This window comes from Solea senegalensis, linkage group LG5 (genome assembly GCF_019176455.1).
Source record: "Solea senegalensis isolate Sse05_10M linkage group LG5, IFAPA_SoseM_1, whole genome shotgun sequence".
NCBI lineage: Eukaryota > Metazoa > Chordata > Actinopteri > Pleuronectiformes > Soleidae > Solea > Solea senegalensis.
In genome coordinates this window covers 975,067-1,044,291 of record NC_058025.1, presented here as the reverse complement: position 1 = coordinate 1,044,291, position 69,225 = coordinate 975,067, and the positions used below count along the sequence as shown (strand labels likewise).

At 39.7% G+C, this 69,225-nt stretch overlaps 6 protein-coding genes and 1 long non-coding RNA gene across 13 annotated transcripts in view; 4 read left to right on the top strand and 3 right to left on the bottom strand.

Annotated features, from left to right (window-relative positions):
* igsf9b (immunoglobulin superfamily, member 9b) overlaps positions 1–11,141 on the top strand; it is a 33,532-nt gene extending 22,391 nt beyond the window's left edge. For 2 of the 4 annotated variants that reach the window (XM_044026420.1, XM_044026422.1), the window contains exons 7-21: positions 239–380; positions 572–717; positions 790–932; positions 1,740–1,880; positions 1,959–2,075; positions 2,949–3,099; positions 3,704–3,815; positions 3,903–4,078; positions 4,830–5,068; positions 5,147–5,231; positions 5,321–5,488; positions 5,572–5,608; positions 5,755–8,982; positions 9,400–9,569; positions 9,767–10,327. In XM_044026420.1, coding sequence (XP_043882355.1) covers positions 239–380; positions 572–717; positions 790–932; positions 1,740–1,880; positions 1,959–2,075; positions 2,949–3,099; positions 3,704–3,815; positions 3,903–4,078; positions 4,830–5,068; positions 5,147–5,231; positions 5,321–5,488; positions 5,572–5,608; positions 5,755–8,982; positions 9,400–9,569; positions 9,767–9,921 — 5,210 coding nt within the window. In that variant the 3' untranslated portion in view covers positions 9,922–10,327. Of the gene's footprint in view, positions 1–238; positions 381–571; positions 718–789; positions 933–1,739; positions 1,881–1,958; positions 2,076–2,948; positions 3,100–3,703; positions 3,816–3,902; positions 4,079–4,829; positions 5,069–5,146; positions 5,232–5,320; positions 5,489–5,571; positions 5,609–5,754; positions 8,983–9,399; positions 9,570–9,766; positions 10,328–10,775 lie in introns of those variants that run through there. The other 2 variants (XM_044026421.1, XM_044026423.1) reach the window with 2 other exon arrangements.
* A 2,377-nt stretch (positions 11,142–13,518) lies between these two features.
* gatd3l (glutamine amidotransferase class 1 domain containing 3, like) lies at positions 13,519–16,066 on the bottom strand. Its single transcript, XM_044025508.1, has 7 exons — positions 15,895–16,066; positions 15,173–15,225; positions 14,928–15,041; positions 14,572–14,703; positions 14,395–14,487; positions 13,889–14,054; positions 13,519–13,773 (listed from the first exon to the last, which is right to left on the bottom strand). The coding sequence occupies exons 1-7, from the start codon at positions 16,000–16,002 to the stop codon at positions 13,639–13,641; spliced, it is 801 nt and encodes a 266-aa protein (XP_043881443.1). The 5' UTR covers positions 16,003–16,066; the 3' UTR covers positions 13,519–13,638.
* Positions 16,067–17,487: 1,421 nt separating this feature from the next.
* Positions 17,488–21,536, bottom strand: tmem127 (transmembrane protein 127). Its single transcript, XM_044025213.1, has 4 exons — positions 21,473–21,536; positions 19,973–20,281; positions 19,715–19,879; positions 17,488–19,398 (listed from the first exon to the last, which is right to left on the bottom strand). Exons 2-4 carry the CDS (start codon positions 20,208–20,210, stop codon positions 19,088–19,090), a joined length of 714 nt encoding a protein of 237 aa, XP_043881148.1. The 5' UTR covers positions 20,211–20,281; positions 21,473–21,536; the 3' UTR covers positions 17,488–19,087.
* Positions 21,537–21,802: 266 nt separating this feature from the next.
* On the top strand, positions 21,803–28,923 carry gle1 (GLE1 RNA export mediator). 2 transcript variants are annotated; one of them, XM_044026185.1, is made up of 15 exons: positions 21,803–21,981; positions 22,906–23,148; positions 23,309–23,467; positions 23,555–23,703; positions 23,914–23,974; positions 24,160–24,417; positions 24,745–24,970; positions 25,357–25,469; positions 25,557–25,769; positions 25,853–26,043; positions 26,149–26,278; positions 26,564–26,668; positions 27,334–27,416; positions 27,510–27,573; positions 28,437–28,923. In XM_044026185.1, exons 1-15 carry the CDS (start codon positions 21,883–21,885, stop codon positions 28,503–28,505), a joined length of 2,163 nt encoding a protein of 720 aa, XP_043882120.1. In that variant the 5' UTR covers positions 21,803–21,882; the 3' UTR covers positions 28,506–28,923. The 2 variants fall into 2 exon arrangements, with proteins under 2 accessions (XP_043882120.1, XP_043882121.1); XM_044026186.1 differs by lacking the exon at positions 28,437–28,923 and having other exon boundaries at positions 27,334–27,568.
* A 2,398-nt stretch (positions 28,924–31,321) lies between these two features.
* Positions 31,322–34,144, bottom strand: LOC122769567. Its single transcript, XR_006360447.1, has 3 exons — positions 33,965–34,144; positions 33,634–33,742; positions 31,322–31,669 (listed from the first exon to the last, which is right to left on the bottom strand). It is a non-coding gene; the product is annotated as an uncharacterized LOC122769567 (long non-coding RNA).
* A 969-nt stretch (positions 34,145–35,113) lies between these two features.
* anxa1a (annexin A1a) lies at positions 35,114–42,458 on the top strand. Of its 2 annotated transcripts, XM_044026189.1 has the most exons (12): positions 35,135–35,166; positions 36,792–36,862; positions 38,425–38,515; positions 38,594–38,688; positions 38,773–38,886; positions 39,033–39,123; positions 39,385–39,464; positions 40,173–40,317; positions 40,691–40,786; positions 40,865–40,923; positions 41,006–41,122; positions 41,917–42,458. In XM_044026189.1, exons 2-12 carry the CDS (start codon positions 36,803–36,805, stop codon positions 41,974–41,976), a joined length of 1,008 nt encoding a protein of 335 aa, XP_043882124.1. In that variant the 5' UTR covers positions 35,135–35,166; positions 36,792–36,802; the 3' UTR covers positions 41,977–42,458. The 2 variants fall into 2 exon arrangements, with proteins under 2 accessions (XP_043882122.1, XP_043882124.1); XM_044026187.1 differs by having other exon boundaries at positions 35,114–35,166; positions 40,691–40,923.
* Positions 42,459–43,420: 962 nt separating this feature from the next.
* mfsd3 (major facilitator superfamily domain containing 3) lies at positions 43,421–67,714 on the top strand. 2 transcript variants are annotated; one of them, XM_044026976.1, is made up of 6 exons: positions 43,421–43,481; positions 45,578–46,368; positions 54,660–54,807; positions 59,170–59,270; positions 60,763–60,872; positions 63,713–67,714. In XM_044026976.1, exons 2-6 carry the CDS (start codon positions 45,669–45,671, stop codon positions 63,917–63,919), a joined length of 1,266 nt encoding a protein of 421 aa, XP_043882911.1. In that variant the 5' UTR covers positions 43,421–43,481; positions 45,578–45,668; the 3' UTR covers positions 63,920–67,714. The 2 variants fall into 2 exon arrangements, with proteins under 2 accessions (XP_043882911.1, XP_043882912.1); XM_044026977.1 differs by lacking the exon at positions 43,421–43,481 and adding an exon at positions 43,495–43,623.
* The last annotated feature ends 1,511 nt before the right edge of the window (positions 67,715–69,225 follow it).

Here is a 69,225-nt window from a genome sequence, read left to right as displayed (position 1 = left end):
TAAAGCTGAATAAAATGTTCTAAATCCTGAGGGTTCGGTCAATTTTCAAAACATGTAGAATCAAAATGAAAACTCCCTGTTTTAGTCGTTATTGAGTTTGTTTGTTTTTTTAATTTGTTGATTGGCTACGTCTTATTTTTAGTTAAAAATGTGTTAGAAAAATATATTTGTGTCCTTTGTAATGTTAATAATCACAATAACGTAGAAGAAAACTGACTGAAATCTTTTTGTTTTTCAGGTCCTCCGCTCATCATCATCTCTCCGGAGGACACCACGCTGAACATTTCCCAGGATGCAGTTCTGCAGTGTCAGGCCGACGCCTACCCTTCTAATCTGACGTACGAGTGGCTGAAACAAGGACGCAACGTCTACCACATCGAGTGAGTCGTCGTGTTTATCACACCTCACATGTTTATAGCTTCTGTTTTTTATGATATAATCCACACCATTTTATGATATAATCCACACGATTAATTTCAGGCACAGTTTGTTTTTAAATAGAAGAATTTTAGGGATTAAAGGAAAACTAAAAACCAACAGACGTTAAAAAGACATTGTTTTGTTTTGTTAGGTCTCTAAAGTCCAGAGTGAAGATCTTAGTGGACGGAACTCTTCTCATCCCTAATCTAATCCCAGAAGACGCTGGAAACTACACGTGCGTCCCCACCAACGGGATCCTGACTCCGCCCTCTGCCTCGGCTCATCTCAAAGTGAAACGTGAGCTTTTACTTTGTGTTTGAAATCTAAATGAACGGCAGCTCTGAGAGCACGTTTGTTCTTGGCTCTCAGATCCCGCTCGCGTCGGTCGGATGCCTCGGGAAACGTATTTACCCGCGGGGATGGAGGGCGTCATCGTGTGTCCGGTTCAGGCCGATCCACCCGTGCTGTTCGTGAACTGGACCAAAGACGGCAGCCACTTAAATCCTGACAACGTGAGTTTGTTCTCCATCTTTTCACGTCTGTGAATAAATGCAGGGAACGTCTGCGTCATAATCCCGTGACTGTCCAACAGTTTGTTTAGAAGACACTTTGATGGTGTTTGGATGGAAAATGCTGAAGTTATTGGTCGAACTGTGACAAATATTCGGATTAAATTCTACGGTTTTTACCTGTGGCTGTGTTTTTCTGAAATTATGACGTCATATTTGATGAATTTATCAGTTTTTTGTGAAATGAAATTGTGTTTTTATAAATCAATGACGTAAATTGTCCTGGATAATAATTTGCAGCTTTGTTATGAGATCATTTTTAACTTTTTTTACAGGTTTGTTTTCATAAATACATGAGGAAAAAGTTCCAGTTTAATCCAGTTTAACTTTGCTTTGGGTTTAAGACGTTGCGAGATTATGGATTTTACCTCAGACCTCAGCTTTTATTCAGACAGAACGTTCAGAATCTAAAATGTTTCTCTAAAAGATGATAAAACTGGGATGATGTTTCCTTCAAATCGAGCTCTTGACAAGAAAACAGACGCTTCTCAATGACCTTATTATTTTATTATTGTAGAAAAAACCATTAAATGCAATATTCTCCTGTAGAGCAGCACCGATGCATGTCCTGTCCATCCATTACCGTCCAACAGATCACATGACAGGCTTCAAACGTGTCAGGTGATTTCATCAGGACTTTGACGTTGTTGTGGATAAGAAATGAAAGTGATATCAGTAGAAATGTGACAGAGATGTGAATAAAAACAGTCTCATAGTAAAGAGTCACTGTGGGTTTGTCTCGTTCTTCAGTTCCCAGGTTGGATGGTGAACTCTGAAGGCTCCGTTTTCATCGCTACGGCCAATGACAACGCGGTGGGCGTGTACACCTGCACCGCCTACAACAGCTACGGCACCATGGGTCAGTCTGAACCCACACAGGTCATTCTGAAGGTCAGGCTGCACTTCTGCTTCTAAAGAGAAAACGTTTAAAAAAATGCCTTCATGTAACAAGGCTCCTCCTTCTTTCAGGACCCTCCCTCTTTCAGAGCGACGCCTCGGCCCGAGTATTTCCAGGAGGTCGGACGAGAGTTGATGATTCCGTGTGAGGTCGGAGGAGAGCCGACGCCCAACGTGACCTGGAGCAAAGTACGGAATCATTCTACTAGACTCCCTCACACATACAGCATGTATATATATATATATATATATATATATGTATATATACTTATATACTGTATACTATATTTATAACCTGACGTTGATCATTTATTTTATGTATATATGACATTTTTTAACCATTAAAACTTGCTCTCTCTCTCAAATTATATCAGTATCAGTATTAGCTGTCGGCTAAAAAACATAGAATATATTGATGTATCAGGTATTAGCAAAAAGTCCAATATTGTGCGTCATTAATATACAGAATTTTCCATTTAAATAAGGTGTAAATTAATTAAATAAGGCAGTTTTACTGTTTTTTTAATGGTTAAAACAAGTTTCTGTGATTTTTCAGCTTCTTAAATGTGATTATTTTCTACTTTCTGTCATTTTTCAGCTTCTTAAATGTGAATATTTTCTACTTTCTGTCATTTTTCAGCTTCTTAAATGTGAATATTTTCTACTTTCTGTCATTTTTCAGCTTCTTAAATGTGAATATTTTCTGTCTTTCAGCTTAAATGTGAATATTTTCTACTTTCTGTCATTTTTCAGCTTCTTAAATGTGAATATTTTCTACTTTCTGACATTTTTAAGCTTCTTAAATGTGAATATTTTCTACTTTCTGTCATTTTTCAGCTTCTTAAATGTGAATATTTTCAGGTTTCTTTGCTCCATAAAAACAAAGAAATCATTTAAACTGAATCATTTTCTGTTTGTGAACAAAAACAAGACATTTGAGAACAAATGAAAGTAATTGTACCTCTGCATTAATGTAGATGTTTGTTTTGAGGAGTTGAGGATGTAGATGTATCTTCAGTGATTCCATATTAATTATTATGATTTTGTGTGTTTTCCTGACAGATTGGCTCCTCCCCGCGCTCGCCGTACTCTGTGTTGTCTAACGGTTCCCTGCTGCTGCAGCCGCTCAGTAAAGATCATCATGGTGGTTGGGAGTGTTTGGCTTCCAACCCTGTGGCGACTGTCGGTGCAGGGACTGTGGTCCTGGTGCTGGGTGAGTGGCTTTCACCTTTATGGTTCTGTTTCATTTAAGATCAGATAACGTCGTCCTACAGTGTCACAGCAGCAAAGACAGTAAAGATAAAGGCTAATAAATAATAAACGTGCATTTTTCACATCTGTAAATGTACAATAATACAATAATGTTGACATTTACATCACAGAAGTGGGAGTGTCTTCACCTCCAAGTTCACCGCGTTCCATTTAAGAAGTCGGGGGCAAAATGGATGCTAATCTTGGGCTAGCTAGTGCTAGCCATATTAACATTACCATTCAGTAATGTTGTAGCAACATGTCCACGGATAAAGATAAAACATTACTATTTGTACGACTGATTTACTGTGAAAAATTTACGACAAAAGTCATATTAAGAGTATTCTTACTGCTGATGCTTGGAATGTAATGTTGGGGTTGGCAAGGTTATGGTGCGTTCCAGTTGTGGTCGGAAGTTGGTATTCGGATTTACGACAACTTGGAGTGTTGTTATCAGCTGGTATTGCTAACATTAGCTAGCACAAGATGCGTTTATCCATGTTTTTCCCTGAGTTTGAGACCTCTGCTGTAAACATTAATGTTTATTAACTGTCTCTGCTCCACAGGCACCAGTCCTCACGCTGTGTCCTCTGTGTCTGTCGTCATGGAGATGAATCAGGCTAACGTGTCCTGGGTGCCGGGGTTTGACGGTGGATTCACACAGAGGTTCACAGTGTGGTGAGTAACACGTCACACAGCTCACACAACAACGACAACAACAACAACAACAACAACAGTTTAACTTTGCTCTTGACATGTCTCCAGGTTCAAACAGGCGTCCCGGGGGAAGCATGAGTGGGCGTCTCTGCCTGTCCCCACGTCCAAAAACTACCTGCTGGTGAGCGGACTTCTCGCCGCCACCAGTTACCAGTTCAGTGTTCTACCTCAGAATAAACTTGGCTCAGGACCGTTCAGTGAAATCGTCTCTGTACGAACTAAAGGTTTGTGTCAATACTGATTTGTTTTGTTTGGAAAGTGAGGGCTGCAGCTCCCCCTGGTGGAGACAGAAAAGTTTTTAAATTTCTATTTTTTAGATAAGCTTCAAATATTTAGATGAAATGTGAAAATGTTTGTCATATGTTTATATTCATGTGTAATTTTTTGCACGATTTATGCAGCATTTTGATTTGTATGCTGAATATTTAGATGTGTAAAATATTAATACACTTACAGGCCAAGGCATTAGTTAAATAACAATAAAATAACAATATTCATATAATTTATATTTATATAGCTTATCTAGCTAGCTACAGATTTCATAATCTTGCTAGCTAGCTACCAATTTTATAATCTACCTCGCTAGCTATCTTGCTAACTACCAATTTTATAATCTAGCTAGCTACAATTTTGTAATCTACCTAACTAGCTATCTTGCTAACTACCAATCTTGTAAGATTGGCACCAGTAATCTTGTAATCTATCTATTTTAAAACCACAGTTGACTTTGTCTTTAATTATCTGACATTGATCAGGATAATTGTCAACTAATGCCGAGCCCTGCACTAAAATAAAAAAACATGTAAACATAATAAATAATAAAATATTATGTAGTGTGATAAACTCTGTATCAATGTGGACATTTTGTTAAATCTAATATGTTGTTCAGAGTCGTGATTTAAAAAAAGGACTGTGACATTCTTGTGTTTTGTTGTTTTAACATCAGTGTGGACTAATATCCTGTCTTTCCCTCAGCTGTACCAACAGAAGCACCGACAGCTGTCAACACTCTCCCACTCCTGGATCCTCCGTTTCTCCTCTCAGCCAACCGGACTGAGCGCGGCGTTCTCCTCCTGTGGTCGCCACCAGAGGCGCCGTCCTCTCCTCTGACAGGTTACGTTGTGCAGACTCGCAGGGATCGCGGCCCGTGGGTCGTCCTCAACAGCGACGTCAGCACCAATCAGAGTGAACTTCTTGTTCAAGGACTGCTGAGGGTACGAAAAATTCAGAGAACAAAGAGTTGTTTTGTTTTTTTCTGAGGAACGAACGAATGATTCTTCTTCTCCCCTCAGGACTCCAGTTATGATTTTAGGCTGATGTCACGCAGCGACAAAGTTCTCAGTGAGCCCAGTGACACCGTCAGTGTTTCCACCAAAGGTAAGTGGAGATGTTACGCCATTAAAAAAACCTCATGGCATTGATAGAACTTGAGTTTAAAATCTGTGTTTGGTGTGGTCTGACTGTAGGAATGGCAGTTTATCCTCTGCGCCCCAGTTTCCTGGAGGTCATCCCTGAGCCGCTGTTGGCTGGCGTGATCGCGGGCGTCTGCTTCCTGTTCTTTGCCATCGTCCTCTCGCTGGTGACGGCATGCTACATGAGCCAGAGGCGGCGGCGGCGCAGAAAGAGGCGACGAGGTAAAACACAGTTCACAGAGACAGAGGCAAACTGATTTCTGAATTCCAACTGATGTTTTAATCATTTCTTTATCTGGTGTTAGATCTATCAGCTGTCCTCCAGAAGAATTCCTCTCCACAGTAAGTCAAATAAAAGCCGCATTATTACACATCTGCATTTGTTTATATTTAAATCTGTGGCTTGAATGCTTTTTTGAATTGTAAAATAGTCTTATAATTTGCAATTGACTTTGATCTAAAGCTCTCCTCGTCTACCTCTCTTCCAGATCTCGTTTGCCTCCTCGTAGTCCAGACAGTGTCCTGAAGCTGAAGCTCTGTCCACCACTTCCCTTCTTCCCCATGTCTTCCTCGTCGCAGTCCGATCGTTTCTCCTTTGACAGAGGCAGCCGCGGGGAATACCACGACCAGAGGAAACAACTCTTGTCCAACTCGTCTCCACCACCTCATTACACCCTTTTTGAGAGTCACCTGGGCTCTGAGGCCCAGTCACCATCTGCGCTGGAGTCCATTTCAAGAGGACCTGATGGACGCTTCAGTGTCCAACCACTGCCTGAGGGTTCCAGTCCCTCTAATCATAAAAACTCAAAGACAGAAGTCCTGCAGCTTAACGCTGGTGCAAGTGGCTCGGGGAGCAACCGCACATCTTTAAAGGATTCTCCAAAGTCGAGCATCCTGAGCTCAGAGAAGGATGAGAGGAAAGATTCTCCTCTCACTGTGGACGTCCTCGAGCTCAGCAGACCTCCTTCCTCACCTGGCAGAGTTCGAGCCATGGCCAGAAACTTCTCCCGCCACGGCTGCTTTTACTCTGATGACGAACAAGGTTCCGAGGTTCTGCTGGAACGAGCAAGCTTCTATTCAGACAGCAGCGAGAAAAAACCCAGTGATTCTCTCAGGAGACATCGCGGCCACAGTGAAGACTTCTTCCACAGTTTGGGAAAAAGACCAAGGTTTCTGGACAGAGATGGAGAAAGAGACCAACCTCACCACTCAGGCTACCAGCCTATGGAAAGTCAGCTAACGGATAACAGCACTCTGGTGTCACAACTGCACAGTGGCTTGGAGAGGAACAGCATCAGTAAGTGTGTCCAACTCGCGAAGGAGCGGGAAGAGATGGAGAGGGAGCTAGAGAGCTACACAGCCAATCAGAGAAGTCGCAGAACAGATAATCCTCACACGGATGCATCCAAGTCAGAGGAAGAGCCAATATGGAAGCCACAAGATGTGACCATCAGACAGAAAGACAGGTCCTCAGGTCAGACGAGCCGGGTATCTGACTATCGGAAGGCGTGCTACTTCGGGAATACCAGCAGTCCCATGGACCGACTCCCTACGTCTCGCATACAGTGGGATATCAGTCCGGTCACATCTGTTACAAGCCTCGTTCCTGCTCAGAGCCACCGAGAAAATGGATTCCAAAGTCCTCGCACATGTAGGGAAACCTCGGAGGGCTCGCTTGCATCGTCTTCTCCAGTCACCCAGAACACCATTCTCTCCCCTGACATCACCTCGAGAAGCTCACGTGTGCTGGGTTTAGAAACTCCACTCAGAGCGAGATCGCTGAGTCCACTGTCAGATTCATACAGGAAGTCTTTGACTGAGCAGGACAGAGGTGGTGCTTTAAGGTCCAGGCATTCATATGCTACCACAGGGACTCATTCCTGGGATTCATCTGCCAGAAGTCCCTTAGCCGTTGACAGTGAGAGGCAGCCTGGAAGAAGTGGAGACCATGCAGCAAAAAGGGTCTCCAGTCCTTTGAGTTTTTCTACCTTACCCTATGACATGGGGGCTAAGGCGAAAGACGGAGAGACCCGGGGCCGGGATGACCGCCGTAGTTCAGGATTCTTCTCTGAGTTAGAAAGAGAGGGTGTCCGAACACGTTCCAGACGGAGTGACAAATGTCTTTTCTCCAATAGCCCAAGTCCTGTTTCAACGTTAACCCTTGTAGAGGAAGTAGAGAGTGACCAGTCACAATTTTCTGTGCCCAGAATGTCAGAGTCCTTGAAGGGCAAATCTGAAGCCCCATCTGCCAAAATGTCCCCGTTGCAGACAAGTGCAATTCTTGAGTACCTAAGCCTTCCAGGTTTCATTGAAATGAGTGTTGACGAGCCTGTGGAAGAAGCTGAAAAAACTGATGGACAAAGTTCTGAAATAAAGCCTGAAAAATCCCTGATAGCCAAGCCGGATGTAGTTCCCAAAAACTGGGAGGTTCACGTTCAGGAGATCCAGGACACAAACTCAAACCAAAAAGAGGTTCGCTTTGATCAAACTAGCAAACAAGGCTATAAGCGCTCGCTCCTCCACATGGCACCCAGAGACCCTTCACTCAGAGTAAGATTTCCAGATGAGATGGGATCTTCGTCAAGTGGTCTAGAGAAAACAAGCAAGCAGCTCTACGATGAGAAAACACAACTCAGAGTCAGGAATAAAAGCACAGAATCCAGACTTAGATCCACATCACCTCACAGTTTGCTGAGAACAGCTAAAGGCATGGCAGATTTAGTGTCAAAACATTCCTGGAGTGTTGTAGACAGTAACAAATCTTTATCCGAGCAATCCCAAAGACACGCTTCTCAGGGCAGCAGGACTAATAATATTGCGTCACGGATAAGCCAAGTACCTGTGCCATTTTTAAAGAAATCTTTAAGTATTGGTCCGTGTAGGACGCTGTCAGGCATCGGACCGCCTCGTCCTTTCCTAAAGAAATCCATCAGCTTAGGTTCACAGCGGTGGGAGCACTTTGAGAACCCAAGGACTTATGTTTCTGAGAAGTGTTACTGGGATGAATTCCCAAACCCAGACGTCAGGGTGAAGTCGTACAGTTTGGGCCACAGTCCATCCCCTCAGCCCAGACCAGGTCCTTCATGGAGGGAGTACATCCCGTTCAGGCGACCGAGTCTTGGGAGCTTAGAGAGGCCTCATCACTCTCACAGGGCTTTAGCTAGTCCTACCTACCTCACTCCTGCCATGTACCCACCCAGACAAACCTCAGTTTCCCCTCTGCTCGACCCCTCTGATCCACAACGGCAGGCCACGGTCTTCCCCGAGTCCTCCAGGTGGTCTCCATCTTACCACGAAACTCTGCGGTCTGCACAGCACAAGTATGTCCCCATGCCGTCCTCCATTCCTGTCCCACATTACCAACCGTGGCCAGGTTACAGAGGGGAAAACATGAGACCCGTGGAGCCCAGGAGGGGCCCTCCGCGGTCCTACCTACCCAGAGGCATAAGCTGGCCCTCGCCTTATTATGCCCCATTCCCACCCAGGGAGGGTGAGGGTTATAGACCACCAGAGAGGATGATGGGTAGAGCAGGAGAGACTGAGGTCAGGGAAGGAGGCAGGGCCAGTTATGCCAGTCAGAGCAGCGGTAGAGGAAGCGCCGGTCTCTACCAGCGTTCACTCTCCATCACTCCCACCCTGCTCAGCTCCCCCGAAACCACAGAGGAGAGTGAGCGGCACAGAGCTGAGCTGGAGCCACCACAGAGGAGAGCGAAAAGGTGAAACAGCACCACACCTGGACAAAAGTGACGAACACGGCACGACACCGCGACTACATCGACTAACGGACTAACACAAGACTCAATTTTAGGACCACTGTTTTTCAGCTTCTACATTATTGACCTTCCATAAATGTGTAGTGATGTTGAGGTAATCGTATACGCTGATGACCCTGTGTTATAAACTCCCAGGGGCAAAATTTAACACAGTTGGAAAATAAACATAGGAAATGCATATTAGTATTAGAAGTGCAAATTTTGCTAGAAAGATCTGTCCTTCGATTCGTCACAGGCCCACTACGGTGTCCAGACACAAGACATCGTGAAATGTCGTTACATTTCCATTTAATAACATCAGTTGTGGTGTTTTTGTTTCCTGATTTGTGACAGTTTTTTGTATTTTGTCCGTGTCGTTAGAAGGAACACGTCAGTAGATGAGAGTTATGAGTGGGACGCGGCTGACGTCTGTGTGGACTCCGAGGTCCTGGACGCTGTGAGGTTTGATCAGACACGAGCGAGTTCGCGTGGACGCAGAGGCGAGCTCGGGTTTGGTCGAGCCACCGGCCTCCAGGACCAGCAGCAGGAAGGTAAGCTGCTCTTTTATTCTTATTTTTCTCTTTTTCATTCTCATGCGTGATGTTTTGGACGTTGCATGGCGTCACTGTGAGTGTGAAGCTTGGCGACGTGGTGCTGCATGTGGTCTCCCCTGTGTCCCCCTGTGCCGTGATTGTTCCCATGACGACGTGTCCATCCATGCATTTCCTCTCCGCGCTGCCCTCTCCAGGCCCGCCTCCATCGCTCCGCCCAGCACGCTCCCTCTGCGAGGCGCGCTTCAACGCTCTGCGTCAGGAGTACCACGAGTACAGACGGGCTCAGGAGTCCGTTTGTCTCAGTGCCGGCTACGACTCAGACTCTGACTGCAGCTCTGCTCTGCTGTAGCAGCTCAACTCGGTCCGTTCCTCCGCCCGAACTCACCTCTGACCTCTGACCTCTCTGTTTCCTCCTGTCACTGCTCGCATGTCTGCGTCGTTTCCTTGCTTGCTGCTTCCATCATTATCATCTGTGTGTGTGTGTGTGTGCGTGCGTGCGTGCGTGCGTGTGTGTGTGCGTTTGTGTAGTTCGGTTACATCCACACTGTTCTGTTTTCATTTAAAAACACATCAGTTCTGCTCCAAACACGACGTCCACATTAGTTTATGAGCTCAGAAAATATAGAAATTTGAAAACTGCTGATTATTCTCACGGTCATTACCTGATCTGATACCGGAAACACAATTTATTCTGACTGCTTCCTGTTGCCGACAGTTTTGGGACTAAAATGTGACTCAAAAATTACATCTGAAACAAAATGTATATTTTATTTTGTAAAAAAAATAATCTCAAACAAAATGTGTATTTTATTTTGTAGGAATTACTTCTAAAACAAAACGTATTTTATTTTGTAAGAATTACAACTAAAATTGTAAAATAACATTTTATCCCAAATCCCTGATTTTGTCTTAAATCTTTCCGACAGGAAGTGGTTCCTTTGAGCACATGCACAGAATAAATGTTTCCTGTAAAACTTGGGTAACGACGTTCACAAATCTGACTTTTAATCTGAAGCTTTGATAAAAAAAGCTCTCGTTGGTTGAGTCCATTTCACAATAAAACCGAACCGCAGAGGACGTGGTTGCAGAAGTTTGTCGTTTTTAAATGTAACGCAGTCGTGTGAATGTAAACGCTGAATCACTTCAAGTCTTTCGTTTTAAAGGATTTTTCTCTGAACATTGTCTCTGTGTTTTTTTTTACAGGTTCATCAGACGTCAGCTTTGGTTTTCATCACTGAAGCTTTTGTCTTCTGTGTTTTCTCTAAATTCACTGTTTTACATCAAACTGCAGCTTCTTCTTCACTTTAAACCACACACGCAAAACAGAGCTCAGAAGGAAGAATTGTTATTTATTTTTCAGTAAATATCCGGCGGAAACAAACTTGTATTTGATGAATAAATTTGTTTTAAACCATGACAATCAGACACAAGGATGGAAACACAGGTTTTTCAACTCATGTAACATTTGTATCTGTTTCCTGCCAGAAATACAAGTTTTCTAAAACTCCCACGACACAACAATAATAACCACAAACACACATATAATTTTCAAAAACAATAAAAGTATTACAAAAACACAAAGAAAACAAAATTCAAACAAAGAAAATAAGCAAATTATTTTCCATATTATTCAAGTTGAAAAGTGGAAAATCAGCAAACACTGAAATGATTTCACTGCTTGTTTGTGTTCTTCACGAGTGAACGACGACTTTCTCCACCTGCGTCGTTTTCATCGACGACATAAAACGATCACAGCTGATAAACAAGACAATCATGTGACTTATCTGAAATTACACTCTAAAAAACCTAAAACATGGGAAAAAAAACTAATAAAAGGTTTTGAAAACCTAGAACCAACATTTTAGTTTCATACAATAACATTTTGCGAACAAATTGTGATATTTATACTGTTTCAAAATCTTTATTTTTTAAAGCACAGATTTAGAATTACAAAAATGCTCATTCAAAAATGTAATGTACAATTTTATTGTGAAAAAATTTTACTGTTCAGTTTTTTTCTAAATGACTAAGTTTGTATAAACTGTAAAATCTTACATTTTCTTTATTTTCATCACAATATTAAAAAATGTTAATTTTAATTTTAAAGTTTGATTTAACAAAATTAAACCAAAATTTAAATGTTGCTCATATGTTTTAGAGACATTTTGAGAGAAGATTAAAGTAATTAACAATTTTTACAAAATGAAATTGTACAAAACAATTTTTTTGTCAAACTTTAAAAGCAGTGTTTTTTTATATACTGTGATGACAAAAACTAATATTTAGTAAACAATGTACTTATTGTTATTTTATTTTATTGTGTAAAATTGTACTGTTACATTTGTTTGAATAATGAGAATTGTGTTAATTTATAATTAACACAATTTATAATCTTATAATCTGTGCTGTAAAAAAATATGTAATTTAACAAAATACTGACTGATTGGCAGAATGAAACATTTTTTAATGAAACATTTTCAAAACCTAGAACCAACTTTACGTTGTACATTTTGTTTGTATTTTATAATTTTATTTTATATTTAAACATGTAAAACTGTAGTTGGTTATAGATTTTCAAAAATAATTAAATTTTCATTCACATATTTTCCAAATTCTTTTTATTAAAAGTGTAATTCAACAAAGTTAATTTTATTTGATAAAAAAGTTAAAATAATTGATCTCATGAATGACTGAATCTGAGAAAACCAGCGGTGAAACTCGTCATTCGCTCCTGAATGAAACAGAATATTTCTATTTTATTTTATTCTGATAATAATAATAGTGTTCTGTATTTAAAAAGAAAAGAGTTTATTTTATTGTTTGCAGGGTTTTTTGTCCTCGTTCAGACTCCCTGTGTTTTTGTCGCCTCCTAGTGTTTGTTCAGTGTAAAAATGTTGATATGTTCGTTCATGTGAATGTTGTATGTTGTAAATTCATCCTTTCATCAGATGTTAATTTTCCTCCACCTCTGAAATCGGTTAAACTTTAAAAATCCTCTCCTTAAAAACACCAAATTTTTGCCTTCAATTTTGGCGTTCAGTCAAAAAAGCAAAAAAACACTGATTTGAAACGTCGACTTTATTTTTCTCACATGGTGAATATTCATGTGTTCATATGTGCGGGAGTGAGTTACGATGATATGCAACAATGTTTACATTAAAAGTCACCGATGTGACGACAAAACTGTGAAAAATCTGTTTTTATATAAACTTTGTTTTCCTGTTTTTTTTTTCTTGTTTTTTTACTTCAAAGTGACAAAAAAAGCAGTTTTTGAGCGTACATTTTTAAAATAAACTTTTTGTAAAGATAAAAAGATTTTATGAAATATTCACGTGGAGCGAGATTGAGTTTCTGATGGTTTTTTGTACAAACTGCAGATTTTTATAACTTTGACATCTGTTTGTTATTGTCTTTAAAGTTTTTTACATGTTTGTAATAATTAAATGGTTTTATTATGAAAGAACCACATGTGTTTGGCATGTTTTTAAACACAAATATAAAACGTATAAAAAGTTTTGAACGGCGTTAAAAACATGAAAATATATAATATTTCTCTATAAATTTTAAAACCAATGCTAATGCTTTTTAACCAATGCTAATTAGCAGTGAGCTAATTAACTCTGGTACAATATTACGTTTACTTTTACATTGTCCCTGTAAAAAATAAACAAAAATTTAAATGAAATATTGATATTTAAATCATTGAACCCTTGTACCTCGTCATTGACATGTTTGTCCTCAGGGACTTAAGAGTGTAGTAAATTAAGCTCATGCCTGAGGGTTCAAACATTTATATCATTTCAAACGTGACATTTATTTATTCTATGTCAGACTTTCAGGTTCCTTGGGTTCCTCATCATCTCTTCTCATATGTTCAACAAAACTCAAACGTGTCATGTTTGTCCAGATTTACATTTCCCTCATTTAAAAAACTCACAAGAGGTCATTTTCTGTCTTTAAGGATTTATTTAGTTACTTAGGTCAAACATTGTCACATTACAGACTTATTCTCTTTCTACATCAGACTCCCAGGTTCCTTCGGTTCCTTTTGTGCCTTCGTGTTTTCTTACTTGTTGGCCAGACGCATCACGTGTTTGACCATGTTTCCGATCCCGTCAAAGATGTAGTGATAGTGGAACTCTGTCTCCCACATGAAGGACGGAGTGCTCACCACTTTGTTCTTCTCGTCCACGAAAGCTTCGTAGAAGCCAAACAAGTCAAGGTTGATGTTAGTTTAGAGCAGAACATCTATATCAGTAAATAAGCAAACAGAATCTAGGATTTATAAACGTGCAGAGTTTTGTGTGAAAGGATATAAAAGGTTCGTGGACGTGATGACGAGCTCCCATGTTCTTCACGGCCTGAACCATGTTGGTGTACGGCCAGTTTCCCCAGCGAGAGTTCTCGTCACGCTCATGACCCATGGTGACCTCGATGCTGGGCAGAACGCGACAGGCCAACACTGGAGCCATGCTAGACAGACTGGAGACAAACAGCAGCAGACAGATGGTGAGACAACTTCAAATTTCAAGGTTTTTAAATAAAAACAGCAGAGGTTTAAGTCAAATGTAGACAATAGTTCATTATCTGCCAGTCAGTCTATTGGTGGGTGTATAGACTAGCTCATTATTTGGCAGCTAGTCTGATTGTGAATGTATAGAATGGCTCATTATTTTGCAGTCAGTCTGATAGTGGATGTATAGAATGGCTCATTATTTTGCAGTCAGTCTGATAGTGGATGTATAGAATGACTCATTATTTGGCAGACAGTCCATGTTTTAACTGGTGTTGGTGAGTGATTGATTGGTAATCAGATACGAACCCGATAGGTTTCCGTGATCGGTGGAAGTCTTTGAGAACTCTCTCCACGTCGCCGTGCAGTTTACAGTCTTTACCGTCTTTGACGAACGAGGATCTGGAGGAAGAAGAGAAAAGTTTGACAGTGACTGCTTCATCTTCTTCATCTTCATCACGTGTTCCTGTCTCTTCAGTTCCTCACAGGTTCTTGACGATGCCGTGTCCTCCAGGAAAGATGACGCCGTCAAAGCTGTTGACGTCCAGTTTGTTCAGGTCGTGCATCTGCATTTGTCCCTGACCGTGACTGAACCGAGACGACTCCAGCATCACATTACTGACGGAGACAGAAGACACACAAGGTCTTTAGAAGACACTCTAGAAGATACTTTTTAGAAGATACTTTAGACGATACTTTAGAAGACACTTTAAAACCTCATCAGTTCAGACTGAGGATCAAAAAGGATTTGATATTTGATCTTTGGGTTGATTTGGATTAAGATAATCCTCAGTGACCTCAGTGTGACCTCTGTGTGACCTCTGTGTGACCTCAGCTCTCACCGGTTGTCTCCACTCATCGGTTGCTTCTTCATGTGATCCATGACGTTCATCTGCTGCTGATTTGGAGCAAACATCTGGAAACGAGCGCCGTTTCTGCTCAGGTGATACATGGTGCTGAAGATTTAACATACATATCATCATCACTATTATTATTGTTATTATTATCATTATTATTATTATTGTTATTGTTATTATTATCATCATGACAGCAACACATGATCATAATAATATTAATGTGTACTCACTACACGCCCTCGTGGACGTCAGTTCCGTCCCACCAACCACATCCTGATAAAACCTGAAAAACAATCGTGTTTTTTTTTACAGTGCAACATTAGATCATTTAACAACGACCTAACGACCAGATCTGAATATTTCAGTCTTTTTATTAAAATACAAACAGAACATGTCAGAACTGTAAGAACTAAGACAACACAAAACATTTTCAAAAATCTGTTTCTCACCAAAAATGTATTCAACTAGAATTAATTCAGACCTTTTTTCCTCTGAATTCTGACTTCAATCTTGAAATTTTTAGGGTTATTTTTTTTCAGAATTTCGGATTTTCAACAAGTTTTCTTTGAATTCTGACTTAAATCTTGGCATTTTGTCTTTTAATAAAAGACAAAAAAACCTCAGAATTCTGATTTCAACTTCTTTTTGGTCAGAATTTTAATCTCAGATTTCAGACTTTTTTCCTCTGAATTCTGATCTGATTAATTCTAATTCTTGTAGGTATTTTCTCCAGAATTTAGATTTTTAACCTCAGAATTCTCATTTAAAAAAGATTTCTTTGAATTCCGACTTTCTTAATTCTTAATTTTAGAATTCCTGTAAAGGTTTGTCCTGAAAAAGTTGCAAATGATAATAAATAAATAAGATATATTAAGAAGAAGAATCATTTCCAAACATTAACCAGGAAAGAGAAACAGTTGTTTGCGTCATATTTACACGTAACTTCACTCACCACAGCGATGTTCCCTCCGTTGCCATGGTCACCGTGCACCAAGGCGACGGGCTGACGAGACAGAAGAGTCAGAGTTTGTTTGTTGAGCAGAGTTCTGGACGACAACATGGTTCTGATCTTTGTGAAGAAAAACAGAGAAACACAACCTGAGCAACAACTGTGTGTGTGTGTGTGTGTGGACTCTGAGAGTGTGTCTGTTTATATACACACACACACACACGCGCGCACGCTGTGACGTTGCAGCGTAAGCTGTAATTTGACCTCAGTCTGAACGTAAACACTGTTTAATTCCGTCTTTATTGATCTGATTAACTTAAGTTATTTGGCATCAAAGTCTCATTTCCTCTTCCTGTTTCATCACATGATTAATCTGCTTTATTTCACACTTTCAATGAAAAGAAAATAGTATAATATACATATATATGTATATATATATATACATAATATATAATATATATGTGTGTGTGGTTTATGTTTAAAATCATATTAAATGAAATATACATATCAAATCTGTTTAAAAACACAGAATTATGGACAAAGTTGTTTTTTTAAAGAATATTTTAGTTCAAACAGGATTTTATTTAATTTTACCTCAAATCTGATGATTTACCATCATCTTTATAAATGATTAAAAACATCATATTTTAATCATTTTATCTGCATTAAATGTTTGGATTATTTGTTCATACTATATATAATAATACAATTATGTAAAAATAATATATATATATATATATATAATTTTAATTTAATTCTACATTATAATTTTTTTTTTTTCTTTGGACCTTAAAATTTCTCTTTTAACACAATTATCATATTTTAGGTAAAATAATATATTTGTTTTACTATATATAGATCATGTATAATTTCACCTAATTCTATATTTTATTTTATTTAATTCAACTTAAGAACTTTTTTTAGTTTTAGAAGAATAACTTTGTTCAATTTATGTAAACTGTATTTTATTCAATTTTTTGCCTCATCATCATTTCTGTTGTGAATGAGGTGAAAGACAAAGTGTGTGTGTGTGTGTGTGTGTGTGTGTGTGTGTGTGTGTGTGTGTGTGTGTGTGTGTGTGTGTGATGGAGGAGACACTGTCTCTGTCCTCTCTTAAAGTCTCATTAAGTCTTAAGACTCTTATTCGCTGTAATTCCGTGTCTGGACATTAAAGCCACAAATACCTCAGACTGACTTTGAGACGTCAAACTCAACGTTCACTGAAACTGCACTCGCTTACTGCCCCTTTAATGACATTTAGTGACCTTTCATGACCTCACAGCCAACAAGATAACGACTTCTGTTCTTCTGTGAGAAACTTCCTGTATCCGTCTGAATATTTCTGTGATGTTTATTCGTCATCATCATCATCACATTCTCTCATAATGGACAAAACTGAAAAGAATGTCAGATTATTACAAAATGTCACTTCATGTTGTAATAATCTGACTTTTTTAATTTCATAACCTTCAGTCCGTTGACGTCACATTTTGAACGTCGTCAGAGCAGGAAGTGAAAAAAACAGCAGCTTCTCTCACGGAAACTCGTCGTGATCTCGTTTTAATTCAGTCTGAAATAATCTGCGTGAAATCACAGTTTGAGAGAAGTGAAGCAAAATTTGGCATTTACTTTATTTTTTAGGTATAAACGTTTAATATTTACATTCTGTGATGAAAAGTCGAGTCAGTGACAGTTTAAGAAAAAACAACACAAACAAATTACAACAAGAAGAAGAATCAGCGCGTCTTTTTTATCCTGACAGATTAAACAAAAATGTTATTAAAATCTGCCAGGATTAACACACACATACACACACAGACTAAATTTCACTCTAACTTTTTTATAAAAAACAAAAAAACAAAAATCTGCCACGTCATCATTTTTTTGTTTTTTCAAGTTCACGTGAAACAAAATAAGACTGAAGCGAAGAAAGAAACACGGCACAGAAACGTCAGAACAGAACAGTCAATTTTGATATTTTTATATAAAGAACATTTTCTGGTTTTTTTTTTCAGTTCAACGTCTAAGGAGAAAAACTGGGTTTGTAGTTTTGGCAAAAACGAGCGTCAATATTTCACTTTTTACGTCTTATTATCAGAACACGAGCAGAAAACAGCAAATCTACAGTTAAAAAAATCAGTCATAAAATGTTTTATTTGTCTGGGTTTTCATCAAGATTCAGAGTGAAAACTGTGATTTTACATCTGTTAAGTTCTGGGATCTTTGACATTTTGAACAGAATAATGTGTGATTTAAAGTTGTTTTTTTTTATATATATTAACAATCAGAAAAGTGCAAATTTTCAAATCAAAATGGCTTCTACAGTTAAAAAAATCCGTTTTTTATTTCACTGCGTTAAAAGTTTGTGGTAAAAAAATTCAAATATTCTCAATCAAACAATTTCCCCCAAGAAATGGCAGAAATTTCAGAGTGAAAACTGAAATTCTGTTAATGTCTGTGATCTTTGACATTTTGAACAGAATAATGTGATTTGAAGTAAACTTCCAATCTTAATCGTCAACAAATTGAATGTTTTTTCAATCATTAAAACCAGATGATGTGATTTTTGAATATTTATCCATTCCATTTAGATTTAAAAGTGCAAACATGTTTACTGTGTTTTCTGGTTGTTTCGGATTAAAACAAATACAGAAATAATTATAAATGATCATGAAAACATTGTTAAAACGACACAAATCTGAAGGTGAACTAAAACTTTTTCACTCACACTCACACTCACACACACACACACACACACACACACACACACACACACACACACACACAGGGAAAGAAAACTCCATCCACGTCCAGAGAAGAGCTCGAGTAAACGTCATTGATCGTTGATCGGTGGCCGTGTCATTGATTATCGGTGATGAGTGGAGTCCAGTCAGGTTTACATGTCAGGACTGAGATCCTTAAAAAGCCATTTACACGCAAATTACCAACAAAAACTCAGTGGTTAAAGAACGAAAAGGAGGATTTTTTTTTTTAAATCTGCCGCCGCTAAACAAAAGCTTTCATGCGCCGTCGCTCAGAGACGGTTTCTGCTCACGCCGCCGTCTTCACAGAGAGGATCTTTGAAATGTTCCGTTTGTTTTTGCTCATCAAAGCCAAAAAAGCCGTGCTGAGAGAGAGAGAGGGAGAGAGGGAGGGAGGGAGATAAAAAGGGAGAGAAGCGAGTGCTCGTGGCGTTTTACGGCGTGTACGCGGGCGGCGGCTGGAACTGGTTGGCGACGTCGTAGTCGGCGGGAAAAGTCTCGCTGCTGTCCTCCATCTCCGACAGCAGCTCCAGCGCCTGCTCCTCCTCCTCGGTCGGGTAGTGGCGCAGCAGGTTGGCGGCCGTGGCGAGGATGGAGGCTCCGCCCGCGCCCGCCACCAGGTAGAAGCTGATGGCGAAGGTGACGTATATGAGCGAGCCGTGATACTTTTTGTGCTGCTGCTGCAGAGACAGGATGAGCTCCGACGCCCAGTAGCAGAATCCGATGACGGTGGCGCACTGCAACACTGAGGAGAGACGAGGCGGAGTCAAAACTCCAGCTGCAACTCTGACTGTTATCATAATAGATTCATCTGATGTTCATGTCTTTATCTCACTGTTAGAACAGGACACCACTCACTCTCCCACACCAAACCCCAGAGAGAAAATCAGTGATTTTAACAACACGCACGCACGCACGCACCCCCCCCATGGATATTGTGACATAATAAGTGATGTCTGTGTTTGTATAGTGCCAAAAACTCATATTATTCAATAATATGAAATGTTTACTGATTCTGTCCCTCTCTAACAAACCAATAGATACATCATTTAAAAAAATACCTGTGAGAATATGTGCAAATGCGTATCTGCGTGTTATTTTTAGCGCCGGGTGTTTGGGTCCAAACACGTCCAGGAGGAAGGCGGTCAGGCTGCACAGGATGCCCAGGAAGCAGAAGGCAGCAATGACTCGCAGCAGCAGAACAGTCTGAGGATTCACACAGTAATCTGAGGACAAATCACACACACACACACACACACACACAGAGTTACTGCTGAGCTCCAAAAGGATCATTGTGATCTGCTGCTGCTGCTTCTCACCGTCCAGTAGCTTTGGGTCGATGTAGCCCAGAACGTCAGCCACGCCCAGCTCCTGCCTCGAACAGGTCCCACCGTGCACGCGGAGCCACGCCGGTTCCGCCAGGGCCGTGCACAGCGCCGTGATGGACAGAGCTCCGGGCAGAGCCGACACCAGGCTCCGCTCCGGCTGCTTTGGCAGGGAGGTTCCCGCTCTCCTCCTCCTTCCTCCAGGAGCCGCAGAACCCGGTGGAGCGTACATTCTCGACGACACAGAGATAACCTTTGTTTAACCAAGTGAGAGCAGGGCTCTCTCTCATTCACAACGCTGTCCTGTAAAAAACAGTTTACACAAAATAAGACAAACGAGGGAAAGAGCAATAAGTTACGTTTGTGATTCATTCAATAATCCAGGACGTACAGCATGTTTTTGTTTACTACTAGTAATCAACTCACTGTCTCGGTCTAATTTCCCTACTGTGGAACAATTAAAGGGATTCTCTTATCTTAATTTGGCAGAGAGAGATTAAGGCATATTATTGTCTTGTTTATGCAGTTATTTAATCATTTATTTAACAGATAAAGGTCCTAACTTGGGACTGGAGTTGTAAATATCGGCAGATATTGACTTTAAAAAGTATTATCAGATATTGGCAAACACACTAAGATCTTCCAATACACTAACGCCCACTACAACTATTTATTTAATAATACATTTTGCTCAGTGAAGAAATGTACATCTATATCTGCTGCAACATCAGCATGAACAATATCGTTAACAACAAAAGAGACTAAAAATGACCTCAGTAGTTATCGGCCCATGCATCGATCCCAAAATGTTGGCAAAAGTCCAATAACGTGCATCTCTATTGTAAATTATCAGTTGCTATAAACTATCCCTGCTCTCTCGCTCTGTCTTGGTTTATGTTAAACTGCATTGTCCTTGTTACATAAATGCATAAAAACAAGTATTTCATTATCAAAAGTCATGTCATCACAATATTATTACATGTTTTCATAGTATTGTGTTGTCTGAATATTAATATGACTTTAATGTACTTCCCACACGTGTATATTATTGTTTCTATTCTTATTTTCCTCTGACTTCAAAGATTTGACACTGGTCAACTACAATAGAAGCTGTTAGCCCGCACAGCTAACGATGCTAGCAGCGCTTTGTCCACTTTGAAGTCTACTGTTCTGAACAAAGTGTAACATTACAGCTCCGCGTCACTCATATGAACATGTTTGAGTGCATAAATGTCAGGAACGCGGTTGATATTGTGAGGTTTAATGGTGAATTCAGGCCTTTTCGTTACTGTCTGTTCATCTGTTGTTAGCGTCCGAAGCTAGCTCACGGCTAACGCTGAAATATCACCGGTTACCAAACAAAAATGAACACAACTCAGGCGAATTGAATCACATCGAACACGCCGAATGACCTCGAAGCGTCATGTAGTGAAAACGTAACGATCGGTTTGTTAGAAACACAAAGAAAAGAAGGATAATAAATAAAGAGCTTACGCTGGCTTCCTGTTAAACACCAACTTCCTTGTTCACAACATTCTTCTTCGCGGATTCATTTGGCTGCAGGCTGATCGTGAGTGCTGCCCATCGGTGACACGTCAGAACACAAACAGCGGTCGCTGATCCAGATTATTAAAAGACGGATTGATTTTTTGTCACAGCAATACATTTCATCATCATCATTATTCATTAAATCATTTATAATAATGTACTTTATATTCATTGATACATGTGCTTTGTTTGGATTTTTTTTTTCCTTTGATATTTTTTCCCTGAATTAATGTGTAGCCGGAATTATAGAGCCGCTGCGTTGTTTCCGGTCGGACAGTAGTTTGACGTGACCCCAGAGTGGCGCGTTGAACCTGCGGCGTCGGTCAGTTTATATTAATATTATACATTCTGTCGCGATGCCGAGTGAAAGTTTACGCTGGGAAACTTTGGAGGCATTAAAAAACTCCCCGAAGGGAAAAATTTCCTTTGACCCGCACTGGTCCGAACGAGACGAGGTGAGTTTTAATGGTCCTGGTAACGTTAGCATGTGAGCTAACGTTAGCCACTGTATTCGTTGACGTCCTCTTCGCACAGTTTACTAAAAAACAAGCACGAAAGCAAAAACGGTGATGAAAATGTTATTATTTTATCATGAATATACTGTATAATTTAAAAGCGTATTCACGAATAAACAGCGGTGAGTTCCCAGCGTTATAAATGGACACGGTCATGACTTGAATTACAGCAACAGACCGAGAATAACATTTGAGGACAGATAGAAGAAGTCAAGCACCAACTGAAAATACCTGTGCCTACCTTTTATAACTCGTGCCACAACTATGTACACTATATACATACATTATACATACATTACAGTTATAAGCAGAAATATAAAACAAATCAGCTACCAAAAAGGCTAGGGTTTAAAGAGTTTAAAACGTGAGTGATTTTTGGATTAACAGGGTTTTTTGTGGGGACGAATAAATGATTATAACACAATTATCTTTGGTTCACTCCAACAGTCTTGCTGTTCAGGCTGTTTCTGTATATTCATATTTGTTTGTATTTTGGCTGCAAAGAACGGGTGATTATTCTGTTGATTATGCTCTTGATTCATCGATTCATCTTGTTTTATAGACCAAACGGGTCTATAAAATGTTGATCAGTGTTTTTCAAACCTGGAAATGATGATGTTCTTAAATGTCTTGTCCACAAACTAAAACCGATTTAATGATTTCATTGTTTTATGGAGCAAAGAAACTAAATATTCACATTTAAGAAGCTGAGAAATCAGAGAAACTTTATTGAATTTTTAAAAAAATAAAAACCAAGTTTGTCTGTGTTCATACTGTGTATTTATCTATTTTATATTATTATTCCGTGTTCATACTGTGTATTTATCTATTTTATATTATTATTCCATGTTTTTGCTCTCACAGAACATCATGGTTGGTTGTAAAGAGACCATCTGCTTGTCCTCGCACTCTGGGATCTTACTGGAGCGTCTCAGCTCCTCGACGCTACAGAAGTCCTTTTGTCTGGACTCCATCTCTGGATACTCCAGTCCTGGGCTGAGTGAGGAGATCCCAGCCTCGTTTTCCTCCACGGGTTCAGTTTCTGACACCAACAGGAGGCAAAACACACATTCTAATGGCTTGTCTGGAAAAACAGAGCATGAGCAGGCAAGTTTTACACTGAATATTGCAGTTTGTTCTGTTTTCTGTTTAAATTGCACTTTAAATATGGCAAATTAAGGTATCTGAGATTGTGACACCTCAAATATACATATATGACCAAACCCTAATCGTTTCTTTTTGTTTTCCTCATGTTCACGCACTGCAGGTTGTTAGTGATGAGGTAAAGGATGAAGATCCAGACATGGATGTCGGTGAGGTTTCCAGTCCTGCTTCGTCGTCCGCCATTTCCCTGCTGTCACCTAAAGCCATGGAGGTGGCCGGACGCATCATCAAGTTTGAGGAGGAACATCGAGAGAAGGCCAAGGTCAGACGCAGTGACCTGTCTGTGTGTGCGTGATTTATGAGGTGTAATATAACGCCTAAATCTCTGCTCCCTCACCCGAATGTTCAGATGGCGCTCAGACGGCGGCAGGAGCAGCAGGAGAAGCTGGTGGCGGCGGCGGCGAGCTCAGAGTCAGAGCAGTTGAAGCGCTTTGAGGAGTTCATGGAGCTGAAGCAGCGGCAGGAGTTTCAGAGCATGCGGGACATGATGGAGAGAGAGTAAGAGACAACGTCGGCACTTCATTTATTCATGTCACATGAGATGGACGTCTGTTAGCTTCTTAAAGATGTTCCTCTCGTCCAAAAACGCTTCTTCAGTTGTGATTTTTAAACCCTCGGTGGCATCCTGACGATCATCAACGTAACGATCATGAGATCATGTGGTCATGTGATGTGAACTGGGTGTTGATTTTCTCCCCCGATCTGTAGAACCAAAGAGAGCATCGGGCGCCAAGAGAAGCTGAAGGAAGAGCAGCGATACAGAATGAAGGTACGATCTTCAGATGAATTCCACGATAATGTTATTGCTCTTTTTAAAGGTCTGAAAACTCCACAATGTGGAAAACGTGGATGGAATTGAGTCATTGGTTTAGCTGAGATTAGTTAACGTTAACATAAATGGTTATGAGCAGCCTCACAGGTTCTGTTCAGTCAATTCATTTTCTTCGTTGTCAGATCCTGAACCTGCGGGTGCGGGAGGCGGAGCTACAGCGGCAGCGTGAGGCGGAGCTGGAGCGGCAGCGGCAGACGGAGGGTAAAGAGAGGCTTCGCAACCTCAACACTATCCAGGAGGAGGTTCTGCAGCTCAACCTGCTGCTGGAGCCCACCACGCAGACCAGGAGCGACCTCCCTCCCTCCAGCCTCAGCTCCTACAGCAGCCGAGGGAACCAGCTGTGCTCGCAGGTGTCCGAGGTGGTGAGGAAGACCACTGAGGTCAGTTTGAGTCCAGGATTAAAGGGGACAGAGAGTTTGTCCTCCTTCTTCTTCTTGTTTGTCTCCTTTTGATCTTTTTATTCTTTGCATTCAAACTTTATTTTCTCACCTAAATGTTTATTTGACAAATATTCATATTGTTTCCATTTGATTTTTTTTTTATTTAGTTCTTTGTAAATTATTTTTATTTTCATACATTTTATATTTACTCCACAGTACAAGGACTTGTAGCTTTCATTAGTATTAAACAATTTAATCACAAAACACACATTAAAGATTTATTTGAAATCATTTGTGTTGTGTGTCCGTGTCTGTGTCTGTGTGCAGGGAGCGTTTCCCAGCGTCGAGGACATGACCGTGGCCGAGCGAGCGCTCCACGAGATGCGTGCGCTGATCAGACTCATGCAAGAGGCGGTCGCCAGGGTTCAAGAGGAGAAGAAGAAGAAGGAGGAGGAGGAGGAGGACGCTCGCAGGAAGCAGGCGGAGCTTCAGGTGCAGCAGGAGGAGCAGAAGAAGGCAGCGCAGTCGGCCAAAGAGAAGGCACAGAGGAGAGGTGAGGAAGACATTTTCTTAGTTAAAGCTAAATTAACCGCTCACTCTCCCACACCAAACCCCATAGAGAAAATCAGGAATTTTAACATCACAAACACAGGAGTTGTTGATCCACTGCTGCCTCCGTCACTAAGTTCAAATGTCTTATTTTGTTAATTCGGCATTTGAAATATTTCATTTAAACTTAATTTAGTGACACAAAGTGACCACACGAGGCAGCAGTAAACCAGCAGCTCCTGTGTCCCGCGAGCTAAAATCACTGATTTTCTCTATGGGGTTTGGTGGTTTACAAACGTCAGTGTCCTGTCTGTCTAACGCTGTGATTTCTCCTAATTCTACATTTTCTTCTACCTTCAATAACTCATCACACTGCCTGTTCTCCTGCAGGGCTGCAGAACAGCGCTGAAGACAGCACTCTGAAATGGTACAAGAACCTGCAGGAATCGGCCGCTCGCTGTGCCGAGTCCTTCGAAAACCTGAACACTCCGAAAGACAACGCGGTGCGCTCGCCGTCTCTGCGTCCACTGTCTCTAAAGTCACTTCCCAGCAGCTGATTTTTCACGTTTCGTCTTCTTCTCTCGACGCAGACAAAGAAGCTGAAGCTGGAGCTCCAGAAAGCAGCGACCATCCCCGTCAGTCAGATCGCCAGCGACTCGGGATCACAGCTGAGGGAGATCTTCGATAAGATGGACAAGCTGCTGTCGGGACAGGCGGTGGTGTCCAGTGGCAAGTCTGTGTCCACCTCCCAGCATCCTCAGGGGCTGGAATTCATCAGCTACAAACTGGCTGAGAAGTTTGTTGTAAGTCCCATTTGACGTCGTTATTTGGAGTTGTTCCACCTCTCACGGTGCCGGTGACGTCTGAATCCGTCTTCTCTGCACAGAAACAAGGAGAGGAGGAGGTGGCATCGCATCACGAGGCAGCGTTCCCTATCGCCGTGGTGGCGTCTGGCGTGTGGGAGCGCCACCCTCGGGTGGGAGACCTCATCCTCGCCCACCTGCACAAGAAGTGTCCGTACGCCGTCCCACACTACCCTCCGATGAAGGAGGGCACGTCCGTGGAGGCGTATCAGAGGTGAGCCTCGTACAAACGCGGTGACGCCGCACATGCTCACAGACCGCTCATCCCGCGCTCATCCCGCGTTCATCCCGCGCTCATCTCATGCTCTCTCCTCCTCAGGATTCTCGGTTACCGCGTGGACGACGGCGGGATGGAAGGTCAGGACAGTTTCTTGAAGAGGATGTCCGGGATGATCCGACTTTACGCTGCCATCATCCAGCTACGGTGGCCCTACGGCTCCAAGCAGGCGGTAAGAAAGAGTTGACATGATATAAACACACAGTTCTGGTTTTGTGGAGTGAGGTTGTATGAGGTTCTGACACATGTTTTAATAATTGGAGTTGGATGTGCTGTGAGCGTGCAATGTCACTGATTTTCTCTATGGGGTTTGGTGTGGGAGAGTGAGTGTTTTACAAACTTCACTTTCCTGTTCTAACAGTGAGATCAAGACGTGAGACGCGACGTTCCTCGTGTCTCACGCTCACAAACCCTGACTCTGCCTTGAATCTTCTCTTTGTTCTGTGGGTTTTCTCAGCCTCTTCCTCACGGTCTGAACCACGGCTGGCGTTGGTTGGCTCAGATGTTGAACATGGAGCCTCTGGCCGACATCACGGCGACGCTGCTCTTTGACTTCTTGGAAGTAAGTCCTCGTCTTTCACGTTTAAAACCTCCAGTGTGACACATTGAGCTTTACTAAACATCAGACATGGAAATCTACAGTCGATTGACTGATGATGATCAATCATTTTCAACATTTTATGCACCAAACTAATCGATTAATCAAGAAAATAATGAACAGATGAATCTTTTATGAGAATCATTATTTGCAGCTCGTCTCTGAACACACTGCTGTCAACTGTAATGGTACAGTCCAGAGATTTCTACTTAAAGGTTCAGTTTGTAAAATGTAATCCGTGAAGTTTCTTCTCTTACTGAGGACTTCTGTGTCCAATCCAGTCCAACTTTATTTATAAAGCACCTTAAAAACAACAGCTGCTGTACATCAGAGATAAATCGAATCTAGAATCATGAAAGTCCTTAAAATACGGCTGCTGTGTACAAACACCTGATCGTATGAAGTGTAATTATTTCATCTTCAACACACGACAACTTTAAGTTAAAGAACAGTGAACTTTGACTCCAGTTCATGTAAAATTACTGGTTTAGAAATGACTTATTTACTTTAAACATAGAAAAGGAGTTTGTGAAGTGACAGCAGGTGTCGCTGTGGAGCTGACTCAGCTGTGTGTGTGTTTGTGTGTTTGTGTGTGTCTGTGTGTGTGTGCGCGCGTGCGTGTCCCTCAGGTTTGTGGTCACGCTCTGATGAAACAGTACCAGGCTCAGTTCTGGAAACTCCTGCTGCTCGTCAGAGAAGAATATTTCCCCAGGTAAACACTTTGACTGTGAATATCTCACACACACATCAGTGACACTCACCTGTCTGTCTGTCTGTGTGTCTGTCTGTCTGTGTGTGTGTCCAGGATCGAGGCGGTGACCAGCAGTGGTCAGATGGGCTCCGTCATCAGACTCAAACAGTTTCTCGAGGTTTGAAACTCGTCTCTGCAACATTTCATGATAGTTGAGGGTTTTAGGTTTTTAAGTGGTTCTGACTCAGAGTCGGAGCTGACAGTGCTGTGAGCGCCCCCTGCTGCTCAGAACCAGCCTCTTAAAAAAGACATTTCTGTGATAAAAATCTATTTATTTTGTTTATATATTATTTATATACAAACTAAAACAACGTGTGAAGATGTTATTTGCTTATTTGAGTTAAATGACCTTAATTCCATTTTTTTTGGTAAAGTTTCTAAATATTTTCTTTCATCTGTGCACAAATGAACAATTATTAGAGATGAATGTGTTAAAATGGGTCATTATTGTTCATTTAAAGACTTTTTAACTCTTTAATATTTATTTATTAGCTTTGTCTTCCAGACTTTACCTTAAAGACGTGAGACATGAAGAGAATTTGAAACCAAACCAAAGATAAATAAAAACAAATCATGATGCACTAAAAACACATTTCACTCGATCTGCAACTATTTGTCATTTATTAAATAATTGCAAATTTGAGTGTTTTTATTAATAATAAAAGTAAGAAGTTTGGTTTTTCAGTTTCTTAAATGTGAATTTTTTCCTCCACGTAACAAAGAAATCATTTAAACGGAATCATTTTTTCAGGTTTGTGGACAAAATAAGACGTCTGAGAAGAACATCATTTAAAAAAACAAACAAACCTGAAATAAAGCTTCAAATTACATTCAGTGTTACAGTAAAAATATTAAAATACTGTGACAGAACGATGTATTTTAGTTATTATTCGTTCACTTGTGGCATAATTTACAATAAATCCCCTCTTTTTTTGCACCTTTGCTGATTGTGTGATTACTTTTTTTCTCTTCTTCACACAGACGTCGCTGCACAGTCGTCAGATCCCTCCTCCCAAAGGTCAGCTGACCTCCACCTTCTGGAGGTCATGAGAGAGAGAGAGAGAGAGAGAGAGAGGTTTGGAAGGAGTTTTAGAGAGAAAAACACGAGAGACGTGGAACACGAGGACGCCTCCGTGTCCTCGTCCTTCAGCGAGTTTCTCTTTCACACTCAAACCTTTAGTTTGACAGAAGTCATTATTTGATAAGATGAAGTCACTACAGGACAAATGTCTCTGAAAACACTGGACCTTTTTATTTTTTTAAAGAATCCACCGTGTGGAGCAGCAAGTTTCAGGTTCAGCGAGCGACAGGTGTTTGGTTTACAGGTCGACGTCACTTTACTGCGACAGATGTTACGAACTCTGCTTTTTGTTCCTGTTGTTTATTAATCAGCAGAATTATGCCGTTGATGTTAAAATCGCTAAACCAAATATTCATGAAATTAAAACATTGAGAAGATCTTTTTAAATCACGTCTTGCTTTGTTTTTTGAATTCAAAATATAAAGATCATTTGCATTCATTTCACATACAAAACTATAAGAATGTCAAATATAGAAAAATACAAATGTGTAAAAATGTGAATAAAAAATACAACATTTAAAAAGTAACAAATGAAAGAATACTCCAACAATACTGATATTACAAACACTACTCAAAAAACATACGAAAAGAAATAAAATATTGGATGAAATTATTGATAAATACAGAGAAAACGGTCTAATATTACAATAATTATATATATATATGTATTATACATATTTTTGCTATATGGAGAATGTAGAATGAATTCAAATAAATTGTAAATAAAATATAAGGACGTAAACACGACTGTAGATAGAATTCTTTTTTTAAGAAAGTGATAAACTGATGAATATGATAAGTGTGTGTGTGGTTTATGTGAAGTCATGAGGGATTCAAATGTTCATGTCAAGAGTTTTGTCTTTAAAATACAAATGCACATATTAGTAAGTCATAATTATGAGATAATAAAGATTTATGAATGAAGTGAGAGATTACCGCTGGACTTTTTCCACACCTGCTCACCTGTTATCAGCAGCAGAAAATATCAATGATTATTGAATTTTCCAGTGTGTTCTTCTTCAGCGTGTTCTTCTTCAGTGTGTTCTTCAGTGTGTTCTTCAGTGTGTTCTTCTTCAGCGTGTTCTTCTTCAGCGTGTTTGTCAAACACCATCGTCACGCGTTCGTGAAACAATGAGAAAAATGTTCAAGGATGTTTGTTTTGAACCAGATCAACGAGAAACGGTCTTTCATCACCAGAGTCCGTCTGTCTGTCTGTCACAACATGTCTTTTACACATGTTTTACATGTCTTTTACATGTGTTACATGTCTTTTACATGTTTTACATGTCTTTTACACAGGTTTTACATGTCTTTTACTCTTGTTTACACAGGTAGTTTTAATGAATGTGGGGAAATGAAAGTATCTGTTTTATTTTTCTGAATATTTCCATAACCTTCTGTCCTCTGTCTATGTGTCTTTGTCTCACAGGAATGTGGGCGTGACTTCACGCTCTCTTACTTTCCTCCCAGAAACACCATTCAGTGAAGAAACTGAAATATGTGAGGAATTATACACACACACACACATGCAGGTGACAGGGTTATTTATTGATTATGTACTGTATATGTGTGTGTATGTATGTATATATATATATATATATATATATATATATATATATATATATATATATATATATATATAAAAACAAGAAGATGGATAAAAAAAACTACATATATATATATATATATATATATATATATACATATATATATATAAACTGAGGTTTTATCACACGTCATCGAGGTTTGGTAAACAAATATGAATGAATGATGATGAAAATCACTAAAATCACTATTTAACTGTTGGAAAACTTAAAACCCCTGAATTTAAACATTAATAATGTGTCTTTATCATCAGCTCCTGCAGCAGTTTAGCATCTTGTTGTGTTTCTTGTGTTTGTGTTTTTATCCTGTGATTCTTGAAGTGGAATCACAGTTTTTGACTTTTTCCAAACCAAACCAGAATGAACATCTAAACCCTGCACGTGGAAAAACCTTGAGTGAAGCCAAAGAAGGAAGAATAGTGATAATAATGACATTGATGTGGTCGATCCTTCCAGGCCGACGACTGATGAGATGCTGATCTTCTCAGCTCAGGTGTTTCTAACAAAAGTTTCATTCTTAAAACCTTCAGTTTCCTCTTGACAGCATCTGTCGAGCTGCTGTAGACCATCACCATCTTCTTCTTCTTCTTCTGGAGACCTTCTGAGGCCCAGAAGATGATGAAGGCCAGATCATCCTCCTCCTCCTGTGGAGGAAACATCTTCACCAAGTCCAGGTTAGTTGTTCCCGCACTGCACCTCCTCCTTCCTCTTTTATCTTCTCATCATCATCATCATCATGGTTCAGATCAGTGAGGATTGAACTCAGTCTCATTTTTAATAAACAACATCACGTAGAGAAGGACAGAGAGCAAATGAAAACGATTTATTCACTCGTTATTTGGTTCAGAAAATCGTTTTTGTCCACAAACCAAAAAAGATTCAGGTTTCATGATTTTTCTTTGTTTTTTGGAGCAAAACCAAAGAAACTAACCTGTGATTCATAACTGTTCCAACTTTATTCTATGAATCAAATCAATATAAAACAAAACTCTGATCAATAATTAACAAGTAATAAAGTCAAAATGACCCAAAACTGTCAGTGTTACAAAGTAAAAACAGTACAAATGTAAAAGTACGTAAAGTAAAGGTCAGAATGTCGTTAATAAATGAATCAAATATCAGATACAAATAAAACGATAATAAAGAGTTAAAATAAATCAATAAAAGTCTTAAAGTAAAAGTCTAAAAGTAAGTTTTAAATGAGATTTAAAGACTTTATAATGAGAGGAAACCTCGCCCAACAGCTTTACATCAGAACAATAATAATAATAATAACAATGATAATAAAACAAAGACCTGAGGCTTCTGCAGCAGCTGTAGCCCGTACACGTGAGACAGAGTTCACGACCTCTGACCTGCCGGCTCCTGAGTAATGGCACGCGGCCTCTCGTCCTTCAGGTGTGGAACGCTGCCCGGTAAATCCTCCAGAACCTGAACTGCAGCTGAGACTGAGACCCGTCCAGGTCCAGGTCCAGACGACACCAGAGTCTCATCTCTGACACAAGAAGAGTCTGTGGACTCCCAGGCTCCTGACACACACACACACACACACACACACACACACAGGTCACATGACATCATCATCATCAAGTGTTGACACTTTATTTAAAAGTGTTTTCCTCCTAATCTCAGATTAAATGAGTCAGATGTCTGTGACCACACAAAGTCAACATAAGGGTCTGGGGCCACACACCGGCCCGCAAACCGGTGCCATCTGGCCCCCCCCATGTCCTCACAGGTCAGAGGTCAGAGGTCACCTCCAGTCCAGCTCACGTGATTTTAATCATAAAAATAAACCTACACATTAAAAATCTTTAACTGGGACTTTTATTTTGAAATTTTCACAGGAAATAGGATCATATTTGACTTCTTTATTTCACTCCTATAGTTTACATTTTATAATATTACGACACAAACACTTTTATACAAATAAAAACTCTATAATAATATAATAATAATTTTACATTTATGTCGTTTTGAAGCAGAAAAGAAGAAGTCTTGTATTTTTTTTGTCATTTTAAATAAATAATATATATATTATATTATAATAATAATATTATATAAAAAAATATCATTTATACAAGTGCGTGTTTGAGTGAAGCCGCTGACGTTTGGTTTGATTTATATGCAGAAGACGAAACAGAAGCAGAAGAAGCAGGAAAAGAAAAAATCTGCCGGATTTAAAAAACATCTGGATGGAAGATGGTGGAGATGACGCAGATTATTGCACAGATTACACAGGTATGAGGTCAATTCTTCTTTAATAATGTCCAGATGACGGAGTTTTGCCCTCAGGTTAAATCACATGAAAACAGAACACACACACACACAGCTGGGGTTTAAAGGGAGAGTTCGGGTTTTTTAGGGTGAACTAAAGTGAAAAACTGAAGAAAATAAAGAATAATTCTCTGTATGTTATATTTTACGTTGTTATTCAGGATCTTTGCGCTGAATCAAAATCTTTGTTTTATTAATAATTTATTAAAATAGTGTCAGTTTAATTATCTTTAAATCACATTCACAGAAATAAAGTCAAAATAAATCAGTAAGAATTTAGATTTCAAAAAAGATAAAAGTGTCTGATATTTAAGTTTAAATTTAATTAAATATGACACTCACACATATTAGATTAAGATAAATAAGAAATATAATAAATGATATTTAATAATCACATCTACAGTTTTTTATTTTCACTTCAACATAAAAGAGGTTTCACCAAAACTGTCTTGTTTTATTTCACTTATTTGACGAGTGAGTGAGTGAGTGAATTTACCAGGCTGAAATGAATTGAATGAATGGATGATTTACAGAATAACCTCAGAGCAGTTTATCATTTATAAAAGTTGAATTCACACGAGTTAAAGTCAAACTCAAAAAATGAGTGTTAAATAATTTCTGAATGTTTTTTCCATTAAAATAGTAATAATTCTTTTTTATTATTATTTTATTATCTTTATTATTTTTATTCGAGGTTTAAATCGTTTAAAAGAAGTTCCTCCAATATGGCGCCACGTATGGTTGCCTCGGTGTGTTGGTGCCACTCCTCCTCTGCCTCTACATGTCACATTATCATTACATCCTTTTTATGCGTCACATTAACGTCATTACTGTGAACTTCTGCACATGGTGAATATTTCACTCTTATTTCACTGTTAATCACTTACTGCTCTTCTGTAGTGCTCTTTTTCATCTTTTTTAAAAAAACAAACAAACAAAAAACATTTATATACTGTATATATATATATATACGTATACTGTTTAAATTTTGTATGCTTGTTATGCACCAATGACACCAGAACAAATTCCTTGTATGTGCAAATCATACTTGGCAATAAAGCTCTTCTGATTCTGATTCTGATTCTCTGGCTCCGCCTCTGTGTTTTTAATGTCCATATTTCATGTGTTCATTTCTGTTACAGGTGATGATGGATTAGAACAGATTATCTCAGGGACCAGACGAGGGCCACGAGCCTCGTGTTTGTTTCCCACTCACGTTGTTTTGCTGCAGGAGCCACAGAACGACGTCTGCCCACTTTCTTCCCCAGGAAGGTGAGCGAGTGAGAGCCGCTCTGCGCACATGAATTCACAAACATCACTGTTTCCTGTGGACAACACGCGCACACACACACACACACACACATTTGTTTACAATAAAGAGACAAACGTATTCTCTTTAACCTTTAACCTTTCACATTATTATTATGAACAGAGTAATGTGTAATCTGTCAGATTAAAAAGACGTCACTGTGACTTTAACTGAAGAATAAAGAGATTTTTTACACAGACTTAAACTCTACATATGAACACGACAAACATCAGATTACCTGCAGATTAGATTATTTCAGTCCCACTGATGCTGTGAAGACGACGACGACACTTAGAGCCTAACACTGATCCTGGTCCTGGTCCTGGTCTCTGAGTGGAACCAAACTCTCAACACTCTTTAAATATTTAATCTGCAGAGATGAAGTTTCACCTGATACACACACACACGCTGGTTTTGGTTCCTTTGTGTGGACACTCCGAGACATAAAGTATTCTCTAACCCCTTATCTTAACCTTTAACATCACCCTTATCCTAACTCTAAAACACTTGTGTGTTGACAAAATGTCCTCACAGTGATGTTTGAAAAGACACACACACACACACACACTGGTCGGTTTTCTGTAGTACGTCTTTCTGCCTGCAGGTGGCATCAGGAGAGAGTCACAAAGACAAAGACAGACTGTGTGAAACAATGTTTGCTCATGGATTCCCCTGATGGGAGGAGCTAAATCAACACTCACTGTTGACTCATTGATGTTTATTATCTCTCACTTATCACACGTCTCTGTATTTATTGATCTTATTCATCTGCTCTTAAAACGGCATTAATATTATATTTATACTTTTATTATTTTAATTGAAATATGATGATGATGTGATAATAATAAAGAAAGTCATGTGACTCACCATGTTAATAATTATATAATCCCTGATAATCCACCACTGTGCAGGGCCCCCAATCTGTCTAGGGCCAGAGCTAAGGGTAACTGAGGTCAAAGGTCAGGAAAGAACATACAGGGTTTTTAACAGGGTTAAAGTAAGGCATTTAGTTGCGATGGTTAAGTTAAGGGATAATGTAAATCATTTAGTTGTGCTGGCTAAGTTAAGTTAAGGGTTAAATCATTTAGTTGTGATGGCTAAGTTAAGTTAAGGGTTAAATCATTTAGTTGTGATGGTTTAAGGAATGCATTGTGTGTGTGTGTATGTGTGTGTTTCTCATCGGTAACACTCACTGTTGCCAGTTTGAATCCACTGACAGCGCCCTCTGCTGCTCGTCAGTGCAAATACAGCAGTGGGCGGAGTCAGGCCTGGAGGCTGGAGGCGTGGTGTGTTGTGTGTATAAAGCGGCAGAGTGTGTGTGTGTGTGTGTGCTCCACCACTGCAGCCTCGCTCTCTGTCACTCTCTCACTCACTCACCCTCTCACTCTCTCACTCCTTCCTCCTCTTCCTCTTCTTCTTCTTCTTGGACAGAATCACACGGTGAGTTTTTCTTCTCTGTTGTTTTCACTGAAACTTTGTTTAACTTTTGTGTCCAGGGTTTTTTTCCTGCTCCACATGAGAGTGAAAGAGGGTGTGGTCTGAGGAAACTGCAGCTGTTACATTGTAACGTGATTATGTTCTTATTCTTATTCTTATTGTCATGTGTGAGTGATTTCATGAAGCTGTTCATTCTTATCTTTATTGATCTGAAACGTGGAGTGGATACAATGTGTCATGCAGCTGTGTGTGTGTGTGTGTATGTGTGTGCGCGTGTGCGCGTGTTCATACAGGTTTGTGAGGACTGTAAAAAACTTTAAAAAGAACAGGAAGTGACAACATTGTGTGGAAAATGTTTTTCCCCAAAATGTCTGATTGAAGTTTAAGTTAAGACTTTTTAGGTTTTATGGTTAGATTTAGTATAAGGTTTAAATTAAGGGTAGCTTTAAGGGGTGGGGTCAGACTTTCAGGTGTGATGGTTAAGGTTAGGATAAGGTAAGGGGTTTGGGAATGCATTCTGTCTATGAGTGTCCTTAAGAATGCTGCAGAAGAATGCGTGTGTGAATGTGGGTGTGGTCAGTCTTTAAATGTTGACTGTGAGGTAAAATAGAACCCTACAGTAAATATGAGGATTATTTAAGCTGAAAAACAAACACCGCTCTCTCTCTCTCTGTATATACATGCATATATATGTCTGTTTTCACCTTAACCTTTTCTCTTTTTAACAGGTAAGAAGTTTTTTTTTACTTAAGGTTGAACAAATAACTTAAAAACAAAGTGTTTGTCATGTTTTATCACTTAAAAGTTAATAAGTGTGTAAGAATCAGGCAGAAATGTAATTACATGAATTATACTGATATTTTACACATGTTTTTTTACATACATTTATATTTTGGTCTGTCACACACATGTATTACACAAGTAAAGCATATATAAACTTAGAAAATGACTGTAAGATACTTTTTATTGTCTATTGTTGTACACTAAGGTTTTACACAGGAAGTAGTAAAAAAAAGAAAAGAAAGGTCAGTGCCTCTTATTTTGAAAGCCAGTGGTACTATGTAAGAGTTACTGTTGTGGATGAAGACAACTTAAACTACTAGTAACTAGGGGTTAACTACTGAAACTAAACATATTTTGTAAGAACAACTACTAAAACTAAAGATAACAAAATGTGTATTTTATTTTGAAAGAATAACTACTAAAACTAAAGATAACAAAATGTGTATTTTATTTTGAAAGAATAACTACTAAAACTAAAGATAATAAAATATGTATTTTATTTTGAAAGAATAACTACTAAAATGAAAGATAACATTAAAATGTCTTTTATTTTTTAAGGCTAACCACTTAAACTGTAATATAGCTTATTTTTTTTAACTCCTGAACCTGCCGTAAGCTTTTTTTTCCGACAGGAAGTCGTGTTAGGGTACTGACATTTTTATTGGACAAAATAAACCCATTTTCCAAGTATGTATAGCATGAATGTGCAATATGCAACTTCACCACTAGAGGCAGCTGAATCCCACACACTGTGCCTTTAAAGACTAAAGTCATGACATGATGCTGTTTTTGGATCACATGAGTGCTGACTTTTTCTCTCCTCCTCCTCCTCCTCCTCTCCACAGGCAGCGTCATCATGTCGTTTATCCGCGCTCTCCTGCAGCAGACGGTTTATCTGGGCATGCCCGATGACTCAGTACGTAACTTTGTGCTTGTGTTTTCAGTTGCTAAGAACAACCACAGTCGTTTCCTTTTTTTCCTCCTCCTCCTCCTCCTCCTCCTCCTCCTCCTCTCATCCTGTGGTCTGACTCTGCTCGAGTGGAAAACTTGTATCAGACACAGTCTGGAGCGAGAGAGCGAGGGAAGTGTGGAGGGAGGAGAGTTCATGGGTGTGACGTGAAGAACATGAAGCAAAGAGGGAAGGAAAAGAGGAGTGGAGCAGAGCAGGAAGACAGGACTGGGTCATTAAAGAGAAAGTGTAGTCTGGATTATAAAGATTATAATCTGTGCGAGAGACAGAGAGATGATCACACTTCTGCTCTCAGTGACTCAGTGAAGCAGGAATTTCTCCGCCCCTCCCTTTACAAATAATGTGTTATTTCTGCTTTTTTTCTCTGCGCTCTCTGAAAATGAGCGACAGCACATTTCTGTCTGTGAAGGAAACCTGACGGAGGTTTACGAGCACAAACACTCAAATAATCTGTGCTTTAGTCTTTATTTGTCCTTACATTTGGAGAAAACTTCAAGAAAACTTACAGTTCCTTGAATTTTCCCTTAACTCACAGTTTAAAGTCTAATATGACTGTTGTAACTTAACCATTCATGAGACAGTATAGTGCACCATCTAGTGGTTGATACGTGTAACTGAAACAGACACAGATACTTTTAAAGATTACAGAGTTTGAATCCACTGCTGTAGAGAGAATTGTTTTTGGACTTGGTTCTCAGTAGGTGGCGCTAATACACAGCTGTCATTTCCATTCATGAGATGTTTGGTAAATGACTAAAAATGACACTTCATGCATGTTGTTTAAAAAGTAAACACATCCCACGATCCATCTGTGGGCCCCGACCCCGTGTTTGGGCATCACTGCCCCGGAACGTGTTGGTTCAAGTGGGTGAACCAGAGAGAGAGAGAGAGAGGGACAGAAAGACAGAGAGAGAGACGGACAGAGGGACAGAGAGAATGACGGACAGAGGGACAGAGAGACAGACAGAGGGACAGAAAAGACAGAGAGAGACGGACAGAGGGACAGAGAGAGAGAAGGACAGAGAGAGAGAGGGACAGAGAGAGACGGACAGAGGGACAGAGAGAGAGAAGGACAGGTTCCTGCAAATACCCTGAAATCCTTGGTAAACGTGGGGAAGGATGTGGATTAGTCGAGGGGAGGATGTGTAAGTGTGTGTGTGTTTCTGGTTTTACTCATGCTATGGGGACCTAAAGTTGTAAACCCACTCATGTTTTGGGGACTTGTTCTGCTCATGGGGACATAACTCAAGTCCCTATAATGTCATGTATTTATTAACACTTTTACTTCATCCCTGTTCCACTGTTCACTTATTATTGTACTTTCTTATATATACTGTATATATATTATGTTGTATCATGATGTACGAGTGAAGTGAATTCTCCTCAGTGTGCGACCAATGAAGTCAAATCTAAACTAGTTTGTTTGTGATTGAGTCAAAATAATGTGAAGGCTTTTACTCTGAAGGCAGACACCGTTATGTAATAATATGTGTGTGTGTGTGTGTCAGGTGTTGATGAACGAGGGGACAGTGAGGCCGGCACCAAACTTCAGTCCCAGCGCTGACGTCGCAGCTTTGGAGAAAGCCATCAACGTTAAAGGTGAATTCTGTGAAAAACTCACAGGAAAACTGTGTGTGTGTGTGTGTGTGTGTGTGACGGTTGCTGTTGTTTGTGCAGGTGTGGACGAGAAGACCATCATTGATGTCCTGGTGAAGAGGAGTAACCAGCAGAGACAGCAGATCAAACAGGCTTATCAGCAGACCACCGGGAAGGTAACCACACCGACATACAGACCATAATAATCACACGTTTCTTAAAACGACTGTAACGTTTGTCGTTCTGTCTTTTCCTCGCAGCCTCTGGACTCGGCGCTGAAGAGCGCTCTGAAGGGAGATCTGGAGGACGTGGTTCTGGCTCTGCTCAAAACCCCGGCCCAGTACGACGCTCAGCAGCTCAAACTGGCCATGAAGGTGACACACACACACACACACACACACACACACACACGCAGTCTCAACGTCACATGACCCGCTCAAAAGAAAAGAAAGTGTAACAAAGATTTTGGAAACATTTCCAATAAGAGAGGGAAATATGAACTAATGTGTTGTCCTGTCAGGGTCTGGGCACAGAGGAGGACACGCTCATCGAGGTTTTGGCCTCAAGGACCAACAGAGAGATTGAGGAGATCAAGAAAGTTTATAAAGAGGGTGAGTGTGAACAAGTGAGTCGGAGAAATGAACGTGTTAAAATCCTCTTTGACCGATCGCTGTCTGACGAGCCATGGTTCACACACTCGTATTTCTGCCCCGCCCTGCCTGCCTGTGATTGGCTGACGAGTACTGGCCAATCAGAGACAGGCAGGATGTCCCTGATGAAAACTCAGTGACATGCTGGTTAAGAAGTTCTGGTGCTGTGAAGCGGACGCTTGAAGATCTGCAGAAGATAAATGATGATTGTTTGGTTTTCAGATTACAAGAAGGAGCTGGAGGACGACATCAGGTCTGACACCGGGGGAGACTTCAGAGCTGCTCTGCTCGCTCTCTGCAAGGTGTGTGTCTGTGTGTGTGTCTGTGTGTGTGTGTCTGTGTGTGTGTGTGTGTGTGTGACACCAGGATGTCCTCAGGGCCTGAGACAACACAACACTCGCTCCTGTAGCTGATCATGTGACAGTAAACACACTCACACCCTGAGCACACACACACACACACACACACACACAAACACACTTTGTGGTTATACACACTTCCAAAGTTATAAAAAGGTATTCATTTAATTTATTTTACGCATATCAGGTAGTATTAAAATCTAAAATCTAAAATCTAATCAAAGTTAAATCATTCACAGTCCGTGAATTAAAATTACATTTCCATGACATTTTGTATGTAATTGTGTGATGTACGTTACAAAAGAGCGTAAAACAAATAAATGAATACAAAATTCATCATTTTTACAACATGTTTTTAAATGTCCTGAAATGTTTAAACGCCTGAAGGATTTCATGACACTGGAGACAGTTCAAAGGTCACAGCAGGGTGTGGTTTTGTTTTCCAGCGTTTGAACTAAAACTTCAGGCCACGCCCACACTTTTCTGCACATCTACTCACATACTTACGGTCATTTTTACTGCATTTCTAACCATAAAAAGCAGTACGTGTTTATTATGAAAACTGAACATAGATCTGTTTTTATGTTTAAGTCCACACACGGGAATTCTGTGGGATTGATTCATCGTGTGTGTGTGTGTGTGTGTGTGTAGGCTGTCAGGACTGAGGGCGTGGTCGAGCAGCTGGTCGACAGTGATGCTCGCGCTCTGTACGAGGCTGGAGAGGGAAGGAAGGGCAAGGACTGCTCAGCCTTCATCGAGATCCTCACCACCAGGAGCGCTCCTCACCTCTGCAGAGGTCAGCTGACTCACTCACTCACTCTTTTGTGAAGAAGTTCAGAATGTGAACAGTGGGGGGCAGTGTTGCACCTCTCAGTCTGTCGTCGACCTGCATGAAATCATTAGAAGAGGAAGAACACTTAGACGTAAACATTTAAATTTAAAAGTTTATATTAAGATTTTAATATTTGACATAGAACTCAGTTCGGAATCATTTTTAAATCATTTTTATGTTTTAATTTACTGTTACATTTCCAAATATTGCTGTAAATCTGTTTAAAAATGACTTAAATGAACTGTATTTATGTTAAATGTGTCCAAATGTCCACATCACTACCAAAACCAGGTCTGAAGTGGACTGAGTAAATCCTGACTTTCTCTCTGTCCCTCAGTGTTTGAAAGATATTCCAAGTACAGTAAAGTGGACGTGGCCAAAGCCATTGACATGGAGATGAAAGGAGACATCGAGAACTGTCTCACTGCTTTAGGTAAAGACACAGACATCAAACTCATCGACACGTCTGTGCACACATTTAAACTCACACATTTAAACTCTGGTCTTTCAGTGAAGTGTATTGGAAACAGACCTGCTTTCTTTGCCGAGAAGCTGAGCGTGGCCGTGAAGGTACATTTAATATTCATATTAATAATAATAATAATAATAATCTGCTAAAGACTCTGACTGAATCTTGTCTGTGTGTTTTCAGGGCAAAAAAAAGAACATCCTGACTCGTATCATGGTGAGCCGCTCTGAAATTGACCTGAAGCTGATCAAAGACGAGTACAAGAAGAACTACGGCAAAACTCTGTACAAGGACATTCTGGTGAGTCAGCGACACAACAACAACGCAACAGGAAACTCAAACACAAAGCAACAAACGGAGTTTAGTGTCTCAGTTCAAATGACAATGATCGGATCATTATCATCAAATACAATAAGATTATTCTCATAATATTAAACATAATAATAGTTTATGCTTTTCCTCTAGTTTAATTGTCATTAGGGCCCGAGCAAGTGTGAGGAAGCTATTGTTCCTGTTGAGATTATTATTTTTGAGGGGGTTAACGTGAATAAAAACTCTTGAAACTTGAAACGGAGGTCGGGTCGGTGAAATGTATATTTTTGACGTGAGGGAAAGTGGCCAAAATTGTGCATTAAATGCTATAGTTTGGATTTTTCCTATCGTGTCTGTCACACATAGTTGTTCCGATTTTAACCAAACTTGGTAAACTTGTTGCTCTCATGATTCCAAACAAACTTCTATTGTACTTCCATTAGCTCCGCCCACCCAGAAGTCGGACATTTTAGAAAAAAACAAAATGGCTAGCACATTTGAGCTAGTGGCAAACTCGGTCCATATGTTAGTTAATGATTAAAAGGTGTGGCCTCAGCGCTCCGACAGAGTTGACATTAAAATGGCAGAAAAACTAATTTAGGATTCCACTTTTTCCACTACATGCGTGGGGCGAGGGCCCTTTCATGACCATGAGTCCTACGAGCAGTCCTAGTTTTTTACTGTTTTTGTTGAGGCTTTTATTTTGTTGAGCACATTTATTATTGCCTTCACAGCTAAATAAACAACAGTTTTAGTGACTTTTTTCTTTTCTTTTCTTTCAGGACGACACCAAAGGAGACTATGAGAGGATTCTGCTCGCTCTCTGCGGCTCTGAAAACTAAAAAAAACAATCAGCGGCGTCAAACATCAAATGTGACCAAACATCCACCACCTGTGGGAGAAAGAAATGACATTTAACCTCTTGACACATATTGTGCCTCACGCTCCTGTGCGTGGAGAGCGGACACGTCTGCTGTCTCGTCTCCACGTCTGACTGTCCTAACATGTAACGTGTAACGTGTAGAAGCAACCGGCAAAAGTTTAACACAGAGTCTGCATGGCCTCAGCTGATTTTATATATATATATATATTCTCTTTGTTTATGTTTAGTCCCCTGTTTTCTCCCCACACTCTTTTAACGCTGCAGTGTTTCCAACGCACACGCATTAGATTCTCACTCTCTACTGTTTTAAAGAGTTCCAGTCGTTATAATCGACGCTCACTCACAGAAACATCAGAAGCAAACACGTGTTAGTTACTGTTTCACTCACAGGAGTCAACTTGAAGGAGCTTGGATTTGCTGCAAATAAACCTTTTCATGAAGGCCGACGTGTGCTGTCTCTGTTCTTTCACCTGCTTTATGTGACACCGCTGGCTCGCAAACACTGGGTCGGGACTCGGGATGGGTCCCGGGAGATTTTTTTTGGGTTCCCCAATCAAATCTGCAGAATTTTACCTAACTCTTCAAATTGACTACATTCTGGACACCTTTGTGACAAAAATGTACACATACAAAAAACTGCTGTTAAATCGCCATATGTCAATATTTTCAAAAATGATTAAATGTTTACATTTACATAAACATTTTCAGGATTTTAACCCTTAAAATGTCAGTTCAACTATTTGAATTATTCATTATTTATAACAAAAAAACAAACATATAGTAGGGGGATGAGGTTTTGGTGGTAATCTTTGTTATGTCAAAGATTAGTATTTTTTATGTAGTTCAACAACTGAGACAGCTAGTGTAGAGATTAAGGCACCTTGAGTTTATTTTTTGTTTTTTTTATTTTTTGAAACAAATTCGGTTTGAAGATGTGGCCCAGCTGAGTTTGTATTGGAAGTGTCCTGGTTTCGTCTTTTCAGAAAGGGGCCGCTCAAGAGAGAAAGTTACTTTTTAACGATATCCATGACAGTAAAATGTCAAATCAATCTATAAATAACAAAAACATACAGAAATACATGGTGGGCCACAAGTTTGACACCTCTGCTGAAAATCAGAAACAGAATACTTTATTAATCCCTGGAGGGAAATTATTTTTGTTCCAGATGCTCCGTGCAAAGTGAAATAGAAATACAGCATGAAAACCATGTGATGTCACCCTTGGTCTTTTGACCTGAGAATGAAAAACAAACGAACCTATTTGTCTTTTTAAAGAAATCCCTGTCGAAATTAGCCACGACAGCGGTTTATAGACAATAAACAAAAGGAGAAAAGGGAGGGTAAAAAAAAACCGCATTTCCTGAGTCTCGCTCCTCCACTCCGCCAGGTGGCGGTAATGGACGCACAGAAGAAAACACGAGCCTGGAGAGCACGTCTGTCCCCGGCAGTCTGCTCTATTCATCAGTATGTCTTCACTTTTCTCTCTTAATTCCCTCTGAAATGTCTCCGCCGCTGCCGTTAACACCTACAATGGCGCTGACATGTTGTAAAATGTGTTTAAACGCGGCTCATTGAGCGCGACATTAAGCTAGCTGAGTTAGCTGAGGTAAGCTAACCTGCCGGTCCGTCAACAAACTTCACTTTATTTATTTAAAACTCCACAATGTCAGCGTTCAAAAGTCACGCGTGTGTGTTTTTGATGAGTGTTTAAATGCTGTCACGACGCGGTCGCTTTAATTTTAAAGTTTATTTACGGGACAAAATGTTTGAAAGACTTTGTGGAGGCAAGCGGCTAACATATGCCATGCTAACGCGTGTGTCTCAATTTATTCTTATTTATTCCTTTATTTATTGCACATTTGAGGATTGTATGGTTTCAAATGATTGTTTTCATAATATAGTGATGTTACGATTATTTTCTTGAATAATCGAGTACTTGTTTGGTTCAGAAAGTGTTGAATTATCCATAGATATTTCTATCACTTTAGTTGTGTGTTATTTTGTTAAATGTCAAATGGCTCAATTTAACAAAATAATAACCAAAGTGGTAGAGCTGCAACTAACGATTATTTTCATAATCGATTAATCTGTCGATTATTTTCAGTTAACCGAGTAATTGTTTGGTCCATAAAACGTCAGAAAACGTTAAAAAAATTATTTCTTTGTTTTATGGAGCAAAGAAACCAGAAAATATTCACGTTTAAGAAGCTGAAACAATCTAAATATTGTTTTAATCATGAAAAAAGCTTCAAACCCATGAATCGATTATCAACATAGTGGACAATTAGTTTTGATTAATCGAGTAATTGTTTCAGTCCTCCTAAAGTGGTAGAAATGTCTATGAAAAGCAGACGAGAGAATCTTCTTCTTTAGAGTTGTTTATGAGCGATTTGATGAGCCTGGAAGATTAATGACATCAGTCTGATAAAAGGCTTTTGGAAGAATCAAAGTACTTTTCTTTTAAAGTCTGCTTGTCTGAACTTCCAACTGTAATCTAGATTTTTAAACTGTGGAGGGCAGTGTTGCACCTCTCAGTGTGCAGCCTGCCTTAAATCAATATTATTTTTATTATTATTATTAGAAGAAGAAGAATGTTAGAGTTTGAATTATACACATAGATCACAGATTTCTTGTGGCTGAAATGAAGATTGAGTGAGGGTTTTTTAATTTTAAACGGCTTTAATATCTACCCTTTATTTCTAATTTGTTTGTATTTAGTCAAGTTACTTTTACTCTGAGATTTCCTCATTGACGACAGTGTTTCCTGACTAATTTAGTCTCTTTAAATGTCATTTTCATGGTTTTATTGTTGACACTTTAACACTGTGTTGCTGTTGGTGTGGATCTCTGTGCTCGCTGTGTTGGAGCTGGACCATATATAGATATTATGTCTATGTGACATGAGACGGGATCTGGTCTTAGATTTTGGATATCGTCATCTGTGATGATTTTTCCTGGTTTTTGCATTGATAATCATCATTTATTTATATATATTTATATTAAATATATGTGCGGACTACACAAAATATTATATATATTCATGGTTTTATGTTTTAAAAAAGTCACATCTTTAAATTTAAGCCTAATTATTTGTGTTATAGCAGAATTAGAAACCCTATTTATAGTCAATGTAACTGTTTGTAACGCATAAATATCCTTCATTCAACGAAATAACGCAGGATATATCTGAAATAATGTGTATTTTAACAGTAGATTATATTTTTATTTTACAGTGTTTCATGAGCTGTGTGCAGCTTTATCTCCACATAAGTCTCCTCTATCAGGATAAATATAGGATATATTAGTGGTCGAGCGAGTCGTCTTGGGTGGGTTGGATTTCCGTTGACCCCGCGTTGCTCCTGATTTTGTGCCGGCAGCGTGGGAATGGATATGAAACATGAGTCAATGGCTGAATGGCATAACTGCAGTGTAAAGCAGCTTTGAGTGAGTGGTCATCAAGACTAGAGAAGTGCTCTATAAATACAAAGCATTAGCCATTTAGACTCAAACATATACATATATTACATCGTCGATCCTCACGCTCTTTCTTATCGTTTCAGGTCCTCTGTCCAGTTTCAGTCGTCTCCCTGCTCTGACCCATGGACGTGTGCAGTATCACTTCACTGACAGAACCACCCTTGAACACAGATCATGAATGACAAACTCGTCTTTTTGGGCCTCCTGTACTTTGTCCAGGGGATTCCCTATGGCCTCCAGTCCTCGCTGCTGCCCGTCTACCTGCGCGGCGCCGGCCACTCCTTCACCCGCATCGCCTTCACCAAGGTCCTCTACTTCCCCTGGGTCCTCAAGGTGCTCTGGGCCCCTCTGGTGGACCGGCTCAGCACCAAGCGTCGCTGGCTGGTGGCGACGGTGACCGGTCTGGCCCTGACATGCCTCTCCAGCGCCGCCTTGGCCCCAGAGGCACATATGTGGGGAGTGGCGGGGACCCTGCTGGCCATGAACAGCCTGGCCTCTGTGCAGGACATCGCCGTAGACGGCGCGGCAGTGCGTCTGCTGAAGGGTCGAGGAGAGCTGGGCCTGGGAAACATGGCGCAGGTGGTGGGCTATAAAGCCGGCTCGGTGTTTGCCGGAGGCGGCCTGCTGGCCGTCATCGACGTGGCCGGGTGGAGCTGGATGTTCATGCTGCTGACGTTCGTGTACGCCGGCGTGGCTCTGTTTGTGTGGGGGGCGCCAGTGCTGGACGAAGAGACTGTGAAGGGCCAGCAGGCGGACGGTGGCAGGAAGGGAGGACAGGGAGCGGACGCTGTGCAGCCGTGGAGGGTGTGGAGGAAGCTCCTGGCAGTGCCCGGGACGCCGTGGACTGTCCTGTATGTCCTCACATATAAACTGGGTGAGTACTGGACCCTTCTTCTTCTTCTTCTTCTTCTTCTTCTTGATTTGTGGCAGACAATACATTAAGAGGTTAATGGAAAAGGGTTAGGGCTGTATGTGAATCATTTTAGGAAACAAACAAATGAAAAAAAAGAAGTTAGAATTCCTATAATCTCAAACTTTTTATTTTGTTTCCAAATGTTTTTACACATGGCCCCAAACCCTGCTAACTGCAACTACTGGACTTCTATTTCTTCTTCTAATGCTAATTTGTACTGTACTGTATTGAATTTGTCCATTTTATTTCTTCTTAACTTTTGTCTGTTTGATTTATCTTCTTGTATGTGATATAAAGTGACCTTGAGTATTTGAAAGAAATTTAAATTACATTACATTTTTACATTACATGTCATTTAGCAGACGCTTTTATCCAAAGCGACTTACAAAAGTGATTATTTTTATTTTTAAAATTTTAAAATTATTATTATTGTTGTTATAATTTCTGCCAGACTGAACATGAAAAGGTGTATGGAAGAGAATTAGGAGTAGAATTCAGATTTTAATCTCAGGTTTCTGACTTTTATTTTTTATTTTGTTTCCAAAAAGCTCAAATTCAAAAATCCCTAATTTCATAAATGAGCAGTGGGAATTTCTTCCAATAGTTATTTCCGTCAGGCTGTACATTAAAAGTCGTATGGAAGGGGAAACGAAACAAAACAAAATTTTGATCCTTTTGTGAACTCGTCTTTAGTTGTAGTGCAGAGCAACACCACTAGATGTCTCTGTTGTTCTGTATATGAGGACAGAGTGAGGATGAGGAGGTAACTGTCACCATGTTGTTTCTTGTTCTTTCACTGCTCCTGTGTGTGCGCGAGCGAATACAAACCCTGCTCATAGTCACGTCAACAACAACTCAAACACATTATTAACCTTTGCAAATAATACTTTTATTCATATAAGCGTTCTTTACACATTAATTGCAGCTTAAAGTGATTAACAATAGAGCGTTTAAGATAATCAAACACAGAACAGTGCTGCTCCTTTTAGTTCTAAGTTTTTATTTTATATCAGTGCTGAATGTGTTCATTTATTCGTCCAAAGACATTGATCATGTGTGTCGTGTTTGTGTTGCATATCGTGTTTGTGTGGCGTTTGTGTTGTGTTTGTGTCACATTTCTGTTGTGTTTGTGTTGCGTTTGTGTCACATTTCTGTTGTGTTTGTGTCACATTTCTGTTGTGTTTGTGTTGTGTTTGTGTCACATTTCTGTTGTGTTTGTGTCACGTTTGTATCACGTTTGTGTCGCGTTTGTGTTGCGTTTGTATCATGTCTGGTTTCTTTGCTCCATAAAACATTCAAACTGAATTAAAATGTTTAGTTTGTGGACAAACACAAGACATTCCAAAACATTTCCAGAGTTTGACAAACACATTTTTCAGACATTTTAGAGATGCAATATTCACTTATTCCTGCAGATGCCAGTTCTGCTTCTCAGAGAAAGATTTTTACTTTAACTTTTAGGGTTTAGAGCTGCAACTAACAATTATTTTCGTAATTAATTAATCTGTCGATTATTTTCCCGATTCATCTGGTATTCGTTTAGTCCATAAATGTCAGAAATGTTGACTATGATATTCTCAAATGTCCACAAACTAATTTGTTCTTTTGCTTTCTTTGATTTATGCAGCAAAGAAACTGGAAAATATTCACATTTAATCAGCTGAAAAATCACAAACTGATTCATCTTTGCAGCCCGACTCTTAACCTTCATTATTCCCAGAAACTTTAATGGAAATGTTTTTGTGTTCTGTTGCTCACAAACAAACGCTTTAATGTTTGTTCTCAGCGATCGTCGCTGCTCCACCTTTGTCTTTCTCTGCACAGCAGGTGATGATAGTGTTGATTATCATCTCATGTTTGTAAATGTTAGACACAGTTTGATGCGGCGCTGAGTCACTTTAGTGTCTTTAGACTCCACTCAGTTTGGTATCAGTCACATCGTTTTCCATGACTTCATAACTCCTCCTCCTCAATGTGGGCGGAGTCATCACGGCATGGCTGCGTGAAACTGTGGTGACGAGTGACTTGTAAAGCAGTTGTTTTGGGTGAAAGTGAATCATTAGTTCAGATGAGTTGACGGAATGGTTCAGTCCTTCAGTCACTGAACTGAAATACCGGTGAACGTGGCGACCGCCACACTCCTCTGTTCAACACATTTGCTAAATGTTGGAGATGAACGTTAATGTTTTCAGGGTTTTTAAGTCTTAAATCAGTCGATTTAGTCGATTTTCAGTAGATTTGGGAACTTTAAGTAGATTTTGGAACTTTAAGTAATTTTTTAAGTCTTTTTAACTTTGATCTACAGTTGGTCACTGCTGTCTTTGACACTCTCTGACCAATCAGTGACCTTAAGTCTGTCGACGTCACATTTTAGTATCGGCTCACCATGCTAAACATTAAAAGCAATTTTATAAAGGTGAGTACAACACTAGCAGAAAACAAATAAAATAAATCCAGATTAGATTTACAAGCACATTATGAAAAACAAGTGCATGTTGTAGAGTCGGCCTCAAAAAACTATGTCCGGATTTCCAGTGTTTCTGCCACAGATTCCATGCAGAATGGACAAATCTATCACTCATGGAAAAGGAAAGGCAACATGTTGTAATATTCACTTGCACACTGTGACGGCCACGTCCTCCACTGCTCACAGAAAGTTACTTACTCAAACTTTTATGTTTTTTTGGTCCATGACTTCATTCTAGTAAAAAAGTTTTTTTTTAAAATTAGGTAATTTCAAACCTGTGTGTGTGTGTGTGTGTGTGTGTGTGTGTGTGTGTGTGTGTGTGGGGAGAGAGAGAGTTGATATGAGCAGAGTTTGGTGTTTGGTAGCAGAAGGGGATTATGTAAGGATTAGTGTCTTTGTGTCTGTTCAGAAACTGAAGTGAAAGACAGCGCATCATGTCCGTGTGTGTGTGTGTGGGTGGGTGGTGGGAATATAATTGTCTCCTCACATTTGCATAGTCTGCTGTAAGTCCATGAATATAGTGTACGTCTTTGTTTTGAAACTGTGTGTGTGTGTGTGTGTGTGTGTTTTAAGGGTGGCTCAGTAATCGGATGAGCCTCAGCAGACGACACTACTCGACAAAATGTGGATGCAGGCTGAACCATTAATCTGTCTGGGGGTCACATCAGGGGAACCCCCACACACACACACACACACACACACACACGCCACTCTCTCTCTCTGTCACAACGGCACACACTAACAAAAAAGTCAGTGTGTTAGTGTTTACTGTTGTAGTGCTCAATATTAAGGCTGTAAATCAGACTGCAACTGACAATTCATTGTCTCGTTTGATCTTTTGAGCCATAACATGTCATAAAATGTTGATCAGTGTTTGTCTGGAAATTGTGACATTCTCAAATGTCTTGTTTGTGTCCACAAACAGAAAATGATTCAGTTTTAATGATTTCTTTGTTTTATGCAACAAAGAAACTAGAACATATTCACATTTAAGAAGCTGAAAAATGACAGAAAGTAGAAAATATTCACATTTAAGAAGCTGAAAAATGACAGAAAGTAGAAAATATTCACATTTAAGAAGCTGAAAAATGACAGAAGTAGAAAATATTCATTTAAGAAGCTGAAAATGACAGAAAGTAAAAAATATTCACATTTAAGAAGCTGAAAAATGACAAAGTAGAAAATATTCACATTTAAGAAGCTGAAAAATGACAGAAAGTAGAAAATATTCACATTTAAGAAGCTGAAAAATGACAGAAAGTAGAAAATATTCACATTTAAGAAGCTGAAAAATGACAGAAAGTAGAAAATATTCACATTTAAGAAGCGGAAAAATGACAGAAAGTAGAAAATATTCACATTTAAGAAGCTGAAAATGACAGAAAGTAGAAAATATTCACATTTAAGAAGCTGAAAAATTAAGAAGAAACTGAAAAATGACAGAAAGTAGTAAATATTCACATTTAAGAAGCGGAAAAATGACAGAAAGTAGAAAATATTCACATTTAAGATCAATAATCGGTTAATATTTGTAAGCATTGTAAACATTGATTGGGCTGATATTTGCTATTTTTAATAGTCAACATTGGCAGATTGTTTGCATTTATCAAGTTCTTCTAGTCTTGACGAACACTCAAAGCTGCTTTACTATTCACCCGCTCACCCGCCGTCAGAAGCAACGTGGGGGTGAAGCAGAGCATCGAACCTGCAACCTTCCATTATAAAAAACCCAGTAACAGGGCTTCTGTGTTCTACAGCGTCTGTTACAGTGAGGTGTGTGACAGTCCAATAATAACTTCATAATATTGATAATGTCTGTTTGTTTGCCCTGACAACATTCCTGTGTCTCTGTTGTCGTCCATTCACACAGACACTTGTGAGTGAGTGAGTGATGAGGTGAGAAGACGACGACGGACAGGGGAGAGGAAGAGTGAGAATGAGACGAGGGAAAAAGTTGTGAGGAGGGGAAGAGGAGAGGAGAGGGGACTGTGGGGAGGTGAGGGGGTGAAAGGGGGATGAATTAATGAACAACCACCACATGGTGCCTAGAGAGAGAGACGGAGAGCAAAATGGCAGGAGATGTAAACACGTTTATTCATGCTGAGACATCGAGGTGCGAGGTCTTTGTTTGTGTCTTTAAAACAACGTGAACGACATTTAAATACAAAGTTCAGGATGAAAAGTCAGCAGTGTTTGCTTTACGGCTGCAACGATTAGCATTATTATTACTACGATAACTAAATGATAGTTAAAGACAGACAGAAAACTGATCAATCAACCTCAGATACAATCTGAAAGCATCAAAGAAATGAATAAAATGTGTGTTTTAATCTTACACACTTCTCCTTATTTAAATGTGTTGTTTCTGTCACACGTCTTCATGTTAATTATTTATTGATATGTTGGATTATTATTTCTGGATTGATGGTCAAAATGATTATCAACCAACACGTGAGTGTCGAAAGCTGCCGGTGACGAGGTGGAGGACAAAAAAGCAATCGCCTTAAATGAAATGATCTCGAGGGCATTTCATTTAAAAATGAAGGAGGAAACACTTGAACAACAAATAACACAAGGAATCAGAGATGGTTGTTGTTTCTTCTGCTTCTTCTCGGTCGTTGGTAACCTCTGAAGGTCATGGAGAACTTCTCAACACCTTCACTGATCTGCAGGAACCTTCAGCGTATGATGATTTTCAGAGGATTTTGTGGAGGTGTGTGTAGATAAAACACCGTTGTCCTCAGGGAGCCTGAAGGTGTGTGTGCATTTATGAAGATGATGATGATGATGATGATGATGTTGTTCACAGTGACTGACTGTGTGTCCTCACTGATCTCTCCTGCTCCGTCGCCTCTTTTGTCTCAGCAGCAGTGATGAGGTGGAGATCTGACCTCTCTGTCCTCGTTGACCTCTCTGTCCTCGTTGACCTCTCTGTCCTTGTTGACCTCTTCTCCCCCTTGTCTTTACCTCTATCCCTCTGTGATCCCACTCTGTTAACACATACACTCGTTCTGAAGCAAGAATAATCCTTCAGACACAAGGTGTAGGCACCCTCAAAGTGTAATATACTGCACGGTGTGAGGATATTAGGGCTTCACCAATTATTTCAATATTAATATTGAGTGTTTGTGTGATTGTTTCAGCTTCATAAATGTGAATATTTTCTAGTTTCTGTCATTTTTCCGCTGGTTTCTGTGATATTTCCCTTTTATAATATTTACAAATTGTTACTACACTGCACAGCACTCGCGATATCCCGTCTCCATTTGCAACCATTACCAATCCTCAAGTCGCTTATAATTATCAATAAAAGTGTTTTTACACAGCTGTAAACACATGTTAGTTTACTCCACACAGTCGTATCTTTTACTGACACACATTTACTCATTTTGTACATATTTTCTGTCTCTTTTTATGAACAGATTTAGAATATTATGTGGCGACATTTGAGTGCAGTTTATTATTGTTCGGCCAATTTTTTTGAAGTAATTTAATCACCTCCCTCCTCTGTGCTTGTTTAATCTTAGTGGAGTTCTAATGAAATCCCTGCTGAAATGGACAATTGTTGCTTTGAGATTATTTATAGACAGGAATAATCTGTGTGTGTGTGTGTGTTAAAAAAAATAATGAGTTGCAGGCAGGACTGTGGAATTTCTGGTTTACAGAGAGAATCATGGGTAAACAATAGGACTATAATGATTAATCGATTACTGAATTCATCGTCAACTATTTTAATAATTGGTAAATTGGTTTGAGGTTTGTGTGATTTTCCAGCTTCTTAAATATATTTGAATATTTTCTGGTTTCTTTGAAATCATTAAATCTTTGACAAAACACTGACCACTGACCAAACAACTAATGGATTAATGGAGAAATTGATCGTCAGATTAATTTGTTGCAGGGCTGAACGTAACGTTACTGTAACAGTGGTAATATTCGTTCACTTTTAACCAAGTTCACCTTTTCTGCCGCTCAGAAATAAGTTACTTACTCTGACCTTTAGCTGCAGCAAAGGGTTATTTTTTTTTAATTAAATGAATCTGTCGATTATTTAACCGAATAAGTCGTTGTAGCCCTATTAGGGATGTACGATATTTGACTTTCTATCTGATATCTGACGATATATGCGGCGAGATATGGGAGCGTTCGGGCTGAAATATACAGTAGAGCTGCACCTGATGTTTCATTTAATAATCAATACATACGGTATGTGTCGATTATTTTCTCGATGTTTAGATAAATTGTCAGAAAATGTTGACGAAAACCTGGAGACGTGCGTGTGTGTAGAAATGATGACATTTATCGGGGTTTCACTCAGTAATCGGTTAATAAAGTAAGTGTTTCGACCCTAATAAATACACAACATTTAAGTTTAAATAAATGAGCCGCTTAACTAAAAATGAAAGAGGTAATTATACTTTTAATACTTAATATTAAAGGGGGGAAAAAAAGCATCGTATTTCAGAGTGTTTTTGAAAATAAGTCCATCATTCTCTCTGATTGGGTAACTTTGACGTTTATTAACTTGAACACTGTGATTCTTGTGTGAATTAAGTCTGTAAATTGTCAAATATTCGTCACTTTTCGACACTCGTTCTGCTGCTGCTGCTGCTTCACTGGGAACTTCTCCACTTTCTCATGTTATTGTTATTTCTTTCAATCTTTCATGTCTTCTTCTCTTTCCTCTCTATTTGTGTTTGTCTCCTGGTCGACTGTGAGTCAGTCGTCAGTTGTGCTGCGTCGTCTTTGACAGCAGTCTGGGAGCTGAGCTGTCACTCAGCGCGCTCCGTGCTCCCACTGTCTGTGTGAAGTCGGTCTCCATTAATATAATAATGGCGTGTAGTCAGTGTCACTGAATATTTTACTGTAGTGTTGAGCACAACATTAGCGCCGCACACTCAGAGTCTCACTGTCTCTGACACAAACTCTGAAGGATCTTTTTCATCTGTGGAAGTTTTGTGTCGTGTTTTCTTTTTCTCCAGCTTTTCCCGGCTCAAAAGTGCGCGGCTCGCCGTTTGATAAAGAGACTGAGGATATATTCTTCTTCTTGTCAGTTATCTACATGTATTATTGACACTTTCTAGAAAATTAGAAAGGCTTAGGTGCGGCACGTGTCACGACTGCGTGCCGTGTTTGATTCCGCAGTCGTCTCGGGACGCCGCGGCGTTCAGTATCGCAGGCGAAACGGTTCAGCGTGTTCGTCGCACTCACTAAGTTTGACGTCTGTGTGTCGCACACATTTACTGTCACTTCACAACACATGTGTTACGTTGACACAATAAGTCGGGGAAATCGTTTGGATTGCTAATCAATTAGTCGAGAAAATAAACGACAGATTATATCAGCACAGAAAAATCAACTTTGCTCAACCTCTGAATCTATAAGTATTAATAATATTAACGCACAATTGTTGAAATGTGCAGCTACATATGTAGAATTTAATGTTCCTGATTCACTGATAGTGTTTTGGTTGATTAAAATGTGTACAAATGTTGATCAGAATTTGTTCTCACATTTTTCCACAAACAAATGATTCAGTTTGAATGATTTCTTTATTTTGTGGAGGAAAAGAAACACATTTGATTGGACTAAAATATTCAAACAAATCAAAAGAGACAAAATGTGTAATAAATAGCTTTGTGGGGAAGTTCCTCCTTATTTATTCACTCAAATTCCTTCAGGTTTTTTCTCCTGAAATAACAGTTTTTTGATAGTATCAAATGTAACATGTGATGTCTCTGAGTCTCTCTGATGTTTTCCCCGTCTCCTGTCCTCGTCCTCTCAGGTGAGCAGGGAGCCGTGACCATGTTTCCTCTCTTCCTGTTGGATCATCACATGACGGCGAGGGAGCTCGGCTTCTGGAACGGCGTCATCGCCATGGGCTTCTCCATCTGCGGCTCGTCACTGGGAGGTCTGCTGCTCGCTCAGTTCAGGTGACTTTCATCCACAGTTTGCTGACTGGATCTGTGGCGTCACCCATTTATCATTATCATTATCAGTTACTGGCCCAAGCTGTGTGGGTACATCGTCGCAGGGCTTAGGGATGTCCCCATCAGATATTGATATCAGATATCGGTCCGATCAGTAAACATCAGTTTAAAGTTGTGTGAATTAGTTGCACAGGTGAGTTTGTGTCATGTACAGTATGTTTTCAAAAATGCAAAAGTACATTTTCTCTCAGTAGTTAAAATTGTATTTCCACATTTTGGCGTTTTCCTCCTCAGCTTATTGACATTAAACCCTCTGAGCCTGTTGCATAATTTTAAACGTCTGCTTACACTTGGATTACGTTATAATGCTGCGCTGCCTATGGCTAATGTGACGTCATGGAAACTATAAATAACAGTGACTTAGGTGTGAGTCGCTGCCTCATCTGTTCCTACATGATAATGATAATAATGATAATAATAATATTTGACTTTATGTTATGTAATAATAATAATAATGATCTTTTCTGCTGGGGTCAGTGTTTTTACCTCATGCTCATTGTCTTCTTCAGTCTTTTATGATCTTAGTTTTTTCAGCTGAATCCCAGGTTTCTTTCTTTTCTTTCTTCTTTTTTTTTAATCCTGTAAAGTGACACTAACAAACACGGAGCTCGTCTCAAAAGGCGAAGATTTTAGCTTAAGGGAGAGCGTCTTCAAAAGACGTCATTGTCATGTTTTCTGGTGTTTGATCTTGCGTTTGGTTCTCGCCGTCTCGCTCATAAAGGACTCGGTGTAAAATGTTCACACACTGACAAAAGAGGGAAAAACAGAAGATTATTGAGTAAACATCTTATTCTGCCTGGAGACGGACAGAGACATCCTGTGGGAATTCTGGGATTAACTAACAAGGCGTTTTAATGGTTGTAGATTTAAAGCAGTGACAATTATTTTCATAACTCTTGTCGTGAAACGATGATGACGTCCTCCTGTGTCTCAACAGTTTGAATGATTTTTCAAACTTTTTGTTCTAATCGCAGAAAACGTTCACATTTAAGAAGCTGAAAAATCACAGAAACTTGATTTAATTATTGGAAACCTTTTGGTAATTTATAAATCAATCAATTGTCACAGTTCTAGTCTCAAAATAAGGAAATAATTAATAACATATTGATTTTCTTTAATAAAAGTGTTTTTGAAGCTTCAAAATGTGTAAAAATTCTCTTAGAAATAGAACGAGGAAACTTTATTTTCCACCTAAAACTTTCCTCATCATTACATTCACAGACATGATATGTTTCTGTTGATTATTTTCTTGATTTTTGTGGAGCAAAGAAAGCAGAAAATATTCACTTATTTTGTTATTATACTTTCTTGCTTCAGTGTTTTTAATAATGTGCATAATATTACGTTTTAGTTTATTGAACTGGCTTCAGTGTTTTACCTTCACTGTCCTGGTTCCAAACAGAAACACCTGATCATCAGATGTGTTCATGTAATGTGTTACTTTTACTCAGTTTGAATCTATTTTTTAAACCTTTACACTGTATTTTCAGCAAAGCTATGAAAAAACACTCACATTTAATAATCAGTGTGTTTCTCTAAAAGAGCTTTTGAGAACGAGCTGGTCAGCTGACGGTTCAGCTCGGGTCAGGTTTCCGTGCTCCAAGTGGAAGAACTTTAGCTTTATTGTGATGTGGTCTGAAGGACAGTGAAAGTCTTATTCTGTCAAACCTTCAGCAAAACAAGTCTGACTCTGTAAAACCTGCAACTGACTGCTGCAGCAGTTTGTGTCACATTACAGCTGTGGACCAAGAATTCATTATATAATAATTAGAAAAATTATACGGAAGGAAGAAAAGTCATATTTAACAGTCAGATGGACATGTAATATTTAAATCCATGAAATATTTACAAACGTGGTGTAGAGAAAGACACGTGGACACACACACACACGACTGTGTCGTCGTAAAAGCTCAGTGAGGAGGTTTTTTAGCTTCCATCATAAATGGCTGAGTGGCCAGTGACTGAGTGACTGAGTGACTGAGTGAGTGAGTGACCCTCTTTACAACTGCCACTGGCAACATGAGAACATGACTGTTCTTATCTGGGCCCGACCCATGTGAGGTGGCAGCCAGACAGGTTCTCTCTCTCTCTCTCACTCTCTCTCTCTCTCTCCCTCCCCCTCACACACACACACACACACACACACACACACACACAAACACCCCTCAGCATCTCCTGAGAGTGTGTGATATGAAAGGCTGTTATTGAGAAGGGAGGTAAAGAAGGAGCAGCAGAGAAGAATGTCTTTAACATGTGAATGATGCAGGATTGGTTTTCTGGGTGGAGAGAGTACAACACGCACACACACACACACGCACTCACACGCACACACACACACACACACACAGTTGTAGAGAAAACATTTTCAAATGTCCAGGAGGACAAATGTAATAAATCTGTTTGTGTCAGTGTGTATAAAAATAAAAATGGAGCTCCAGACGTCACATGACTCCGTTCACTCACTTAATGCTGCATCACATTTTTAAATCTATAACAAAGTAAATACTCTCAGGCTGCAACCAATTATTATCATGATAATCTATTAATCTGCCAACTATAACTCAATGAATGGATCAGTTGTTTAGTCCAGTGATCAGTGTTTGACAAACTCTGGAAATGATGATGTTCCCAAATGTCTTGTTTTTGTCCTCAAACTATAACCTTTAGTTTGAATGATTTCTTTTGTTTTATGGAGCAAAGAATCCAGAAAACATTCACATTTCAGAAGCAGAAAAGTCAGAAAAACACTCAATCTGACCCATTATTAAAGTACTTGATGATTATTATATTAAGCGTTGCAGCCGTACTTGTCATTTTGTCTTTTCTGGAGCTATTTGGTAGATTTTCAGCAAAGTGAGCTAATCCCGATAAACTCAGGAGCCACAAGAAACCACAGGTGGCTCAAGTATCAGGACGTTACTGTCACACAACAAGTTCCTCATATTTTAAAGAGAAAAACCACTTCCTCTTGTGTGTGTGTATATGGTTCTTTTTTTCCCCCTCACAGCCTTATTATTATTTTTTTAACATAAATAATGACATGCAAAAGAGTCATAGTGGTGTGAGTGACAGGTATCCTCTGAGTGATTGACACGTCACACAGCAGCGCAGACTCTTTTGTGTACGTGTTTTCATGTGTTTGTTTGTTTGTTTTTGAATGAGTGAGTGTGTGTGTGTGTGTGTGTGTGTTTTAACAGTGATTAATTATCGTCCTCATGCTGCGGGATCTCCTCGGGTTATTGATTACGTCATGAACTAAACCCTCAGGGGGATGATTTTCTCGCACTAACAGGGAATCAATTAGTGTCTGGGGACTTGTTTACTTGTTACACACATTTGTGTGTGTGTGTGTTTAACATTAAAAGAAACTTAGAATATTTTTAATATACAGTATATCACCTCTAAACCTTTATTTTTGACTGTTCTTTTTATTTTGAACAGGGTTCCCCATGGTCATTAAATCCCCTGGAATAGTTTTGAAATTAGAAAAGCTGTTTTCCAGTCCTGGAAAAGGTTTAGCGTTAGACAAATGTTCCATATATTTTAATTAATAAATGCGCTCTGAAGTACACTAAAGTAAGTTAAGTGCGTTAAGAGGTGCTCCGTCCATGCTCATGACCTTTGACCTTTCTCTGTGTTGTGATCGTACAGAATCGTTGTGTCGTGATATTATTGGTGTCGTGTATCGTGAGGTTCCCTGTGATTCACACCCAGACTTGTGAGTGAAGAGGTAGCGAGCTCTAACAGGATGCTAATCCATGCTAATCTACCAAACATGAATTTTTAATAATGCGTGGCTTTGGAACGACAAATATGAGGCGTCGACCGTGAGTGTTGACAAAGAGATTCCAAATTCCAAGTCACATTTTGTCACTACAAAGCCTGTGATGGTGAGCCTCATTACTACAGAGGCCTCCCTTTGTTCAGCTACTTACAGTCATGGACAATGAATTGGTAAAAACATGTGAGGAAACCCTGTTTAAACCTTTTATTACCGTTAGAGCTGAAACAATTACACGATTAATCCATTACTAAATGAATTGTCAACTATTTTGATAATCGTTTAATTGGTTTGAAGCTCTTTTCATGATTAAAACAAGATTGTTTCAGCTCCTTAAATGTGAATATGTTCTACTTTCTGTCATTTTTCAGATGTTGTCAAGTGTCATGAGTAAAAGGTCTGAAAATTTGACCAAGTGGAAAATAAATGGGTGAAACTGCCCTTTAAGTTTGAAATGTCTTAAGTGGCTTTAATGGACTGGTCAGTGGATACTGGGTTTATTGTTCCCTCCTCTGTTTCCCCAGCATCGGGAGTATGATGCGACGTGTGTTTGTGTTGAGAACCGTCAGCATGGTCTTCCAGAGTTCTCTGCTCACCGTGCTGGAGCCGTCGCCGCTCATGAAAGGTGAGAAACGCAACTGAAATGCAGTCACAACTCAGTCAACACCTGCGACATTCTCAACAACAACAACGACAACAACACCTCCAGTTGTGTTGGTGATGAACTGCTACATTGTGTTCAGCCTCTGGATGTTTTGTAACATAAGTCGAGTGATTGTTCTTTATCTCTGTCGCTGGTGCAGGAGAAAACGTTTGCTGATTTCTGGCAGCTCAGTCATTTGATACGTCGGTTGAGTAATGTCGTTATAACACTGAAGGCTGTAAATCACATAACTAACATGAGACACCTGAGTGTCCTTCGTCCACTCCCTGGACATGTGCTTTACGGACTGGGCGGAGTCACATGGAGTTGTTGTGGAAGCGGAAAAAAACCCAAGGATTAACACGTAGAGATAAGAATGTATCCTGGATAAAGTCACTCATAGTCTGATTACACTTAGTCAGACTAGAGTCAGACTCTGTGACCCTGAAGTAGAAGGAGACGACAGCGGTGTCAGTCTGACAACACCGTCCATCTCACTGTCCATCTCACGTCCACTCTTTGTTTTTCTGTGACCTACAGTAAAGGTCGACAGGAAACCTATTCCGCACTGTATAAATCTAAATCTTATACGTTATTAATCCCCTTAGGGAAATTATTTCTCTGCATTTGACACATCCTAGAGCAGTGGGCTGCCAGGGAGCAATGGGGGTTGGGTACCTCCGGTTACAAGCCAAGTTCCCTTACCACTTGGCCACGGGCTGCCCAAATATAGAGTATAGAGAGAGATGCAGAGTCAGACGTACACAGCCAGTAAATCTATTTCCTTGCTTTAGAGTCAGGTTAGAGACTGAGAGAAGAAGCACGCGTGTGCGTGTGCGTGTGCTGTCTCCGTCTCTCCAGAGAGCCATTCACTTGTTAGCGTCTGAATGACGCATTGATTCTGTTGCACAGTCGGCGCAAATGCATGTGGGATTCAAACTCGCAGCACTCATCTCTGCCGGAGTCGTGTGTTCCTCTATCAAACCTCTCAGACTGAAAGTTGGGGCCTCTCTCCTTCCTCCTCCTTCCTCCTCCTCCTCCTCTTTAAAGCCAGAACAAAGATCTCAGCAAAACTCAACCAAAGAGCAAGACACAGGAAAAATAACATTCAGTTTCAGATTTTTCAATATTACATGATAACCCTTCTCCGCTCCTGATCAGCGCGTGCGACTCCCGCAGTCGCGCGTGTCGCTGACTGAAGACTCTTATTCGGCAAAAAAACACTCTGGCGGCTTGAGTGAATAATTCAGTGTTAGTGTGAGCAGAGACAGATCTGCTCTGTGGTTCTTCTCCTCAGAGGAAACGCGACAGGACGAGGGGGGAGACACTTCTTACCGTTTACAGCTGCTTTGCTACAACTTACTCAAAACTGTGAATTTTCTGCTTCTCTCAGAGAAACTTGCTGTAGTTTTTCCTCTGTGTGTGTGTGTGTGTGTGTGTGTGTGTGTGTGTGTGAGTGTGCGTGTGTCCTCAGGAATGGCCATCCTCAGCATGAGTGTTCAACACTTCCTGGGCGGTCTCATCACCACACTCACCTTCACTACCATGATGCATTGCACTCAGAGGGCCGAGGACAGCATTCAGGTAAAAACACAGTGACTCTGTCATTGAAATATATAGAATATGATTTAATACAAAAGGGTAAATACAAACATACACAATATCTTAACATAAAAGAATATAAACCCTGTCAATGTTCAATCAAAACAGCAAAAAAGAACTTCATTTTCCCTCAGAAAAGTCATAAAAGAAATGAATTGTCAACTATTTTGATAATTCATTCATCGGTGTGTTTATCGGAGTGTTTTTAAGGAATTAAGAACGTTTTTTCTTAAATGTGAATATTTCCTGCTTTCTTTGCTCCGTGTAACAAAGAAATCATTCAAACTGAATGTGCTCTCAGAGTTCTTGGACAAAAACGACACTGATCAGCGTTTTATAACTCAATTAATGGAGAAAATAATAGGGTAATATATGTAATATATATATATATATATATATATATATATATATATATATATATATATATATATATATATATATATATATATATATATATATATATATATATATATATATACATATATATATATATATAATAATAATAAAAGGATGCATGTGAAGTTTTGAATTGAATCTTTGAAGGGTCATTTTCACATGAACAGATTGGTCTTTCACACCTGTCGTAAAGATACTCAGTCTCAGAGAGTCACTCCTCAAAATAAAGACACACAGACGCTGAAATTCATTAAAATAAAAGGATTAAAAGCCGAGTTTTCTGCGACGTAATAACTCATTTCCTGTGGTTTAACAAACACTGTTTTTCGTTGTTTGTCTCGTCTTCCTCCTCCTTCTGTCCTCCCTCTCCTCCTCTCTGTCTCTTTTGTGTTGTCAGGTCGTTTCTTTCTTGCTCTGAAGAATGAAATGAGCAGCAAACTCATGACTCACTGTCACCTACTGTATACACACATATATATATATATATATATATACCTGTCACTTCTCATCAGCTGTTTCCACCTGGAACACTGAGAAAGGTCAAAGCAGACCCACTTTCTTTTCATCGCCTCCTTTCTTTTTTGTCTCTCACTCTGTTTCTTTGTCATTCTCTTTTAAACGCTCTCTCTCTCTCTCTCTGTCGTCTTTTTTCCGTCTTCTCCTCTTTGACATAACTCCTTTTGTCCCCCGTCATAATTGGGCCACCGTCGCCTGGAGGTGACGCTCGTTCACATCTGTGAAGGAGAAAAATGATCATTTTAAAACTGCTAAGAAGTCATAAAAATACAGAGACTGTGAATACATGAGAGGAGTGAACCCATGTGGATGATGATGATGATGATGATGATGATGATGATGGGGACGTTCTCATGACACATATACTCTTTACCTGTTAGTGTGTTAATCTGTGCGTGTCTGTGTTACAGAGGGGAGAGCATGAGCTCACCTGTGTGTGTGTGTGCGTGTGTGTGTGTGTGTGCGTGTGCACGTGTGTGTGTGTGTATCCAGTGACAGAAAGCTGATCGTGTGAGTGCTTGTTAACGATCCTCAGGAGAACGAAACTGTATCCGTTAAACAAGTTGCTCGGGATAAAGGCACTCCACTTAGCTCTCAGTCTTCAGAACCACAGCTCAAGCTCAGGTAGAAGCTCCGCTCAGGCCACACCCCCAACCCCCCCGTCCCACCCTCAACTCTTAACACAAGTGCATACATTTCATTCTTCATAGTTACCTGTCAACACACACACACACACACAATAGGAACCTACGGAGCACTGGAGGTGACATGGACGCAATTAAAATGTGCATAACTCACACACATGAGATAATAAGTCGCACACATGAGATACAGTCGACACATGATAATAAGTACACGCACACATGAGATAATAAGTCGCACATGAGATAATAAGTCGCACACATGAGATAATAAGTCGCACATAGATAATAAGTCGCATTACATGAGATAATAAGTCTCAGTCACATGAGATAATAAGTCGATAATAAGTCGCACACATACGAGATAATAAGTCACAGTGAGATAATAAGACGAGATAATAAGTCGCGCAAGTAAGTCACACAGATAAGTCGCACACATGAGATAATAAGTCACATATGAGATAATAAGATAATAAGTCCCACATGAGATAATAAGTCACATATGAGATAATAAGTCGCACACATGAGATAATAAGTCGCACACATGAGATAATAAGTCGCACACATGAGATAATAAGTCGCACACATGAGATAATAAATCGCACACATGAGATAATAAGTCGCACATATGAATCTGGTGAATCTGGTCTGTGACATGATGACAGGATGGAAACAGATGGGTTCAAGTTTGCCGTTACAGTTGGACGACACAATTATTGTTTTAGCTGTATCACAATGGAATTTATGGTGATCTAATCTTAATCTCAGTTGTTTTTTCACTTCACCTGCCCCCTACTGATCAGACCAGACCCTCAGATGATTTTATGTGCTCAGTCAGTAATCTAGGTGTCAGCAGAGGCCTTCTGGTTTGTCACCAGGTTCAGAGAGAGATTAGGTAATCCACCCTCCTCGCTCTCTCTCAGTCTCTCTCTCTCTCTCTCTCTCCGTCTTGAAAGCCTTCAGGCCAGGATCAGATACTCTTCTTGGTTTGGCCTCCTTCCATCTTCTCAGGCCATGATCTCACGCTGTCTCTTTCACTCTTCCAGTTTTTTCCTTTTCTTTCCCGTGTATTCTTCTCGTCCATTGTTTCCTCTTGGCGTCATTTTAAATCACACACCTCACCTCACCGTCGTTTCTCCGTCTGCCGTGACTCACTCTTCTGTGTGAAAGGTCAAAGAGAAGGTTTTTACCTTCTTCACCCACGTTAATTTAATCTGTCTTCTTTTTCCAAACCCTCTCCTCACTCCCTGCTGCTGTTCCTTCTCGAAGGCGACTCACTACAGTTTCCTGGCGACTCTGGAGGTTCTGGGGAAGCTGACGTTCAGCGCTCTGGCGGGCGGCGTGGTGGACATGTTCGGGTTCCAGGTTGCCTTCCTCTTCTTCCTCACGCTGTCGGCCGGGACAGCGCTGCACGTGTGGACGGCGACGTTCACTGGCGCCCTCAGAGAACACCAGCTCAAAGAACAGCCCAAGTGAGGTCGGGGGTGAAAGGTCGCAGGAATCTGCAGGTGCTGGGGAACGTGTTGGAAGTAGCTTCCGCTTGACTCCTCGATCCCACCCATGAAATTCAGCCTTTCACCACTTTAGCCAATCATTTCGCTACAGAGGAACTTTTAAACAGGAGAAATCAGCCATTTTGTTTTTCTTTGAAATTCACAGTCAAAACGGACCTTACATTTTGTCTTGCACTTAAAAATGATCTCTAAGGTCTTAATATTTAGAGTAGCATGATGACATTTTACAGATATGGAAGACTTGTCTGGACACAATGAGACCAGTTCATCCAGTCAACAGTGTTTCCCATCATTATTATTATAATTATTATTATTATTATTATTGTCGTCCATAATTATTTATTAAAATAATAATAATAACAATGATTGCGATTCTTAAACGATTCTAAGGGGATTGAAGTTATAATTAACGCGTTAATGTTTTTAAAAACATGAATTTAAAAGATCCATCATTAATTAATAAATACTTGTTGCATTTACTTCCATTGGCATATATTAATAACTAAGTAGTACAACATAGTTGTCTGGAGCTGTGTTTATCCTCCACCTTCAGGGGGTGCTAACGTGACAGATTGTTGCTCATGTTACGTACACAGTGTTACATGTTGTGTGACTTTTAATCCAGATTAGGCTGGTGGGATTTTACACTTTAGTGAAAGCTTTTATCATAAAAAAATAAATACAGTTTTGTTTACCAGTATGGACCGTTGTACGGCCTTGAACTAATCAGAATACTTGACAATTAATTTAGTAATTGATCAGTCAGTCAGTAGTCGCATGAAGTAACCTCACATGAGTTACTTCAGACGGTTCTGATGAGCTTCTAGGCTGTGTATTATGAAATGACATGGGACTTTTAAGTTCAGGTTTTAAAAATGTATCAGAATTTTAGATACAAAGTTGTGAGAGTGAGTCCTACGCACAAACACTGTGGAATGTGGAATGTAAATAAGATTAGAGGAGATTATATACTCATGGATTTCACTTTTGAAATTGTGAAATTAGCAGCTGTGTCACTGGAAGAGTGAAGTCACATCAAAGACACACAAACACTTTTTGTGTGTTTTTATTAAAAGTAATTCATTCGCACATAATTGGAATTAATTGAATTAAAATGAACCAGAAGTCAGAAAGGGCCACACGGTGGTGTAGTGGTTAGCACTCTCGCCTTGAACAAGGGCCTTTCTGCATGGAGTTTGCATGTTCTCCCCGTGTGTGCGTGGGTTCTCTCCGGGTTCTCCGGCTTCCTCCCACAGTCCAAAAACATGCAATGTGGGGATTAGGTAAATTGGACACTCTAAATTGACCATAGGAGTGAGTGTGAGAGTGAATGGTTGTTTGTCTCTATGTGTGTGTGTGGCCCTGCGATGGACTGGCAAACTGTCCAGGGTGTACCCCGCCTATCGCCTGATGTAGCTGAGATTGGCACAGCACCCCCCGCGACCCTCTGGTGGAGGATAAAGCGGTTAGATGATGACTGACTGACTGACAGAAGTCAGAAAATTTGGGTCGACCACTGTAGTCTTAAGAAATCCTGTGGGAAACACTGAGTCAGTGCGATGAACTGATGTTTTTATGGTCGAGATAAAGCTGTTAACAAACACTTCTTTCTATCATCTGAGCCATTTTTCTTATATTTAAAACAACAGCAATAAGAGCTGTAACCAATAGTAACGTATCACTATGTCGTCTTCTCTGTTGTCGTACTGTACGTGAACATGTCGCGCGTTCTCCTGAGTTTACAGTTATTCACGAAAAGCATCTCGACTACCTCGTATACAGCGTATGGTACGATGCACAGACTGTACCTTTTAATTTCATTTTTTATTTTAGGAAGTCACACTGAGACTAAACCTCTCTCGTGGTTTGAACGCACACACTGTTGTCTTCGCTGGAACGACTCGTTAACGTCAGCTTTCTGTTTCTGGGACTGGATTTGTAAGAGATTATATTTCAATTCTTTTAAATCATCCAACATGAAGAATCCACTTCATTTCATGTTCATTTCATTATAGTAAGTTAAAACATGTGGTTTTACTGGGAATTGTTAGACTATTTCCATTAAAGGCAAGAATAATAATGTTTAGAGCTCTGTTAGCTGACGTCACACCACCGAGGAAACACCGCTGTTAACCTCTGTAGACGTAGAGTAGATCCTAGACAACCCCGTCTTTGCCTGCCAACATGGCGGAGTCACATGACGTCTGGAGCTGTGTATATAAAACAAATAACAGGGATTTGGAGAAGGTTTTATTATAAGTGTAGTATTAACTCCAGGGGAAATAGTGGCACTGTAACATAAACCTGATAAGCTGCTTAATTCCTTGAGTAAACAGTCAGCCTTAAACGCTGCACGGTGCCATCCTTGTCCCATTTTACAATGAAGTTAATTAAAAACATTTAATCTGCTCTAAGTAAAAGTTGAAAGACCAGAGTTACTGGTAAAAAACAAACAAACCATAGTTTGACATTAAGTGTGGTTTATGTCGAGGGAAAAGTCTTAAAAAATATGTCAAATAAGACACAAAGTTACCGTCATAGTACTGTATACAACAGAGGATTATTTAAATGATTAAATTATGAATGAAGCAGCTATAGAATGTTTTTTTTGGTCTTCACCAGACTTCAGGAGAATAAAGGAAAATCCTTTGACGCTGATGAAGGTGTGAGTTGAAGTTAAAGGTCCAGTGTGTAAGATTTAGTGACATCTAGTGGAGAGACTGCACTGTATAAATCAGTGGTGCAATTAAGATTCAAAGGCATGAAAGTGATGAGTGTTAATTTAATCACCTTCACAAGACAAAACAAGTTAATGTTGCAGAAAATATAAGTAGTTTCTTTTTCCACTAGATGGCAGTCTCTCTTGAGAAAAACTGCACAATTTGATGTTTTTCATGGCAATTTGATTCATTTTTCCTGAATTCAGAAAACTATCTTGCACATTTTGTGTCACCACTAGGTGGCGCTTTTGTCGAAACACCTAGAACAGTCGTTCTTGAATGATCCCGGTTAAACTGCACAATTTGACGTGTTGTTTATGGGCAACATTTTTGTAGAACAAGTAAGATTTTTGAATTATGGTGGGAGAGGGGTGGAAGAAAAAAATACAAAAATGCCCCCTGCTGGCAAAATGTTAGACCGCATCATACGAGCTTCTCAGCTTATCATTCACACTCGCTGTCGACAATACTTATTGAGTTTAATAATAAACTTAATTTCACTTTTTGTGTCTTTGCTTAAAAAAAATACAAACTTAAAACACCTGCCAAGATTGAGGCCAAAGTCAAAATGGCCGACTTCCTGTTGAGTTGAGGCCACGGTCCCCATGTACGTTTTTGTTCGTCTTGGGCTTTAACAAGTTCCCACCAAGTTTCGTGATATTCGTTGCTACTGAATTTTGGCTTGCTCCGTCCACGTTTCACCTGCAGGGGTGCTACAGAGCCCTGGTGCAAGGCACGGGTCTAAGCACTATGACAGTAGTGCATTTAAGGCCACACCTGACCTCCATGCCAAGTTTGTTTATTACCTTTGTGCTAATACATTCAATTTCTGCCAATATAAATGTTACACACTGGACCTTTAAGTGGTCTAGTTTTGATAGATTAGCTTGACGAGAGGAAAAGTTGTGTTTTTGTTTGAAATAACAGCAGTGACTGGTAAAATAACCGATGGTTGGTGGTTTTATTCACTTCTCTCGTCTCTCAGCTGCTGCGTCGCCTGAGGTTTGCACAAAAATAAAACTGCTGAGTGAAAACAACTGCACTTTGTCTCGGTGTGTTTGTCCCTGTGTGTGAGGACACATGTTTGTTTTTACACCAACGTAGTGAGGACAAAATGTCCTCACAACTGACACATTTTACAACAAAATGTGCATCAACTGGTAATACGAAAAAAGTGAAACCTTTATATAAAATGTATAAAAATAACTTTATAAAAATATATTGATAGGTGGAAGTTAGGGTTGGTGCGGTTTGTACTTGGCACAGATTTGCGCCGGTACTACCGAGTAATGGTGCACTTTTAATGAATCGGTGCCAAATTTCGTTACCCATGCGACTACGAGAGCACAACAGCAACAATGGCAAGTCCAAAGTTGTCGAAAGTGTGGCTTCATTTCACACAATTAGACGCAGACGGGCGCTCAATGTAATATTTGCGACGCAAAATGCAAGGCGGGCTGGGGAACGCCTCAAATGTGATGAAGCACCTGGTCAAACAAGGGATTTATTTAAAAGCTGAAGAATGTAGTGTTTTTGACTCATGGAAAATGACGACTGCTGCGTCAGCTACCTAGCTACTGCTAGCACTGCTAGTAGCAACAACCCTGAAGCCAGTCAAGCTAGAAACGTTGACGACGAAATGAGCGACGAATACGCCTCATCAGCATGTTCAGGTAATTATCAGCTAACTAACTTGTGATGTGACATATGTATCCATGTATGTATCTTTGTGCTCCTAATTGTTCTATATTTATTATTTAACTACTGTTAAATCTTAGACTTTGTTTTACAACTGAAAAACATTTTAAAAGTACCGACACAAGGTAACGTATCAGTCAGATTCAATATTAAAAGAAAGAGTTGGACTAAGTTGCAGTTTATACAGATAAATGTACATTTGTAAAATACAGTAATTTGTTTATGACAGAAGCAGTTATGAGTGAGATTTAGAACTTTGAACTGGGATTAAGATTATAAACTTTTTTAGGGAACTTTAAGATGCGTTAAGGAAATTTAATGAACCTTAAACTGCGATAAAAAAAAACTTTAAACTGCGATAAAGAAGTTTTGAACTGTAGAGGGCAGTGTTACTCTTCACTATTTTTACAGTTACAGTAAAAGTGACCACATGTGCTAACAGCATCAGTGTTAAATATTAAGTTAAGAGAGTTATTAAGGTTAAAATAAAGGGCCAGTGACAATTATTAGTGTCCTCACAATCGTACAGAAACAAGTGTGTTTGAGGGTGAGAAACTGTCCTCAGGGAAGAGGTTCTGTGTGGTCGCACAGAACAAACGTGTGCGAGTGTGTAAAGTGTGGTGTCATGACTAAAGACGAAAAACCATGTGTCGCTGTGTCACAGGATCCACGGTCCACAACAAACACAGTGAAGGAGGATTAGTGGAGCTTACAACGGCCTCTCAATACACGACCACTTTACACGTCCTCAGCTGCTTCATTCTGAGGGAGAGGGAGAGAGAGAGAGGCTTATGTTTGATCCTCTAGTCCACTCTGAGGAAAGAGCGAGCGTCAAAAAGCCACAGCTTTA

What these genes read in the sequence shown, in the direction of transcription:
- tmem127 (XM_044025213.1), bottom strand. Translation starts at nt 20,210, where the DNA reads ATGTACGCTCCACCGGGTTCTGCGGCTCCTGGAGGAAGGAGGAGGAGA. An exon ending in CGACCCAAAGCTACTGGACG is followed by an intron (nt 19,880 to 19,972) that starts GTGAGAAGCAGC and finishes ATTTGTCCTCAG; the next exon opens with ATTACTGTGTGAATCCTCAG. An exon ending in ATTTGCACATATTCTCACAG is followed by an intron (nt 19,399 to 19,714) that starts GTATTTTTTTAA and finishes GTCTCTCCTCAG; the next exon opens with TGTTGCAGTGCGCCACCGTC.
- mfsd3 (XM_044026976.1), top strand. Translation starts at nt 45,669, where the DNA reads ATGAATGACAAACTCGTCTTTTTGGGCCTCCTGTACTTTGTCCAGGGG. An exon ending in CTGCTGCTCGCTCAGTTCAG is followed by an intron (nt 54,808 to 59,169) that starts GTGACTTTCATC and finishes CTGTTTCCCCAG; the next exon opens with CATCGGGAGTATGATGCGAC. An exon ending in GCCGTCGCCGCTCATGAAAG is followed by an intron (nt 59,271 to 60,762) that starts GTGAGAAACGCA and finishes GTGTGTCCTCAG; the next exon opens with GAATGGCCATCCTCAGCATG.
- gatd3l (XM_044025508.1), bottom strand. Translation starts at nt 16,002, where the DNA reads ATGTTGTCGTCCAGAACTCTGCTCAACAAACAAACTCTGACTCTTCTG. An exon ending in CACGGCATCGTCAAGAACCT is followed by an intron (nt 14,488 to 14,571) that starts GTGAGGAACTGA and finishes TTCTTCCTCCAG; the next exon opens with ATCCTCGTTCGTCAAAGACG. An exon ending in ATCACGTCCACGAACCTTTT is followed by an intron (nt 13,774 to 13,888) that starts ATATCCTTTCAC and finishes TTTGGCTTCTAC; the next exon opens with GAAGCTTTCGTGGACGAGAA.
- gle1 (XM_044026185.1), top strand. Translation starts at nt 21,883, where the DNA reads ATGCCGAGTGAAAGTTTACGCTGGGAAACTTTGGAGGCATTAAAAAAC. An exon ending in AACATCGAGAGAAGGCCAAG is followed by an intron (nt 23,468 to 23,554) that starts GTCAGACGCAGT and finishes CCGAATGTTCAG; the next exon opens with ATGGCGCTCAGACGGCGGCA. An exon ending in CCTACGGCTCCAAGCAGGCG is followed by an intron (nt 26,279 to 26,563) that starts GTAAGAAAGAGT and finishes GGGTTTTCTCAG; the next exon opens with CCTCTTCCTCACGGTCTGAA.
- anxa1a (XM_044026187.1), top strand. Translation starts at nt 36,803, where the DNA reads ATGTCGTTTATCCGCGCTCTCCTGCAGCAGACGGTTTATCTGGGCATG. An exon ending in TGGGCATGCCCGATGACTCA is followed by an intron (nt 36,863 to 38,424) that starts GTACGTAACTTT and finishes TGTGTGTGTCAG; the next exon opens with GTGTTGATGAACGAGGGGAC. An exon ending in CTCTGTACAAGGACATTCTG is followed by an intron (nt 41,123 to 41,916) that starts GTGAGTCAGCGA and finishes CTTTTCTTTCAG; the next exon opens with GACGACACCAAAGGAGACTA.